This window comes from Salvelinus alpinus, chromosome 17 (assembly GCF_045679555.1).
Source record: "Salvelinus alpinus chromosome 17, SLU_Salpinus.1, whole genome shotgun sequence".
NCBI lineage: Eukaryota > Metazoa > Chordata > Actinopteri > Salmoniformes > Salmonidae > Salvelinus > Salvelinus alpinus.
In genome coordinates this window covers 47,270,140-47,326,761 of record NC_092102.1, presented here as the reverse complement: position 1 = coordinate 47,326,761, position 56,622 = coordinate 47,270,140, and the positions used below count along the sequence as shown (strand labels likewise).

The 56,622-nt window shown below is 42.4% G+C and overlaps 1 protein-coding gene and 1 pseudogene across 2 annotated transcripts; both read left to right on the top strand.

The window, feature by feature from the left end:
* Positions 1-22,194: 22,194 nt before the first annotated feature.
* Positions 22,195-39,664, top strand: LOC139543066 (homeobox protein aristaless-like 3). 2 transcript variants are annotated; one of them, XM_071349197.1, is made up of 4 exons: positions 22,195-22,637; positions 34,016-34,293; positions 38,211-38,273; positions 38,533-39,664. In XM_071349197.1, exons 1-4 carry the CDS (start codon positions 22,274-22,276, stop codon positions 38,893-38,895), a joined length of 1,068 nt encoding a protein of 355 aa, XP_071205298.1. In that variant the 5' UTR covers positions 22,195-22,273; the 3' UTR covers positions 38,896-39,664. The 2 variants fall into 2 exon arrangements, with proteins under 2 accessions (XP_071205298.1, XP_071205297.1); XM_071349196.1 differs by having other exon boundaries at positions 38,211-38,318.
* Positions 39,665-48,847: 9,183 nt separating this feature from the next.
* LOC139543069 (RNA-binding protein 15 pseudogene) lies at positions 48,848-54,914 on the top strand (annotated as a pseudogene).
* Positions 54,915-56,622: the final 1,708 nt, after the last annotated feature.

The following is a 56,622-nucleotide window of genomic DNA, read 5'->3' as shown; positions in this document are numbered from 1 at the left end:
CATGTTGGTGATGTAACAATATGTCATGTTGGTGATGTAACAATATGTCATGTTGGTGATGTAACAATATGTCATGTTGGTGATGTAACAATACGTCATGTTGGTGATGTAACAATATGTCATGTTGGTGATGTAACAATATGTCATGTTGGTGATGTAACAATACGTCATGTTGGTGATGTAACAATACGTCATGTTGGTGATGTAACAATACGTCATGTTGGTGATGTAACAATATGTCATGTTGGTGATGTAACAATACGTCATGTTGGTGATGTAACAATACGCCATGTTGGTGATGTAACACTACGTCATGTTGGTGATGTAACAATACGTTATGTTCGTGATGTAACAATATGTCATGTTGGTGATGTAACACTACGTCATGTTGGTGATGTAACAATACGTTATGTTGGTGATGTAACAATATGTCATGTTGGTGATGTAACACTATGTCATGTTGGTGATGTAACAATACGTCATGTTGGTGATGTAACAATACGTTATGTTGGTGATGTAACAATATGTCATGTTGGTGATGTAACACTACGTCATGTTGGTGATGTAACAATACGTCATGTTGGTGATGTAACAATACGTTATGTTGGTGATGTAACAATACGTTATGTTGGTGATGTAACAATATGTAATGTATTGATGTTCCTGATGAAATGACCCACTGTAAACAAGCAGAACAGAGCAGCGAATTTAACAGATGTTTTTATTGATTAGCATCTGGGATAATGTATCCAAGTCTTTACTGTGTTGTAGTGTTAACAAATTGCATATCTGGTTTCATTGAACATCTACATAGGTTTGGAAAACGAATTATCACTTATCAATGGCTATGGATGAGAAAGTGTTGTTCTCAGAACGTTCAACTGCATTGGCCTAACACCTAATATTGAATTGCACCCGACCTTTTGCCCTGAGAACAACTTAGAATATTCTATGCATGGACTCTACAAGTTGTAGAAAGTTCCACAGGGAAGCTGGCCCATGTTGACTCTAATGCTTCCCACAGTTGTGTCAAGTTGGCTGGATGTCCTTTGGGTGGTGGGCCATTCTTGATACACACGGGAAACTGTTGTGCGTGAAAAACCCAGCAGCGCTGCAGTTCTTGACACAAACCAGTCACGTACTACCATAACCCCTTCAAAGGCACTTAAATCGTTTGTTTTGCCCATTCACCCTCTGAATGGCATACATACACAATGCATGTCTCAATTGACTCGAGGCTTAAAAACCCTTCTTTAACCTGTCTCCTCCCCTTCATCTACACTGATTGAAGTGGATTTAACAGGTGACATCAATAAAGGATCATAGCTTTCACCTGGATTCACCTGATCAGTCTATGTCATGGAAAGAGAAGGTTTTCTTAATGTTTTGTATACTCAGTGTAAATGGCTCTGTGCTGGAGGCTGTAGCAGCATCCGAAGAGATGACCTCAGCTATCCCACCCTGCAGTGCTGGGCTTACACAGCTGCCTCTGATTGGCTAGGAACAAAGGCCTGCGATGGCTGCACCCGCTTTTGGCAAGTACGTAGCTACAGTCAACCCAAACCCAGGCCCAGACCAGAGGCTATTGAGCTGCACTTTATCCAGATACTAACCATGCTATTCCCTCTCTCCTTCTCCCCTGCCTCTGCCCCAAAAACAAATATCACTGCGTGGTTTTTAAACAATATGGAATCGTTCTGTCAAAGAGAGAACCTGCTTTCGTTATATTCTTGGCTCTGTAGGCTGAGCACCTCCCAACCATGTCAGGTAGACAGAATGTGAAGATACAGAATAAGGCGTCGTTATATTCTTGGCTCTGTAGGCTGAGCACCTCCCAACCATGTCAGGTAGACAGAATGTGAAGATACAGAATAAGGCGTCGTTATATTCTTGGCTCTGTAGGCTGAGCACCTCCCAACCAGGTCAGGTAGACAGAATGTGAAGATACGGAATAAGGCGTCGTTATAACAGTGTCAGGTTTCAAAAATGAGGAATTGTTATAAAACTGTTATAATAATGTATCATCAAGCCTCCTACATGATCCGAGCATCTGACGGCATCTCGATCAGTCTGTGAAAGGAGAAAGAAGAAGAAGTGATCTCTTTCTTTTAGGCCTTGGTTAGACTCATATACTGAACTGTACTCTCTTCCTGTATTAAGTTTCAGCTCTGCAGACAGAGGAGGAAGCACAAGAGCCCACCCCCATAGTGGTTAGAGCGTTGGACTAGTAACTGAAAGGTTGCAAGATTGAATCCCCCGAGCTGACAAGGTAAAAATCTGTCGTTCTGCACCTGTGCAAGGCAGGTAACTCACTGTTCCCCCGGGGCACAGAAGACGTGGATGTCTATTAAGGCAGCCCCCCCCCCTCCCCCCCTCCCGCACCTCTCTGATTCAGAGGGGTTGGGTTAAATGTGGAAGACACATTTCAGTTGAATACATTCAGTTGGACAACTGACTAGGTATTCTCCTTGCCCTTTCCATAGGGCACTACTTTTGACCAGGGGCTTATGGGTCCTAGTCAAAAATAGTGTACTACATAGGGAAGTAGTGCATTACATAGGGAATAGGGTGTCATTTGAGACTGACTTCTATAGGGCACAACTTCTATAGGGCACAACTTCTATAGGGCACAACTTTAAATAAGCCATTTTCTTTTATCACATTTTCCTTTTATACTTAATATTGCAGTAAGGAAAGCAGGGTGTTAAAAGCAACCCACAGGTCGTGTTCAGGGTAGGCCTATCATTCCCCAGATTCAAATCGAATGGTAATTGTCACATTGATTAGGCCTGCCACTGCTCTGTATCCCACCCCGACTTTGTTGACTGTCCTCCACCAGCCTGACTTTTGATTGCTATTTGTGGCTAAATAATTGCAAGGAGATTCCTGTGTAAAATTGATAATTTTCCTCAAAATTTTCTTTAAATTGTATCATAGCTTTAGGGTCCAAAACGAGTCTGGGACATTACAAATTATCCAGAGAAAAAGGTTCTTAAAAACGTCACTTGTTGTGCAACACGAGTCCTGGACGCTCAACCTGGAGTTGAGAAGAAAAAAACCCGTTAAATTACTCAGTGTTAACTCTGTAGACTTCTTAATGATTTATCCCGAATTTTGCTGACAGTGTTAAGCCCTGTTTCAAAGCTTTATTCTCAAATATATAAGCAACATAACATGGTACCCAGGAACTCGTTCGCGTCAGGAGTGTTCTCAAGTGATGTGCAGGACCGGAGTCCGTCCCGAGACCGCCGGTGAAGCTTTTTAAGCACGTTTGGCTGTTTACCATCGCTGCGTTTCGATGGCCTGTTATGAAAATATCACCCCTAAATATTGAAGACACATTCCACAACACTAGTAAAGGAAATAACATTTTAATGTTTAGATGAGACATTTGCCCAGTTTCAGATGATTTAACCAATTTTACAAACTTGTTTTTCTTATAAAATAATAACAAAATGATTAGACTATAGTAGGCCTAATGTGTATTGCAGTATTGTCACACTGCTGGATAATTACACCGTTATAAGACCTGTTAAAACATATTTTAACTCTTGACTTGCAGCCTATTCAACAAGTTATTGTCATAGTCTATTTTATGCTATTTTAGTTTCTATGACTATTTTATGTTCTCTCTAACAGCAACGTCCATTTTTATAATGAAATTATGCTGTTTCGATATTTAGATCAAATTTGAAAATAATTTGAAAACATGTATGCGCTTCTAATATAATTATCTATAGTCTATACTGAATAATCTTCTAATATAATTCTCTATAGTCTATACTGAATAATCTTCTAATATAATTCTCTATAGTCTATACTGAATAATCTTCTAATTCATTATTTCTGAAATTACTGTAAGCACATTTGAGTGTATTCAAATCCATGTAGGCTTACATTTACAATATACTGGAAGAAAAAAAAGCAACTCAACAAAAATGAAATCTCTCTCAATTAGTGTCCTCAGTTGAACTTCGTTTGCTCGCTATATTTTTCAAAGGTTTAATCGTTTTCATCATAAATTATTTTCAGTCACTCTGTGATAAATCATTGATGTGGTAATGATGTTAGAAAACTGGCATGAAATGTGGTGTAGCGCTCTGAAGACACTAAGCCTACAGCTCATCCGTTCTGCCGCGTCAATATAAAGAGACTCTCTTTTCCTCTCATTCATGACTGGATGAATCAGCCAAATATGGCGTCCGAAAATAATGTTCGATTGTGTTGTGAAATGTCTAGTCTGAAAAGCTTGTGACATTGGAGCCAGAAACGGATGTGCCAGCTCATTATTTCGATTACATTTTTTTTCTTCAGAGTTTATGTGATCACAGTGATGTTTTTGATAGCCAACACATATTTTCAATCAATATGGCTATATATTTATTATAATATTAGTTAATCATTTTTGTTAATTTTTGTTGGTTATAATTTTTGTTCTAAGTTTATTTATTTTAGAAGACAAGTATTTTAAGCCTGTATTTGTTGGTGACGATTTACAAATGATTTTTTTTGTTAAAGGCTATTTTTATTATATGATATTTTCTAATATTAATTCACAGATGGAAGACAGCTGCAATAAATTCACTTAATATTTGTAAAGCACCTAACATTGTAAGGCAACTTACCATACCAAGAAAAACTCATGCAGAGTCAGGGAAGACATCCATCTTGAATTTCAAACTCAATAATTCACATCAAATCAAATTGTATTGGTCACATACACATGGTTAGCAGATGTTATTGTGAGTGTAAAGAAATGCTTATGTAGCATGAGTAAAGTTGTGATTTTTTGGTAGGTCTTGTAATCAGTTCCTATTTAGATAGTAATGTATTAGAAACACAATTTTTGTTGGTTAGAATTTTTGTTCAGAATGTCTTCTAATTTAATTTATTTTATAAGACACTTCCCTCTGTATTTTAGGCCTGTATTTGGTTGTAACAATTATTAATGCACTTCTACGTGTGGATGATGCTTCCTCCTTCTGTTTTAGGCTATTCTCTTAACAAGTCCTGAAAGGTGATTTAATCCTCTCCTTCCACAGGTGCTGCTCTCAGTGCTCTTTCCCCATGTGTAACGGCTTAAGATGTCCTACCAGTGCCTTGTATCCAGGGGAAGAGGTGAAGCGTGACAACAGGCTGGAGGTTAGAATAGGAGGACCCGAGAGGAGGTTCCTGTCCTCCGACCTAGGACGCCTAATCAAAGTACCATGGCCTTGCATCCTCACTCTCTTGCTCTCTCTCTCACACACACACACAAACACACACACACAAACACACACACACACACACACACACACACACACACACACACACACACACACACACACACACACACACACACACACACACACACACACACACACACACACACACACACACACACACACACTGCTCTGGTTCTACTGCTGCTTCACGGTCATTGTTGGTTCGTTCCTCCGACCACCTCTAATTCAATCATGTCCCTCGGGCCATGGGGACGCATCGCCAGAGGTCCCATCCACTATAAACACATTTAGGGATTATTTATTTTTAGCTTTAGCTCAGTACTCTCCACTCAGTACTCTCCTGTGTTCGGACCCTAGCTAACTGCAGCTACCCCAGATGGTTCTGCTAAGGTGACTGTTTATGGATTCCTGCAGATTGTGGGTTGTAAGTGAAGAAAGGGTTTCTCTCTTGTGGCCTGTCCTTCATTAGGAGAGAGGTATTTATCACAATCAGACTGACTAACGGAGCTTAACCCCTCTGGTCCTCCACACACAGCACTATGCTACTGTTCTATGATGCTGACCAAGAAAAAAGGTTTTACGTCGTTTACATGGAACAAGCAAGTGTAGTCAGAGTATCAGTTACCTTACGCAGCTTCCTCCATAGCTCAGAGTGGACTTTGGTGGGTTTTACCAGGGGCAAATCTGAAATGTCATCCTATTTCCTAAGTAGCATTATGTTTGGCCGGAGACGGTGCCATTTTGGACACAACTCAGCATTGATGTGTTACTGGCAGAATCTGCTTAGACAAAAACACACTGTAGCCCTTCTCTCAGATGTAGTCATCTGTGAATGAATGACATTCACTGATTCACTGGACCGCAGTGTATTTGTCCTCATTTGAATAAGAGGTCAGAGAGAGGACAAAACCCCCCCATGTCCCCCCCCTCTCCCTTCATTAACCTATTCTCCACACAAACGCAACTACAACTCCTATTTCCCAGCCTGCACCGCTCTTCCTGTCTGAGTGCTGACCCAGGGGTCGGTAGCTGTCAGTCACATCCCTCAGCTGGCCTCCGAGCCTCTCCTCTCACGAGCCGTTGGCCACAGACTGGGCTCTGTGAGGGGACCACTGAAGGAAAGGCCCAGGCCGGTCATATGGGATCATCTCTGTGCATTCATGGTGTGTAATTGAATTACCCCTTTCCCTCCTCTTTCTCATGTTTCCTGCTCCTATCCTAATGCAAACCCCAGGTTGGACCGACCGTCACCCTGGTCTATAGTGAGAGGAAGGGCTTCAGGGGCTGACAGCCAGACAAAGACAGACACATGTCGACAATGTGTATACTCAGGCCAGAGTTTGGGTTAACAGAGTTTGGGTTAATAGTGGGAGTCTCGTGTGAGGATCGACTGACGAGCAGCTTGTCAACTCTCCATCTACATGCTGTTGGAGGATCAGGAGGATCACCCACCGTGTCCATGGAAGGAAGAGGTCAGCTCTTTGGCTTTTCTTTCTTTGCCATTCAACATGATACAATAGGCCTGTTAAAGTCCCGCCTGCTATACTGCTCATCCATAACCTGCTGTACTACTCATTCATAACCAGAGGATATGTGAACCTTTGACCTCCTCTCTTTGTGCTTTGACTGTGTCACATTATTTGAGCAATTGTCTGAAAAAAACTAAAGTGCCTTGAGATGTGTGAGTGTGCGTGTAGAGAGAGTAAGACAGACAGAGAGAAAGAGAGGGGGGAGAGAGAGAGGGGGGAGAGAGGAGGGGAGAGAGAGAGAAAAATAGAGAGGGAGAGAGAAAAATTGAGAGAGAGAGAGAGAGAATGAGAGAGTGAGAGAGAGAGAGAACCACAACAATAACAAGAAAGTGAATGCAAAAGAGAGAGACAGGAAGCAGCCTATGGCCTGGGGCTATTAGGGTGAGAGGGGAAGGGCTCAGAAGGTTGGGGTCACCCTGCTTGGCTCTCTGTTTGTCTGTCTGTGCCTTAAGCCAGGACTAAAACCACAACCATGGAGGGCAGCAAGGAAGTGGAGAGGGTCGGGACAAGGCAGGGGGAGGAGAGTGCAGGGGAGCCCTTATCCAGTATCGGGCAGAGAAGGGGGAAGGGGCAGGAGAAGGGAGCCCTGGGACTCCCAACAGGCTGAACTGATTTCCTGTGTGGTGTCATGCCAAGGGTAGGTTCAGATCAGAGAACCGACCAGGGCTTTAGGCTTTAGAACCCAGTGACGTGTGGTGAGGTCTGAGGCCGTTTTGGCACTTTCTATTGAGCTTCATAAAGGCTCATAAAGCAGATTTCTGCTACGGTTTTTATTGCTATGACATGACGACAAAGATAACCATCAAACAACCACAACCAACCACCAAACAGCAGCAGGTAGGCGGTGTAACCACTACACAAACATTCACATAGATTGTGCCCTTCGCAACTGCCCTGCACAAACAGGCGACTTTCAGCACCACAGACAGCAACCCAAATGCTAGTGAGTTGGCCTACTTGTAGACAGCGACCCAAATGCTAGTGAGTTGGCCTACTTGTAGACAGCGACCCAAATGCTAGTGAGTTGGCCTAGTTGTAGACAGCGCCTAGTAGTCACCCCTACTTATTGAGCTATGCACTTAGTGGCCAGTTTATTAGGTACACCCATCTAGTACCGGGTCAGACCCTCCTTTGCCTCCAGAATAGCCTGAATTCTTCAGGGCATGGAAACTTTGCTCCATTGGAATCAAGGGACCTAAGGTGAAAACATTCCCTACACCATTTCACCACTGCCACCAGCCTGAATTGGATCTATTTACACTAAGATCAGGCAATTATGGGCAGCTGAATAGCATGTCTCTTTGGGGAATCTAGTCTCAGTGAGACCTGATGCAGAGAAAAAAAAACATGAATGATCATCAGCATAGCTAGTCCAAACCTAGCTCTTACCAACCTAGCTCTTACCGACCTAGCTCCTACCGACCTAGCTCTTACCAACCTAGCTCCTACCGACCTAGCTCTTACCGACCTAGCTCCTACCGACCTAGCTCCTACCGACCTAGCTCTTACCGACCTAGCTCCTACCGACCTAGCTCTTACCGACCTAGCTCTTACCGACCTAGCTCCTACCGACCTAGCTCCTACCGACCTAGCTCTTACCGACCTAGCTCCTACCGACCTAGCTCTTACCGACCTAGCTCTTACCGACCTAGCTCCTACCGACCTAGCTCTTACCGACCTAGCTCTTACCGACCTAGCTCCTACAGACCTAGCTCCTACCGACCTAGCTCTTTCCAACCTAGCTCCTACCGACCTAGCTCTTACCGACCTAGCTCCTACCGACCTAGCTCTTACCGACCTAGCTCTTACCGACCTAGCTCTTACCGACCTAGCTCTTACCGACCTAGCTCCTACCGACCTAGCTCTTACCGACCTAGCTCTTACCGACCTAGCTCTTACCAACCTAGCTCTTACCGAGTTGGTCAGTGGAAATTAATTAAAAAATTGAAAATCAGAGTATCAAAGACACACAAAAAAAACTATTAACACACAAAACTGTCAATGGATTTAAGGAAGGGGTATTTCTGCTCTCTCCTTCCCCTGGGATGTGTCAGAATAGGTCACCGGTAACTGAGTGGGTGGCCAAGCACTGCTGTAGAGGACATGCATCAGGCCATTGACATGCTTCAGGAACTATAAAGACAGAGACAAAACATTAATAACCATTAAGTTCATTAACCTAGCTACTACAGAAAACCTTTAATAAGTCAGACGTAGCCTAGCAAGTACATTGATTATTTCCCCCCTCAGCAATCTGGCAGCCGGGCAGACAGATGGAGAGAGATAGACAGCAATCTGGCAGCCGGGCAGACAGATGGAGAGAGATAGACAGCAATCTGGCAGCCGGGCAGACAGATGGAGAGAGATAGACAGCAATCTGGCAGCCGGGGAGACAGATGGAGAGAGATAGACAGCAATCTGGCAGCCGGGCAGACCGATGGAGAGAGATAGACAGCAATCTGGCAGCCGGGCAGACAGATGGAGAGAGATAGACAGCAAACCACAGAAGAAGATGAAAATATGTGGTTTTCGGGGGTGTCACGTGTGCTCCCTCTCCGGCCTCTAGGTCACCAGGCTGCTCGTTATGGCGCACACCTGTCACCATCGTTACGTGCACCTGCGCGTCATCAGACTCACCTGGACTCCCATCACTTCCCTGATTACCTTCCCTATATATGTCACTCCCGTTGGTTCCTTCCCCAGGCGTTATTGTTTCTGTTCCTGTGTCATGTCTGTGCGTTGTTCGTGGTTTCTTGTTTTGTATTATGTTACGTTTATTTATTAAAACACTCACTCCCTGAACTTGCTTTCCCGACTCTCAGCGCACTCGTTACAGGTGAAGGCTTTATGGGATAGCTAGCAACTTGTAAACAATTACCCATTTATACAAGTGAGTACTATTTTTAATAGTCATTTTAAATAATGCACATTGGCTGTTAAAAACCTCTTAAGGATTGGCACCTTATTTATTTATTTTTGCCTAAAATGACATACCCAAATTTAACTGCCTGTAGCTCAGGACCTGAAGCAAGGATATGCATATTCATTATACCATTTGAAAGGAAACACTTTCAAGCTTGTGGAAATGTTAAAGGAATGTAGGAGAATATAACACATTGATCTGGTAAAAGATAATACAAATAAAAAATACAAAATAAATGTATTTTTTTGTAGCATCTTCTTTGAAATGCAAGAGAAAGGCCATAACGCATTATGCCAGCCCAGGTGCAATTTATATTTTGGCCACTAGATGACAGCAGTGTATGTGCAAAGCTTTAGACTGATCCAAGGAACCATTGCATTTCTGTTCAAAATGTATCAAGACTGCCCAAATGTGCCTAATTTGTTTATTATTAATAACTTTTCATGTTCAAAACTGTGCACTCTCCCCAAACAATAGCATGGTATTCCTTCACTGTAATAGCTACTGTAAATTGGACAGTGCAGTTGGATTAACAAGAATTTAATCTTTCTGCCAATATCAGATATGTCCATGTCCTGGGAAATGTTCTTGTTACTTCCAATGTCATGCTAATCGCATTAGCCTACATTAGCTCAACCGTCCCGCAGGGGACGCACCAATCCTGAAGCAGTTTTAAGCCAATTATATTATATGACTGTTGCCTCCCGTTTAACTTTATTGTGATGGTAATGTCATTTGTTATAAGGTTAGGGAAACAAGTTTAGAAAAAACTAACTGAAGAAAACATGTTTTATTATGACCTGAAACAATAGATTTATCCTGTCTTGAATCAAATCAAATGTATTTATAAAGCCTTTTCTTACATCAGCTGATGTCACAAAGTGCTGTATAGAAACCCAGCCAAAAAAAAACAAACAGGATGCAATGCCCATGTAGAAGCATGGTGACTAGGAAAAACTCCCTAGAAAAGAAAAATGAGGTCATATCTTGCAATCTACCAAAATATACTGAACAAAAATATAAACACAACATGCAACAATTTCAAATATTTTACAGAGTTACAGTTCATATGAGGAAATCAGTCAACTGAAATAAATTCATTAGGCCCTAATCTATGGATTTCACATGACTGGGAACACAGATATGCATCTGTTGATCACAGATATCTTAAAAAAAAAAAAATACGGTAGGGGCGTAGATCAGAAAACCATTGAGTATCGAGCATTACCACCATTTGCCTCATGCAGTGCGACACATCTCCTTTGCAAAGAGTTGATCAGGCTGTTGATTGTGGCCTGTGGAATGTTGTCCCACTCCTCTTCAATAGCTGTGTGAAGTTGCTGCATATTGGTGGAAACTGGAACACGCTGTCGTACACGTCGAACCAGAGCATCCCAAACATGCTCAATGGGTGACATGTCTGGTGAGTATGCAGGCCATGGAAGAACTGGGACATTTTCAGCTTCCAGGACATGGGGCCGTGCATTATCATGCTGAAACATGAGTTGATGGTGACGGATGCCATCGATGAAATGCAATTGTGTTCGTTGTCCATAGCTTATTCCTGCCCATAACATAACTCAACCACCACCATGGGGCACTCTATTCACAACATTGACATCAGCAAATCGCTCGCCCACACAATGCCATACACGTGGTTTGCAGTTGTGAGGCCGGTTGGAGGTACTGCCGAATTAAAAAAAAAAAACATTGGATGCAGCTTATGGTAGAGAATTTAATATTCAATTATTTTGCTCTAGTGGACATTCCTGCAGTCAGCATGCTAATTGCACGCTCCCTCAAAACTTAAGTCACCTGTGGCATTGTGTTGTGTCACAAAACTGCACATTTTAGAGTGCACTTTCATTGTCCCCAGAACAAGGTGCACCTGTGTAATATTGTTATTATTGCTGTTCAATCAACTTCTTGATATGCCACAACTGTCAGGTGGATGGATTATCTTGGCAAAGGAGAAATGCTCACTAACAGGGATGTAAACAAATGTGTGCACAACATTTTAGGGAAATAATGTTTTTGTGCATATGGAACATTTCTGGGATCTTTTATTTCAGCTCATGAAACATGGGACCAACACTTTACATGCTGTGTTTATATTTTTATTCAGAGTAGGTGCGATCTCTGACGAGAGCTCCGTCTTGCGTTGCAAACACTACACTTGTCCATTCAGTAGCGGGGCAACTCTGTGAAGATGGCATTCGGTGCGTGAAGATGACGTACAGTGTAATGAAATATGTTGCGATGTGTACAGGGCATTAGCCAGAGCACTAATGTTAGCTAGATAAAATTAGCCAGCTAACTAGCTAGCAAAACTTTTCTTGACATTCTTCTCCCCAACAAACCGTCGCTTTACTTACAAAAATAAAACCAGAATGCAGAACAGGGACTACCACTTAGCAGTCAATTTTTTTTGTTTTTTGTTTATAAACTCAGGACCCTGTCTTTCAAAGATAATTAGTAAAAATCCAAATAACTTCACAGATCTTCATTGTAAAGGGTTTCAACACTGTTTCCCATGCTTGTTCAATGAACCATAAACAATTAATGAACATGCACCTGTGGAGCAGTCGTTAAGACACTAACAGCATACAGACGGTCGGCAATTAAGGTCACAGTTATGAAAACGTAGGACACTAAAGAGGCCTTTCTACTGGCTCTGAAAAACACCAAAAGAAAGATGCCCAGGGTCCCTGCTCATCTGCGTGAACGTGCCTTAGGCATGCTGCAAGGAGGCATGAGGACTGCAGATGTGGCCAGGGCAATAAATAGCAATGTCCGTACTGTGAGACGCCTAAGACAGCGCTACAGGGAGACAGGATGGACAGCTGATCGTCCTTGCAGTGGCAGACCACGTGTAACAACACCTGCACAGGATCGGTACATTCGAACATCAAACCTGCGGGACAGGTACAGGATGGCAAAAACAACTGCCCGAGTTACACCAGGAACGCACAATCCCTCCATCAGTGCTCAGACTGTCCGCAATAGGCTGAAAGAGGCTGGACTGAGGGCTTGTAGGCCTGTTGTATGGCAGGTCCTCGCCAGACATCACCGGCAACAACGTCGCCTTATGGCACAAACCCACCATCGCTGAACCAGCCAGGACTGGCTTTTTGTCTTACCAGGGGGGATGGTCGGATTTGCGTTTATCGTCGAAGGAATGAGCGTTACACCGAGGCCTGTACTCTGGAGCGGGATCGATTTGGAGGTGCAGGGTCTGTCATGGTCTGGGGCAGTGTGTCACAGCATCATCGGACTGCGCTTGTTGTCATTGCAGGCAATCTCAACGCTGTGCGTTACAGGGAAGACATCCTCCTCCCTCATGTGGTACCCTTCCTGCAGGCTCATCCTGACATGACCCTTCAGCATGACAATGCCACCACCTATACTGCTCGTTCTGTGCGTGATTTCCAGCAAGACAGGAATGTCAGTGTTCTGCCATGGCCAGCGAAGAGCCTGGATCTCAGTCCCATTGAGCACGTCTGGGACCTGTTGGATCGGAGGGTGAGGGCTAGGGTCATTCCCCCAAGAAATGTCAGGGAACTTGCAGGTGCCTTTTTGGAAGAGTGAGGTAAGATCTCACCGCAAGAACTGGCAAATCTGGTGCAGTCCATGAGGAGGAGATGCACTGCAGTACTTAATGCAGCTGGTGGCCACATCAGATGCTGACTGTTACTTTTGATTTTGACCCCCCCTTTGTTCAGGGACACATTACTCCATTTCTGTTAGTCACATGTCTGTGGAATTTGTTCAGTTTATGTCTCAGTTGTTGAATCTTGTTATGTTCATACAAATATTTACACATATTAAGTTTTCTGAAAATAAACGCTGTTTCTTTTTTTGCCGAGTTTATTTCAAGAATCTGTGGTTGTTTTCCAGCTGTGTTGTTGTATAGCCTACCGGGCGTTTTGTCCCAATGTTGACGAATGCGCTCGAGCAAGCAGGCTGCCTGCGCACAGAGATCTATTGCTAAGTTAGGCATAGATTCCAAACCAAGTTTAAGCTGGAAATGATATGCCTACCTCCTTATTTAGTTACTTATATTAAAATAAAAAATTGCAGCACACATTATGTTAATAAATTATGTTAATTGCTTAAAAGCTTTAAGGGAAAATATAATTGTCATATTTTCAGCGATAAATTCAGGTGCAATCATTTTTGACTAATTATTGATGGAAACAAATGGGATAACAATAGGGTTTTGTTCATCCTGGTGGATTGTGGGATATTGAAATAAAAGACATAGGCCTATGTGTTCTGTGTTAAATTCTGAAAACATATGTAAAGTCAAAATAGAACATCAAAAATGCAGTGGAACAGAAGAAAATGTGCAGCACAATAAACAGAGAAATTAACGTCAACAAAGTATTATAATTAGAAGCCAACACACACAGCAGGCTACCCATCATTCAAGGCTCACCTGTTTTTTGTCGTTGCCTGTTTTGCATGTTATTTTGGCATTAATACAGTTGAAGTCGGAAGTTTACATACACCTTAGCCAAATATATTTAAACTCAGTTTTTCACAATTCCTGACATTTAATCAGAGGAAAAATTCCCTGTCTTAGGTCAGTTAGGATCACCACTTTGTTTTAAGAATGTGAAATGTCAGAATAATAGTAGATTTCAGCTTTTATTTCTTTCATCACATTCCCAGTGGGGCAGAAGTTTACATACACTCAATTAGTATTTGGTAGCATTGCCTTTACATATTTGAACTTGGGTCAAACGTTTCAGGTAGCCTTCCATAAGCTTCCCACAATAAGTTGCGTGAATTTTGGCCCATTCCTCCTGACAGATCTGGTGTAACTGAGTCAGGTTTGTAGGCCTCCTTGCTCGCACACGCCTTTTCAGTTCTGCCCACAAATTTTCTATGGGATTGAGGTCAGGGCTTTGTGATGGCCACTTCAATACCTTGACTTTGTTGTCCTTAAGCCATTTTGCCACAACTTTGGAAGTATGCTTTGGGTCATTGTACATTTGCAACCAAGCTTTAGCTTCCTGACTGATGTCCTGAGATGTTGCTTCAGTATAGCCACAAAATGTTCCTGCCTCATGATGCCATCTATTTTGTGAAGTGCACCAGTCCCTCCTACAGCAAAGCACCCCCACAACATGATGCTGCCACCCCCGTGCTTCACGATTGGGATGGTGTTCTTAGGCTAGCAAGCCTCCCCCTTTTTCCTCCAAACATAATGATGGTCATTATGGCCAAACAGTTCTAGTTTTGTTTCATCAGACCAGAGGACATTTCTCCAAAAAGTATGATGTTTGTCCCCATGTGCATTTTCAAACCGTAGTCTGGTTTTTTTATGGCGGTTTTGGAGCAGTGGCTTCTTCCTTGCCGAGCGGCCTTTCAGATTATGTCGTTATAGGACTTGTTTAACTGTGGATATAGATACTTTTGTACCTGTTTCCTCCAGTATCTTCACAAGGTCCTTTGCTATTGTTCTGGGATTAATTTGCACTTTTTGCACCAAAGTACATTCATCTCCATGAGACAGAACGCGTCTCCTTCCTGAGCGGTATGACGGCTCTGTGGTCCCATGGTGTTTATACTTGCGTACTATTGTTTACACAGATGAACGTGGTACCTTCAGGGTTTTGGAAATTGCTCCCAAGGATGAACCAGACTTGTGGAGGTCTGCAAAAAAAAATCTGAGGTCTTGGCTTATTTATTTTGATGTTCCCATGATGTCAAGCAAAGAGGCACTGAGTTTGAAGGTAGGCCTTGAAATACATCCACAGGTACACCTCCAATTGACTCAAATTATGTCAATTAGCCTATCAGAAGCTTCTAAAGCTGTGACATCATTTTCTGGAATTTTCCAAGCTGTTTAAAGAGGCACAGTCAATTTAGTGTATGTAAACTTCTGACCCACTGGAATTGTGATACAGTGAATTATAAGTGAAATAATCTGTCTGTAAACAATTGTTGTAAAAATGTCTTGCGTCATGCACAAAGTAGATGTCCTAACCGACTTGCCAAAACTATAGTTTGTTAACAAGAAATTTGTGGAGTGGTTGAAAAGCGAGTGTCACGCCCTGACCATAGAGAGCTTTTTATTCTCTATGTTGGTTAGGTCGGGGTGTGATGAAAGGTGGGTTATCTAGGTGAATTATATTTCTATGTTGGCCTGGTATGGTTCCCAATCAGAGGCAGCTGTTTATTGTTGTCTCTGATTGGGGATCATATTTAGGTAGCCATTTCCCATTGTGCTTTGTGGGATCTTGTCTAGGTATAGTTGCCTGTGAGCACTACTCTGAGCTTCACGTTTCGTCTGTTCGCGTTATTGTTTTTGTTTGTTGAGTTTTCTCTTCCTAATAAAAGGGATGGAAACATACCACGCTGCATCTTGGTCTAATCATTATGACGATCGTGACAACGAGTTTTAATGACTCCAACCTAAATGTATGTAAACTTCCGACTTCAACTGTCACATATCAGTTTGCAAACAAGTAAAAAAATATATGAAATAATTGTGTTAATACGTTTTTTTTCATGAGTTTGCCTCATCAACATTTACATGCTAAAATAGCTAAATGAAGCTACCAGATATCATTAATTAAACAAACATGTTTTAATTGTACTGCAGTTTTACTGTATTTTAACAGCAGGGAATTTTTGTAAGGGTATCCTGTATTATTGTGCATGTTTATCTTAGGCTATGTCTTGGTAGCCTAGAACAAATGTCATGGAAGTGAATGTGCACCTTTCAATTGGGTGGACTGCAACTACAAAAACATTGCCATAGCCTGTAGTAAATAAAAAGTGTTTACGGCATCAGGATTCTCTAAATTAGGGACCATCTCTGATGGCTATAGGACTGCAGAGACCATCACAAATATTTGCTTTCTAATGACCTAGCAAATTCGATGACTTGGATGTGAAATATGTCATATTTATTTGTTTTTTTCAACTGGCATTCCATCACCTGCTGAATAAAAAGCTCAAATGGCCCTACTCCTGAAAAAGTTAATCGGGGGGATAAGATGAAGTGGACTCAGCCCGAGCATAGCGCCAGGGAAGTAGGGGTGCTGAGGGTGTTGCAGCCCCTGATAAATCAAAATAATAATACAAATAATAATAAAACGTTTACAAATATTTTAATCATAGAATTTGTGAACTAGGCCTTTATTACTCCTGTGAGGGGACAAAAGTACTCATCAGCAGGATGCATGTTTTGGAATATTTTTATTACGTACAGGTTTTCTTATTTTCACTCTGTCATTTCGGTTAGTATTGTGGAGTAACTACAATGTTGTTGATCCATCCTCATTGTTCTCATATCACAACTACTAAACTCTGTAACTGTTTTAAAATCACCATGAGCCTCATTGTGAAATCCCTGAGCAGTTTCCTTCCTCTCCGGCAACTGAGTTAGGAAAGACGCCTGTACCTTTGTAGTGACTGGGTGTATTAATACACCATCCAAAGTGTAATTAATTACTTCACCATGCGTATTTTTTTATATATTTTTTTACACATTTACCAATCGGTGCCCTTCTTTACGAGGCATTGAAAAACCTCCCTGATCTTTGTAGTTGAATCTTTGATTGAAATTCACTACTTGATTGAGGGACCTTACAGAGAATTGAATGTGTGGGGTACAGAGATGGGGTACTAATTCAAAAATCATGTTAACCACTATTATTGAACACAGAATGAGTCAATTTAACTCATTATGTGATTTGTTAAGCAAATTTGGGCCTGAGTACCATAAGCCGGAGTCCAGAGTAATATAATTATGTCGGACTCAGGAAGAGCTCACATGAAACCCCAAAACACTATGCACATGTTTAAATAGATTGGTGTTTAATAATTGAGAAGCATTTAGATACAGTAACTGGTCCATAGATTTTAACCCAAAAAAACAGATATCAACCAAAGTAAGACATATTTTTCATGACATCAAAAAGACATCATGAAAAAAAAAAACGTCTTCATCTGGTTGTGATCTGGTTATAAGACGTCCCGAGCAGATTACAACCAGAAAAATACGTCTTTATCACGTTGTATGCCCACTGGGTTAATTTTCACAGTGTAGGCACTGCCTACCCTGACCGCACGTCACAGTTAGAAACCCAACACAGTCTTGTGAGCTAAACGTTGAATGGGATAGAGCAGTTAGGTGGGTCAAGGTGAATCAAGGTCAAGGTGAATCAAGGTGAGTCAAGGGGGGGGGTCAATGTGGGTAAAGGAGGGTCAATGTGGGTCAAGGTGGGTCATGGTGGGTAAAGGTGCATTTGAATGTATAGTACACTCTTAGAAAAAAAAGGTGTATTCGGCTGTCCCCATAGGAGAACCGTTTGAAGAACCCTTTTTGGTTGCAGGTAAAACCCTTTTCTACAGAGGGTTCTACCTGGAACCAAAAAGGGTTCTCCTATGAGGACAGCCAAAGAACCCTTTTGAAACCCTTTTTTCTAAGAGTGTATATACCTCTGGGTCAGGTAGGATTCCCTGCCACATATGCAAATAGAGACCTGGCTAGGATTCCCTGCAGCATATGCAAATAGAGACCTGGCTAGGATTCCCTGCAGCATATGCAAATAGAGACCTGGCTAGGATTCCCTGCTGCATATACAAATAGAGACCTGGCTAGGATTCCCTGCAGCATATACAAATAGAGACCTGGCTAAAGAAACCCCTGGCCTAGGCCAACAACACAGTGCACAGAGGTACACAAAGACTCGGGTAGAAACCCATCCAACAGCAAATAACATATTTCCCATAATCCTCCACAACGTCCTCTCTCTTCCAACGTTATCATCTCTCCTCCTCTCTCTTCAGGCAAGATTTGTGGAAACCCTGTTGTTACCTGAGGAAATACTCCAGAGATCATAGCAGCACAGAGATTTCCCTCTTACTCTGCATATCTGGAATGCATTTACTCAGCTGGGTTTTTGAGTTCCAGAGCTCTCTGTCGCCTCAGGCTGAGTGGATATGGTTGTCATGAGATTTAAGCAACAACATTTTAACCCTGTCCTCCTGTGTCTATCTTAAAACGTTTTTTTTCTTCTCTATAACAATCTTAAAGGCCCAGTGCTGTCAAAAACGTGATTTGCCTGTGTTTTCTAGATGTTTTCTAGATGTTTTCACACTGATGTTGGAATAATACTGTGAAATTGTGACAATGATGATAATGCCATTTTAGTGTAATAGATGCTTGAAAAGACCACCTGAAATTTCAACCTGTTTTGGTGAGATGGAGTTTTGGCCTTCCTGGTGACATGACTAGTGGTCAATTAATTAATAGACCAATAAGGAGTTCCAAACCTCTCTGCCAATAACAGCTAGTTTCCAATTTTCCATTCCCCACTCAGACCACTCCAAGACAGTCCTAGCAAAATTCTTGGTTGAGAAATTTCTCTTTGCTAAGAAGCTATTTTTTATTTTTTATTTTACAGTATGGTACTTAATTGTTGCCCAGAAATGATTTCATATTGAGATAAAAACGGCTGCATTGGACCTTTAAAGCAGCCAGTCTTGTCCACTTGTTAAATAGTCATGTCTTTGTAATTTGTGTGAGCAATTTCTAGAACCAACTTGCACTCTGGCTTTGCATCATGGGTAAAAGCTAAACATGCAAATGTTTGTTTGTGAGTGTTGCATTGAAATCTAATTGTGTTATCAAATGACTAACTTGGGAGTGTGGCTGGTTGTGGATCCTCAAATAGGTTGGTTGGTGGAGGCTGTACTCGGCACAGAAAAGTGAATTTAGGTATAGATGCTAGTAATACGGTTTAAACTAGACTAGAAACTAGAAAACGAGTTATTCAATGGTAGACATGTTTTCCTATAACTGCACACGTCATGCAATGTTGGTCTGTTATAGTGAAGTGATACGCTCCGATTCTCTGTCGACAGTTTGACTTTTTGGGGCTCCACCCTAAATTAAACGATACTTATGTCCCCTGTATAGCCAAATGGAGCGGGTGTTTACCCACTTGTCCGTCAGTTCAGGCTCCATGCGGCCTCCATAGGTATTCAGAAAGATTATGAGACGTCTTCAAAACCAAAGTTGCCATTTCTGAGCTCCGTTAAGTGCACGGTGTTTAGAGATGGAGGCGCAGATTAGAGATCCCATGTCAACATCAATAGTCAGATTCCTTTAATCTTACAGGCTACAAGTCTCTACAAAGTAGTCAAACTGTGTGTGTTTTATATTTTAGAGTGAACATTTTAATCAGAAAATGAGTGCATGTATGTCTTGGTTTTGCTCATGCGTCAACTTTATTTTGCCAATCCTGTAGCTATTATTTACTTTAGCAACAATCAATAATAGTTTACCCTGGACCGCCATTAAAACGTTTTAATTTTAAGAGCGTGTTTATAGGTCTATTTGTATCGTGACATTATGTTTGTCACAGTAAAGAGGTACCGTTTTCAGTATTTCCAGTAACATTTATGGTTGTTGTCAAAACCTCAAGTTCCAAGCACAATTTCACTAGAAGCTGACGTTATTCAAGGTTCCTTCCATTCACATTGAAATATATTTATGAGTAGTGAAAAGTGAATTGATTGAATTGATTGAATTTGAAAGCTAACTGGGGAGCATTTAAGTTTTACAGTGTCCTAAATCGGTTAATCTCTTCTCGTTCAGTTGTATAGGCCTAAAAATTGTTCCCTTACAATCTAATATATGTTCAATGGAATCAAAACTTCGGTGATTTTACACTGCAATTATTAACTAAAGTATCAGGTAATGGCGATGCCCACCTGCACTATTTAGCCTCGAAAATAGGCAACAAAGAATAATTGATGTATTTATTATAAAGTATCCTATATAGCCTAGGCCCTAGTGATCTGACAACTATTTAACGAACCTTTTTTAAATAAAGTCTTTATTTTCAATTTAGCCTATTATGGCTAGTGATCTACGATGTTTTGGTGTTAATACTGTTTCAGTAGGCCTAATGAATCAGAGTATTTGTATTCTATATGTCTGATCGTGTTCCACGGACATTTCTAACATGTGTAGGGTCTTTCTAATGTATCTGGTTTATTTCATTCGATATTTTGAACAGATATTCTGAATATCTTCCGTTTCTATTTACCTCGGACCTTTGAAATAATCAACTGCTTGTTTGTTTTGACCTTTCTGATTTGCAATTCTCCGATTGCAACTGAGCTATTGCATAACATGTGTAAAATGTCCTTTTATTTGGTGCCCGATTTGATTCCATGCTATTTCCTTTATAAAAAATATATATATAAATGAATACAAGCAAACGCCACAAGAATGCAAGAAATAGCTATATTGATTTTTTTTTTATCCCCACAAATATTATTACCATTACCCAACTAAAACATGTATAATAAGATCAACAATTTCACACTGACAAAATTAAATGTTGGTCTCATCATATCGATATGTTTGACAATATAGACTAGGGAAAGAATATTCACCCTGGTCTTAAAATATTTTGTTAATTAGATAGCTATTATTGTTATTATCATTATGAAAACAAGTTTATTGTAGACCTTAGAAAACAGAGGTTGCACGTGACCGACGCTGTCAACACGCTCAGATGGTCCAGAGACTTTGATGGCACATGGAAGTGGTCAAAATAATTCATTGAGTATCCGTTTTATTTGTACTATATGCATTATTCAACTTCCCCAGAAGTAGATGGTCAAATCCTGTTGCTATTGCTTGTGCGGTTGGTTCTATGATGGCCTGCGTTTATTCAATGATGGGTAAAAAAAAAAATAATAATAAAAGCTGTCGCATTACTGTTATCTCGTCTATTTAGTAGATTTTCGGTGATATTTATCTTCAACCAAAATGCTTTAGTTCAGTTTCGTTGAAAATGTAGCCATGTCGTTTCAGTGTTTGTTTTCTTGCCTTACAAATGATACACCGTTTTTTTTTCTCAAATCGCTCAATCTGTTTGGGCAGAGTTATCCTGAAATTATGTATATTCTAATACCATTTAGATTAGAAATGCATACAAAAAACAACATCGAAATGTGAGGTTGCTTGTAAATCAAGCGTTGTACATGCATTAGCCAACAGATTATGATCCAAACTAATACAAGAGATATTCATAGATATCCCCCACATTCCCTGACGTCAATCACAATCATTTACTGTTACATTGACATTAATACAGCCAGGTAATGTAACAAGAATGTTACCTGTAAAACACAGTGGAAAAAATTAGGGCAGCATTGGCAACATTATTTTCCTTGTGCGTATTTGGCCATTTGGCACTGAACATAACAAAAGGCCTGGATCTGTGCGTAATTTGCCTTGCGTAAAATTGCGTAAAATGCTCTCTCTGTCCCTGCCCCGATTTGTAATATGTTTATTTTTTGCAACAAAATGAAAGAGGAGTTCGATGGTTAATTGTAGCGACAGGAACCACACGTGATTGAATTCTTGGCGGATCATAGGCCTATCAGCCCGCTGTCCGGCCTGGTCCTCCCTGTTTCACGGGTCTTTGTTCCTGATCTCCTAAATCCCACCCATTTGAAATGAAGAGAAGAAGAAAAAACCCACTCTCTCGGGCTCGCACAGGCGCCTTGCTTTCACTGTAACCGGTAGTCGTTAAAGTGCGTTCCGGACCAACCTCATGATGGAGACGGATAGTTGTTTGTCTTTCTCTTCGCAGCCAAACCGGACACCAACAGAGAACTCACCGGGTTTGGAGCAGCATAGTTCCTCTGGTTCGTTTCTTCCCTGCGACGAATTTCAGAAAAACGCACACCTTCCTCTCGCGCACCGTCTGAGTCTCCGGGGTCAGGGTGACTTCTACAGCTCGAGCTCCATGGGACGGTTTAATGACGGCGCACCCGCGAACTTTACGCACGGGGCAGCTCCCACGAACCCTCGCGCCTCGCCCAACAAACATAGCAAATATATGGAAAATATTAATCAGGATCAAAATGGTTTATCAATAAGCGGGAAGGGCTCGTTCTATGAAAACAACTCCGAGGGTAAGTGGAGATTTTATTTTAAAAAATCAAAATCACGGCCATCAGTGTGAGGCTAACTGTGAAAAAGTTATAGCCTCTCTACGAAAATAGGAGGAAATGCAATAATAATACACACAATAATTATAATAATGATGTATTTACCTAAATGGTATAGGCCTAACTGAGTAATGTCTTATTGCGTGTGGAAACTATTTGACTTGTCAAACATTATGCAATGTTATGCAAAGATAATTGAGACCAAAATGTGTTTCAAATTGTTTCAAAATTACATTTTCACCTATTTTGTTGACCTGTGGATAAATATATTTTCAGCGTTTCTTTGGCGCTACACATAGCCTATGCATATTTTTCAAGGCCTTGGATAAAAACGTGTTAACACTGTAAACAATATTGTGCTAGTTCTATCTTCTTCTTTTTTTTAAATGACGTAACTATTTACATCAGCTTTTTGAGTATTTCCAACATGAGGTATTCTGATGTATAATACACTTCACTTTTGCTGTTTCACAAACACTAATCAATTAAAGTCCAGCGCCCCAAAAAAAATGGCGTACTTCCATCAGAAGTGTATCAATTCCCAAACTGTTATTATTCGTTAGATCTACTTCGTCTTTTTGATCAGTTACTTTCAGTGATCATGTCTTAATGTTGATTTTTTTTGTTGTTGTTGCCATTTTAACACACTTTATCACGCATTGCTGAACACAGAAGTGGAGGTGGAACGGCAAGCGTAGTAAGATGGTTATGCGCATGACCTTGTTTATAGTGGGAATGGGTCATCTCATTTTTTAACGTAAATTTGTCCGAAGATTTTGATATCCGTTTATTATGAATCATTACACCTCATAGCACAACAAACTGCTTAATACAGCTATATAAATATGATTTTCTTTCCTCAAACCTGCATATAATGTGGTTTAAGAGTATAATAAAAGTAACAACAACAAAAAATTGTATTACACACAAAATCGAGCTACACGGCAAATTCTTAAATTGAGAGTAAATGTCATGAAAAAAAAATTGTAAATTAAACACTACATTAAATTGAATTTACATTTTAGAATGTCATGTTTTTTGAACACATTCAAATATTGAAGTAAAACCAGGAACCTACGTTTTTATGTGAAAATCCTACATGTTGGGGGGGGGGGGTTAATATTTACTAAGCCCCTGAAACATTATGTACCATCTAATGATCGTGATTCCTTTTAACCAAATGTCTGTTTTTAATTGTTCACCTAATTATTTAGCTTGTTTTCTATCAATTTAGGATAACGTTCCAAAGGACCATCAAAGGACTGATGTTTATTAGTCCACACAGCAGGCCCCGGCTGAAGAAATCCCTCAAAAATAACGGAATGACTTTGTAGATCTGGGCCTCGTTTCCCAGTTGCGATGTAACTTAAGCATTACGATGATCGTACCAGTTGCATCATTATTTACGAGACAACCTTTTATTAAGTGTGTCCCAAACAAACAAGTAGAGAGTACCTTCGCTAAGTGCATCGTTAAGACCATGTGTCGTGTGGTTAGTAGGCCTATTGATAGGATCGAAAGAATAGCCACGCTGTTGTCGGATCAGCTTTCTCCATTCAAATCTTACCTTAACATTGGAATTATTCCACAATACTGACGACCGATTAGCTCTTAGAGAGATTTTACCACCTATGGCTGCAACTATTGAGGTGGCGTATTATGTTTACCCGCTAATAATGCACTAAATCACAGATTGGACACATGTTGTCACACATCATGAAACATATTGAGGAAAAAAATAACAGACAGTAAGTAGCCTAGTGGCAAAATAAAGCTCAATATGATTTCAATATGATTGAAATATATCGGCCCATTTAGGCCTAGCCTATTTACCTTTTAATGCAGTCATCACGGTTTTCGCTTGAAGCTTTGTTTTATCTTTCACTTGTTGGTAACAATTGCAAATGCTTTGGCAACTTTGTATTTGTAGTCCACTTCGCTCTGAAGTTATCAGCCGTCAAAGTCAGACAGATACCCAGCCTAAACACAGCCAGGACAGGTCACCCGTGATACAAATCCATATTCAACGGTCATCCATGTCTGAGGACATCGGGAGGCAACAATGAGCGCTGTTACCTTCAAGCATCTGCCTTTGATTCCAAATGTTACACTTTCGAATCAGGCGATAGAAAGTGGTTTTTGGGATGTTTTTTTAAGCCTATCCCAAACCTTAGCCCTTACCTGCATTTACCTGAACTCAGAGTTAATGCCTAACCTTAAGATTTCGGAATATTGTCTAAACTTAACCCTAACACACTGACCACTCCGCTCGCGTTACTAGCCGGGATGTCTGTGAATAAAGTGATGCGGAAGGGCCAAAAACATCTAACGGTGCACTTTGGCTGTTCTATGAGTGGTCTGAATCACTCGTAGATGTGTGAAGATTTTTAACAGCAACGTTACTAACTAAGGTTCTGGGAAACAGCTCGGCTACTAAAGATACATCGTAAAATGGTTCGAACTATGATGTATCTTAACGCTACGAAGGCTCTGGGAGACGACGCTCTGAATGCTGCTATGCCTTCGTAGGTTGAACATCTTGAATTAGGCCTGTTATTTTGTTCCTTGCGAGCTCCTCTTCAGAACTTAGTAGTTTCGGTGAACCTAATATCCCCAATGTTGCCCTTTCGAAATACTAGAAAATAAAATGTGAATAAGATGTTAAAACACGAATTTAAAGCCCTGGAATATTATAGGCCTAGACGACTACAAAATAATAGCCAGCCCACCGAAATTGGCTAGACCGACTCAAATTAATGTGCAACGACATCAAAAAACGTCATTATTTTAGCCTGAGCCGTCTAGGTGCGTGATTACGGCGTCGGTGGCGGGAGCTTCCACCGTGCATTTACATTTACATTTAAGTCATTTAGCAGACGCTCTTATCCAGAGCGACTTACAAGTTGGTGCATTCACCTTATGATATCCAGTGGAACAACCACTTTACAATAGTGCATCTAACTCTTTACCGTGCCATACACATTTTATAAACACACCAATCATATGCATCCTCCACAAAATACAGTAATAAACGAAACAAACAAAAACAAAATACAACTTGAGTTCATTTTAAATTAAGAAGGTTTCTTATTAAAAAATTCTGTTTTGTTTCTGAAGAGCAAAAAAAGTTACACATTTCCTAATTAGATGCTCAATATGTGTTTTATGCAACAGGCCCTATTTGCAAATATTGCCTCTGGAAGACCCTGTCCTTTTTTCTTTTTTTTACATCGTAATTTTTTTCGGGTGCAATAATATCTATCATATTTAACCACATTCAGAACATTCTCTAAATAATAATAAACTTAAAGAACTAGATTAATTTAAAGATAAAGATAATATTCTTCGGCTTGAGGCATGCACCAACACAGCGTTCTACGTTTGAAACACTTTACTAAACTTAATATCCCGTGAACTCGAGTCTTAGGAAATGACGTGGTTCTTCAGTATTATTTATTGACGTTTGTAATCTATCCTCTAAAGTTGCCTTTATTAAGGGATGTGAGTTCTGATAAGGACAGTGATATCTGTGTGTGCAGAATAACATACAGCAGTCTGATTCATGTTATTGCCAAAGACAACCGTGTGATAGAGATACTCCATCTCTGCAGTTATCTTCCTCTAGATAATACCATGGTCTGATTTAAAATTGATAATTTTCTAGTTCCATAGGTTTTGTCTGTGGTCTTGAATTAATACTTTTTATACACACACACACTTACACGTACACGCTTAACACACACACACACACACTTACACGTACATGCTTACACACACACACACACACACACACACACACACACACACACACACACACACACACACACACACACACACACACACACACACACACACACACACACAGACACAGACACAGACACAGACAGACAGACAGACAGACACACACAGACACAGACACACACAGACAGACATGGCAGACAGACAGACAGACAGACAGACAGACAGACAGACAGGTAGCCTAGTGATTAGAGCATTGTGCCAATAACCGAAAGTTTGCTGAATCGAATCCCCGAGATGACATGGTAAAAAATCTGTGGTTCTGCCCCTGAGCAAGGCAGTTAACCCACTGTTACCCAGCCAGCGTGGCTGTCAATTACCCCTTGTGTAGTCTTAACATTCTGTATACTCCCCTTGTCCTAAAGGTAAAAAATGACCCGCCTTCACTAAAATAAAGCAGCTTAATTGAATTTTTAACCCCACATCTATTTTGCATGAAGAAACTTTGTGAATATCTGATTTTTTTTCCCTCTTCACAATGCAGAAAGACTGCATTTAATCACTGGACACCACTCCTTTTTATTACAACACATTATTATTATTATTATTATTGTTATTGCTAAAGTTACTGCATAGATGTAAACATCCTTTTTTTGTTGTTGCAAGAGAGTACTTGTATAGCCTAAGAAAGTAGCAGAAATGTGCAGAAAGTAGTTTTGAATGCATTTTATTGAAGGGAAACAATAATAGTCTGTAACTTTTTTGGCAACATAGCGATATATTGTTATATACTGTACAATGAGGAATTACAAGTGCCTTTCCCAGCTGCTACAGGAACACCCTCCTCTTGTTCCGCTTATCAGGCATCCAGGTAGGGTTGATCTTCTTCCATATCACGAAGGCATTGTATGAGGACACATCAATGATGTTATGGAAGATGACCAGGGGCCAGCGGGCAGTCATCCTCCTGCAGCTGTAAGTTCCAATCACCTTGTACAGGTTGTCCACGCCTCCATTGTTGTGGTTGTAATCCAGGATGATGGCTGGCTTCCTGTCCTCACGATCACTGATCTCAGCCGTTTTGTGCAGTGTGCTCAGGAGGACCACATTCTTGTTCCTCTTTGGGAGGTAAGAAACTAGAGTGGTGGTGGTGGTGAAGGCAAACTTTGATGAGAAGGCCTCTCTCCTCCTTGTTGCGAACCATGGTGAATCTTCTTCTTCAGACACCTCCTCCTCTTCTAAATCATTGTTCTCTTGTTCCTCCTAGACATCTGAAAAACATCAGATCTACGACCTGTTGGGCACTGAAACGTGCACTCATGGCTTCAGCCTTTAGAGAGAACTGGGGGGACTGAAACGTGCACTCGTGGCTTCAGCCTTTAGAGAGAACTGGGGGGAGACTGTCATCTGCAGCACCTTTATAGCCTCTGACTGCATTCCCAATTAGTTAACAATGCTTTCCAGACATTTTATTTTGTCTGAAATTGTTCTTATTTTGTCTGAAATTGTTTTTATTTTGTCTGTGAACTTGAGTCATGTGTGGGGTCGTGGAGGGGTCGTGGAGGGGTCGTGGAGGGGAGATGCTGCACGTGCACAAGAACGTTTTAGTTTTGTCTCAGTTCAATCAGTAGCACACAATCTCAATTTCTAATTGTGTGTGTGTGTGTGTGTGTCTTTGTGGTTTTTGTGGTGTGTCAATGATTTTTATAACTGCCTGGTCAAAAATGACCCTAAGGCAATCTTTGTACCCTGGTGGTGTACAGCTTTCATGGAAATATGAACAAAGGCGATGATTCACTTTTTCTAATGTTGGGGTCACTCTAGGAAAAGTAATCAAATTTCAAGTTGAAAAAATATAATTTAGGGGGTTTTCTCTGCTGTTAAACATAGTGGCGGGTCACTTTTTACCCTGAAGACAACACAAGGGTTAAGGCAGCCCCCCGGCACCTCTGATTCAGAGGGGTTGGGTTAAATGCAGAAGACACATTTCAGTTGTACGACTGACTAGATATCCCCCTTTCCCTTTCCGTTGTACAACTGACTAGGTATCCCCCTTTCTGTTGTACAACTGACTAGGTATCCCCCTTTCTGTTGTACGACTGACTAGGTATTCCCCTTTCCCTTTCTGTCGTACAACTGACTAGGTATGCCCTTTTCCCTTTCTCTTGTACAACTGACTAGGTATCCCCCTTTCCCTTTCTGTTGTACGACTGACTAGGTATCCCCCTTTCTGTTGTACGACTGACTAGGTATCCCCCTTTCCCTTTCTGTTGTACAACTGACTAGGTATCCCCCTTTCCCTTTCTGTCGTACAACTGACTAGGTATCCCCCTTTCCCTTTCTGTCGTACAACTGACTAGGTATCCCCCTTTCCCTTTCCGTTGTACAACTGACTAGATATCCCCCTTTCTGTTGTACGACTGACTAGATATCCCCCTTTCTGTTGTATAACTGACTAGATATCCCCCTTTCCCTTTCTGTTGTACGACTGACTAGATATCCCCCTTTCTGTTGTATAACTGACTAGATATCCCCCTTTCTGTTGTACGACTGACTAGATATCCCCCTTTCTGTTGTATAACTGACTAGATATCCCCCTTTCCCTTTCTGTTGTACGACTGACTAGGTATCCCCCTTTCCCTTTCTGTTGTATAACTGACTAGATATCCCCCTTTCCCTTTCTGTCGTACAACTGACCCTTTCTGTTGTATAACTGACTAGGTATCCCCCTTTCCCTTTCGGCCATTTCCATCCAAATGGATCAATCAGCACCAACATGTGAAGTTCATAGGAGCATATCAAATTGGATGTCAAATGAAAACTAAGATTTAATATTTTGTGGAAATTATTGCATAGATACCATTTTCCATCTAGAACATTTGTCATAAGTAAAGGCTTTGATTTCTGGTCAAACAGATGGACAAGGGGTCTTAGAAAATATCTACCAGAATAAAGTTTTAAAGGTATTAGAAATACCTCCAAACACACCTGCCAACTAATATCAACACATATTGCCTTGTGCCTTGTAATTCTGTTACCAAACACCCACTTATATTTCAGATATATTCTAATTTCTCTCTCTCATGAGGAGGGAGGATAATGAAAGTTCACAGGAGTAACAAGTAAAGATAGACCTACCAATTAGTTATAGTGATTTTACTGATATCAAGTTTGTTTATGAATTATTAAGTGATTCAAACTTGTAATTCTGTTACCAAATTGGTAACGGAATTACAAAAAAGTAGAGTACTGTACAGTAGAGAAGAGTACAGTACTGTACAGCAGAGTTCGGTAGAGTACAGTACTGTACAGTAAAGTAGAGTTCAGTAGAGTAGAGTAGAATACTTTACTGTACAGTAGAGTAGAGCTCAGTATAGTAGAGCACACTAGAGTAGAGTACTGTACAGTAGAGTACAGTAGAGTAGAGTACAGTACAGTACTGTACAGTAAAGTAGAGTTCAGTAGAGTTCAGTACAGTAGAGTAGAATACTTTACTGTACAGTAGAGTAGAGCTCAGTACAGTAGAGCACACTAGAGTAGAGTACAGTAGAGTAGAGTTCAGTAGAGCACACTAGAGTAGAGTAGAGTTCAGTAGAGTACAGTACCGTACAGTTCAGTACAGTACAGTAGAGTACAGTTCAGTACAGTACAGTATAATACTTTACTGTACAGTAGAGCTCAGTACAGTAGAGCACACTAGAGTAGGTACGGTACAATGTACAGTATTGAACATATCTACTGTACTGTACAGTATTGAACATATCTACTGTTCAGTATTGAACATATATACTGTACTGTGCTGTACTGTGATGTCCAAACTTGTGAAACATAGACATTTATGATCGGTTCAGATTTTTCAGTGTAAATTGTCCGAAGTTGTCCTTGTGCATGGTGTTGTACAGTTTGTTAAAATCAATGTTTTTTTGTATGGCATACATTTTAAAGTGAACAATCTGTGTCAAAGCGCAATTCTGTTACAATGGAATTGCCCTTTTATTAAAACAATTAATGAAAGGGTTTTCAGTCAACTTTTTTTGAAATATGGGGTTGTGGACCATATAAGAATGAGATACAGAAAGCCCCAAATATTGATACGATTACAATACTTTTTTCTTTGGACAATATAATCCATTTGGCGTCAGCCTGTCTGTGAATTTAACCTGAGTTGGTTTTCTGGGTCAGATTTGAGTAGAGATATGTTGTGTCCACATGACAGTTGATTGCTGTCCAACATTCTGGGACACAGTCAGACTCACACACCTTCAAAGGAAGACTAGTCTTCCTGTTTTGTCTATTGGTGCTTGGAAGGGGGGAGGTTTAGGGTTTAGGGATGGTAAAGCAGGGGGGATGGTATAGCACGTTGCCTAAAATGTTATATAAAGAAGTATATAAGTATAGTGAGTTAGAGGGATGTTGAATTGAATAGGTATTCATAACCTCAGATCTCAGTATAGTGAGTTAGAGGGATGTTGAATTGAATAGGTATTCATAACCTCAGATCTCAGTATAGTGAGTTAGAGGGATGATGAATTGAATAGGTATTCATAACCTCAGATCTCAGTATAGTGAGTTAGAGGGATGATGAATTTACTAGATATTCCTAACCACCAGATCTCACTATAGTGAGTTAAGGAGATGTTGAATTGACCAGGTATTCCTAACCCCAGATCTCACTATAGTGAGTTAAGGAGATGTTGACTTGACCAGGTATTCCTAACCCCAGATCTCACTATAGTGAGTTAAGGAGATGTTGAATTGACCAGGTATTCCTAACCCCAGATCTCACTATAGTGAGTTAAGGAGATGTTGAATTGACCAGGTATTCCTAACCCCAGATCTCACTATAGTGAGTTAAGGAGATGTTGAATTGACCAGGTATTCCTAACCCCAGATCTCACTATAGTGAGTTAAGGAGATGTTGAATTGACCAGGTATTCCTAACCCCAGATCTCACTATAGTGAGTTAAGGAGATGTTGAATTGACCAGGTATTCCTAACCCCAGATCTCAGTATAGTGAGTTAAGGAGATGTTGAATTGACCAGGTATTCCTAACCACCAGATCTCATCCATGTTGACATTTCTTTAACTGCACAGTCCAACAATGAACAATACAAAATTTAAAGAATATATATATTTTAAATTCGAAGAAACCGTTAAACCCAATTCAATGCTCCCGAAATTTGACATTTTACCAAAAATATGTCTGACATCTGATAATGCAGCAAAAGCATATTTCTCTCAAATGTGCGCAAATTATTTATATCCCTGTTAGTGAGCATTTCTCCTTTGCCAAGATAATCCATCCACCTGACAGGTGTGGCATATCAAGAAGCTGATTAAACCACATGATCATTACACAGGTGCACCTTGTGCTGGGGACAATAAAAGGCAATTTTCAAAATGTGTAGTTTTGTCACACAATGCCACAGATGAACTATGGTGTGAGGTTGGATCTATTCTAAACCAACATCAGGGGTGCGTCCCAAAATGACCCCTTATTCCATAAATAGTGCACTACTTTTGAGCAGAGACCTATAGGTCCTCGTCAAAAGTAGTGCACTGTGTAGGGAATAGGGTTTTTCATTTTAGAGGACAGGAATGTAGCGTTGCGGTAAAATAAAATACTTCTCTGTTTAGGACAGGAAGTTAATTAGGACTATGCTGAATGACTGCTCTCAACTGTCCTCTGAGTGAGCCTGCCGATAGGACTTGGGGAAAGACTAGATAGGACAAAGGGGACCGAGAGAGAATAATTATCTTCTGGGACTCCATCATTAACATGAAGAACAACATCCAAACACAGCCCGAGTGAAACATCCATAATGTTTTAGTCCAGTGACATCCATAATGGTACTGTCCAGTCATCCAAACACACACAGAGTCCATAATGGTACTGTCCAGTCATTCAAACACACACAGAGTCCATAATGGTACTGTCCAGTCATCCAAACACACCCAGAGTCCATAATGGTACTGTCCAGTCATTCAAACACACCAGAGTCCATAATGGTACTGTCCAGTCATCCAAACACACCCAGAGTCCATAATGGTACTGTCCAGTCATTCAAACACACCCAGAGTCCATAATGGTACTGTCCAGTCATCCAAACACACCCAGAGTCCATAATGGTACTGTCCAGTCATCCAAACACACACAGAGTCCATAATGGTACTGTCCAGTCATTCAAACACACCCAGAGTCCATAATGGTACTGTCTAGTCATCCAAACACACCCAGAGTCCATAATGGTACTGTCCAGTCATTCAAACACACCCAGAGTCCATAATGGTACTGTCCAGTCAACCAAACACTCCCGGAGTCCATAATGGTACTGTCCAGTCATTCAAACACACCCAGAGTCCATAATGGTACTGTCCAGTACAGTTACAAGGAAGTGACTTGTATCACATAAATGAATAGATGGTCTGTGTGTCATATCTATCATAGTCATGAAATGCATATATTTGACCATGCCTTGTTATTTTATACACACAATGATACTTTGTATCAAATTGGGTCAAATGTCTAACTTTCTAAATTGAATTAAAAACTCAAATGATTTGGGACTCACAATGTCACAAATGTGTTCTTACAATACGAGATATCACATAATTAGATTTTCAGTCTTCAAAAATAAACTTTGAACTTGTTAAATTAGTTGGAAGAATCTGTAATATATTCTGTCCATAATATGATCCCAAACACTAGGTCCATGTGAAACCTCCTCAAACCCAAAACACATCCGTTTGAGTTCTGCTCAGGGGGTCTTCTTGACCTTCATTTAATGCGGGTCAAAACAAACAGTGTTGCAGTGGTCTGGAATGTTGTGTGTCTGGTCAGATCAGATTAAACCATAATAAGGAGACTTCAAACTAAAATACTAAATTAAGAGATAAAAAGCAAGAGTTTTAAAAGCGACGCGTGTTTATTTCCAACTCTTATCTCATACAAATTTGTGCATAACAGTACAACAATTCTGTCAGCAGCTCACTTAGTGTTTTGCACATATACACGCTTGTCTTGTCGTCGTGGCTCATCTGGCCTGTTTTTCTCACCTCGTATCAGGGGTCTGTAAGAGAGCAGTGGGACCCCCTGAGACAACATAGGAACGTTCACTCCTTTCCAAACCAACGTCCTCCTTCAGATCTTAGCCATATCTCCTGAGAAAAGACAAGTCTGCGTGGCTGAATCCTGTTTATTATTAATGGAGAATATTACGTTGATGCCTCTTACAGTGGACGTTAATGAATCCTGTTTATTATTAATGGAGAATATTACGTTGATGCCTCTAAAAGTGGACGTTAATGAATCCTGTTTATTATTAATGGAGAATATTACGTTGATGCCTCTTACAGTGGACGTTAATGAATCCTGTTTATTATTAATGGAGAATATTACGTTGCTGCCTCAGTGGACATTAATGTTAGGTTGGCTGTTTAATTTGAATATCTCTGTGTGACAATGTTTCCACTGGTAGACATCAGAGCCTCGCTTAAACACAGCAATTTACTTTTTTCACGCACGCGCACACACACACACACACACACACTGTCTCATAGTAAGCCCTATCTTCCTCCTTTCTCTCTCTGTACCCTCCCTCAGCCAGAGAGAAGGTGGGTCCCAAGCCCATGGGCTACCCAGTGACTGGCTCAGACTGCTGCATCAAGCTGAAGGAGCCAACCAATGGTCTCCAAACAGGGGACTCAATCGCAGACTCCATCGACCTATCAGGCAAGAACAAGAAGCGTCGTAACCGCACCACGTTCAGTACCTTCCAGTTGGAGGAGCTGGAGAAAGTGTTTCAGAAGACTCACTACCCTGACGTTTACGCCCGGGAACAGCTGGCCCTTAGGACCGAACTGACAGAGGCACGTGTACAGGTAATCCCCCTCTTCATCACATTCTACACCTCCTATCCTGGCTGTTACAGTAACTGTTACAGTAACTATCTCAGTCCCCTATCCTGGCTGTTACAGTAACTATCTCAGTCCCCTATCCTGGCTGTTACAGTAACTATCTCAGTCCCCTATCCTGGCTGCTACAGTAACTATCTCAGTCCCCTATCCTGGCTGCAACAGTAACTATCTCAGTCCCCTATCCTGGCTGCTACAGTAACTATCTCAGTCCCCTATCCTGGCTGTTACAGTAACTATCTCAGTCCCCTATCCTGGCTGCTACAGTAACTATCTCAGTCCCCTATCCTGGCTGCAACAGTAACTATCTCAGTCCCCTATCCTGGCTGCTACAGTAACTATCTCAGTTCCCTATCCTGGCTGCTACAGTAACTATCTCAGTTCCCTATCCTGGCTGCTACAGTAACTATCTCAGTCCCCTATCCTGGCTGCAACAGTAACTATCTCAGTCCCCTATCCTGGCTGCTACAGTAACTATCTCAGTCCCCTATCCTGGCTGCTACAGTAAATATCTCAGTCCCCTATCCTGGCTGCTACAGTAACTATCTCAGTCCCCTATCCTGGCTGCTACAGTAACTATCTCAGTCCCCTATCCTGGTTGCTACAGTAACTATCTCAGTCCCCTATCCTGGCTGCTACAGTAACTATCTCAGTCCCCTATCCTGGCTGCTACAGTAACTATCTCAGTCCCGTATCCTGGCTGCTACAGTAACTATCTCAGTCCCCTATCCTGGCTGCTACAGTAACTATCTCAGTCCCCTATCCTGGCTGCTACAGTAACTATCTCAGTCCCCTATCCTGGCTGCTACAGTAACTATCTCAGTCCCCTATCCTGGCTGCTACAGTAACTCAGTCCCCTATCCTGGCTGTTACAGTAACTATCTCAGTCCCCTATCCTGGCTGCTACAGTAACTATCTCAGTCCCCTATCCTGGCTGTTACAGTAACTATCTCAGTCCCCTATCCTGGCTGTTACAGTAACTATCTCAGTCCCCTATCCTGGCTGCTACAGTAACTATCTCAGTCCCCTATCCTGGCTGCTACAGTAACTATCTCAGTCCACTATCCTGGCTGCAACAGTAACTATCTCAGTCCCCCTATCCTGGCTGCTACAGTAACTATCTCAGTCCCCTATCCTGGCTGCTACAGTAACTATCTCAGTCCCCTATCCTGGCTGCTACAGTAACTATCTCAGTCCCCTATCCTGGCTGCTACAGTAACTATCTCAGTCCCCTATCCTGGCTGCTACAGTAACTATCTCAGTCCCCTATCCTGGCTGCTACAGTAACTATCTCAGTCCCCTATCCTGGCTGCTACAGTAACTATCTCAGTCCCCTATCCTGGCTGCTACAGTAACTATCTCAGTCCCCTATCCTGGCTGCTACAGTAACTATCTCAGTCCACTATCCTGGCTGCTACAGTAACTATCTCAGTCCCCTATCCTGGCTGCTACAGTAACTATCTCAGTCCCCTATCCTGGCTGCTACAGTAACTATCTCAGTCCCCTATCCTGGCTGCTACAGTAACTATCTCAGTCCCCTATCCTGGCTGTTACAGTAACTATCTCAGTCCCCTATCCTGGCTGCTACAGTAACTATCTCAGTCCCATATCCTGGCTGCTACAGTAACTATCTCAGTCCCCTATCCTGGCTGCTACAGTAACTATCTCAGTCCCCTATCCTGGCTGCTACAGTAACTATCTCAGTCCCCTATCCTGGCTGCTACAGTAACTATCTCAGTCCCCTATCCTGGCTGCTACAGTAACTATCTAATTCCCCTATCCTGGCTGCTACAGTAACTATCTCAGTCCCCTATCCTGGCTGCTACAGTAACTATCTCAGTCCCCTATCCTGGCTGTTACAGTAACTATCTCAGTCCCCTATCCTGGCTGTTACAGTAACTATCTCAGTCCCCTATCCTGGCTGTTACAGTAACTATCTCAGTTCCCTATCCTGGCTGTTACAGTAACTTTCTCAGTCCCCTATCCTGGCTGTTACAGTAACTATCTCAGTTTCCTATCCTGGCTGCTACAGTAACTATCTCAGTCCACTATCCTGGCTGCTACAGTAACTATCTCAGTTCCCTATCCTGGCTGCTACAGTAACTATCTCAGTCCCCTATCCTGGCTGTTACAGTAACTATCTCAGTCCCCTATCCTGGCTGCTACAGTAACTATCTCAGTCCCCTATCCTGGCTGTTACAGTAACTATCTCAGTCCCCTATCCTGGCTGCTACAGTAACTATCTCAGTCCCCTATCCTGGCTGCTACAGTAACTATCTCAGTCCCCTATCCTGGCTGTTACAGTAACTATCTCAGTCCCCTATCCTGGCTGCTACAGTAACTATCTCAGTCCCCTATCCTGGCTGCTACAGTAACTATCTCAGTCCCCTATCCTGGCTGTTACAGTAACTATCTCAGTCCCCTATCCTGGCTGTTACAGTAACTATCTCAGTCCCCTATCCTGGCTGCTACAGTAACTATCTCAGTCCCCTATCCTGGCTGCTACAGTAACTATCTAATTCCCCTATCCTGGCTGCTACAGTAACTATCTCAGTCCCCTATCCTGGCTGCTACAGTAACTATCTCAGTCCCCTATCCTGGCTGTTACAGTAACTATCTCAGTCCCCTATCCTGGCTGTTACAGTAACTATCTCAGTCCCCTATCCTGGCTGTTACAGTAACTATCTCAGTTCCCTATCCTGGCTGTTACAGTAACTTTCTCAGTCCCCTATCCTGGCTGTTACAGTAACTATCTCAGTTTCCTATCCTGGCTGCTACAGTAACTATCTCAGTTTCCTATCCTGGCTGCTACAGTAACTATCTCAGTTCCCTATCCTGGCTGCTACAGTAACTATCTCAGTCCCCTATCCTGGCTGTTACAGTAACTATCTCAGTCCCCTATCCTGGCTGCTACAGTAACTATCTCAGTCCCCTATCCTGGCTGTTACAGTAACTATCTCAGTCCCCTATCCTGGCTGCTACAGTAACTATCTCAGTCCCCTATCCTGGCTACTACAGTAACTATCTCAGTCCCCTATCCTGGCTGTTACAGTAACTATCTCAGTCCCCTATCCTGGCTGCTACAGTAACTATCTCAGTCCCCTATCCTGGCTGCTACAGTAACTATCTCAGTCCCCTATCCTGGCTGTTACAGTAACTATCTCAGTCCCCTATCCTGGCTGTTACAGTAACTATCTCAGTCCCCTATCCTGGCTGTTACAGTAACTATCTCAGTCCCCTATCCAGGCTGCTACAGTAACTATCTCAGTCCCCTATCCTGGCTGCTACAGTAACTATCTCAGTCCCCTATCCTGGCTGCTACAGTAACTATCTCAGTCCCCTATCCTGGCTGTTACAGTAACTATCTCAGTCCCCTATCCTGGCTGTTACAGTAACTATCTCAGTCCCCTATCCTGGCTGCTACAGTAACTATCTCAGTCCCCTATCCTGGCTGCTACAGTAACTATCTCAGTCCACTATCCTGGCTGCTACAGTAACTATCTCAGTCCCCTATCCTGGCTGTTACAGTAACTATCTCAGTCCCCTATCCTGGCTGCTACAGTAACTATCTCAGTCCCCTATCCTGGCTGCTACAGTATCTATCTCAGTCCCCTATCCTGGCTGCTACAGTAACTATCTAATTCCCCTATCCTGGCTAAAGTAACTATCTCAGTTTGCAACTGTAATAGTTTGCAGTACCATCCTGCAAACATTTAATGCATCCAGATTATAGGCTACAATATGTATGTGCAGAAATGCAAAGTAGAACTGCTGCTCAGTCTTTTAAATTAAGATTTTTGTTTGTTGCCTTACAACAAACTTTGGCATTTGAAAGTAAATTATGTGGCAGATGTCCTCTGATCCCTTTCTCTCTCTCCATTCAGGTGTGGTTCCAGAACCGCCGGGCCAAGTGGAGGAAGAGGGAACGTTACGGGAAGATCCAGGAGGTGCGAAACCACTTTGCTGCTACATACAATATCTCCACCTACCAGGTACCCACTGACACGCACCGACACACACCGACACCCACTGACACGCACCGACACACACCGACACGCACTGACACGCACTGACACATCCACACATAGTTCACTTTGCTACTACATATGATATCTCCACCTGCCAGGTACTGTCTTCTGACAGGTGGCGTCACTCCTACGCACGCTCATCCCTCAATCTAATCTGACGTACTCTCTTCCTCTCTAGATGCAGAGCAACCTGTGGCCAGGAGCTGGTGCAGGAGGGGGCGGGGGGTCCGGCGGGGGCTGTGTCCTGAGCCCTGACACCATGTCTTCCTCCTGTATGAGCCCCTACCCCCATCCCCACAGCAACCTCTCCTCCATGGGCTTCATGGGCATGCCCCCGTCCTCCAGCCACCCCCACCACCCTCACCATCACCCCCCACACCACCCTGGTGTCAATAGCCTCTACTCCCTCCACAGCTTCCCTGGGGCCCTCGGGGGCCACTCCTTTGAGCCGGGGCCCGAGACAGAGTATAAGCCATCCAGCCTGTTGGCCCTGCGGATGAAGGCTAAGGACCCTGGGAGTCTTCTATCCTGGCCTACATGATCACCACAGTGTCAGGGTCAGATCCTTACTATGTACTGACTGAGCCAATGTACACACACACATTCAAACTCAATCTTGCATACGAGCTTCCCCATGGATAGTTATGGCCACATGTGTTTGTGTTGCTGCAGCAGAAGTCAAAACTCTCTCCTGTGGTTCACTACAATATGTACACACACACACACACACTCTGCTATTTTTCTCCCAATAACGTAAACCCACAGACTTAAAAAACATGACATGATCAACCTTTGAGTTTGTTAGGTATTTTGTCCCTGGGCATTTCCATGTAGAAGAACCACCATATAGAGTTAATACGTACAGGTAAGACTGGGTGTCAAATGAAAACTAAGAGTCTACATTTTTTGGGGGGGGAAATGAATGCATAGATACCATTTTTCAACCATTTTCCATCTTGAACATTTGTCATAAGTAAAGGCTTTGATTTCTGGATAAACAGATGGACAAGGGGGTCTTAGAAAACATTTACATCTAGCAGTAAAATTATTAAAAGTGATCAGAAATACATCAAAACACAATAATGTTGATGTAAAGACCCCTGCCAACTAATATCAACACTTACATTTAGTTTTGGATAAATGTACTATCTGTAAGTATGATAAATATTTCCTTATGCTTTGTAATTCCGTTACCAAACACCCACATATCTCCTTTATGAGACCTACCAATTAGTTATAGTGATTTTACTGATATCAAATGTTGTTTTTGACTTATTAAGTGATTAAAACTTGTAATTCGAAATATCAAACAATCTGTAACGTAATGACTGCAACTGAATTGGCTACGATAGGACATCGTAGTAGTCACAAATCACAGTTGAATCACCTGCTACTGTCCTCCCTTCCACTGACATTCTGTTATGTTCAGCTCATAGTGTCACCTGCTACTGTCCTCCCTTCCACTGACATTCTGTTATGTTCAGCTCATAGTGTCACCTGCTACTGTCCTCCCTTCCACTGACATTCTGTTATGTTCAGCTCATAGCGTCTCCTGCTATTGTCCTCCCTTCCACTAACATACTGTTATGTTCAGCTCATAGTGTCTCCTGTTACTGTCCTCCCTTCCACTGACATTCTGTTATGTTCAGCTCATAGTGTCTCCTGTTACTGTCCTCCCTTCCACTGACATTCTGTTATGTTCAGCTCATAGTGTCTCCTGTTACTGTCCTCTCTTCCACTGACATTCTGTTATGTTCAGCTCATAGTGTCTCCTGCTACTGTCCTCTCTTCCACGGACATACTGTTATGTTCAGCTCATAGTGTCTCCTGCTACTGTCCTCTCTTCCACTGACATTCTGTTATGTTCAGCTCATAGTGTCTCCTGCTACTGTCCTCTCTTCCACTGACATTCTGTTATGTTCAGATCATAACTGTTTTCTTTTTCTTTCTGTCATGTGGTGGTCAAAGCAAGAGTGTTAAAACAGTCTGTCTTGACAACCCCTCTCTTTCTCTCTCGCTCTCTTTGTCTCTCTCTCTCTCCCTCTGTCTCTCTCTCTCTCTGTCTCTCTGTTTCACTCTCACTCTCTCTGTCTCACTCTCACTCTCCAGTTAATGTTACTTCTCCCACCTCTTACTGACACCTACCCATGAGCACCCTCTCTTTCCATTTACTGTAACAAGCATTCTAATCCACTGAGCACCGACCAACACAGGACGTCCATGGACGTTGAAAGGTAGTTGAAATTTGGTCAGTCCACCATGGCCTTTATGTTAACGTACAGTACAGTGCAGTACAGTGCAGTGCAGTGGAGTACAGTGCAGTACAGTGCAGTGCAGTACAGTGAGTGGAGCACAATACAGTACAATACAGTACAGTTAAGACAAGTAGAGTATAGTACATTGTACTGAACTAAACTCTATTTTACTGTAGTGAACTCTACTGTACTGTTAAATAGAATCGTTTTGGTCATTTACACATTATGTTATTGCAGGTGCAGTAACGCCTAACAATACAAACAATACACACAAATTCCAAAAATAAAAATTAAGAAATTAAGAAACATCTGAACGAGCAATGTCAGACTCCAGAAAATAAATATACCATATATATACACTACCGTTCAAAAGTTTGGAGTCACTTAGAAATGTCCTTGGTTTTGAAAGAAAAGCACATTTTTGTCCATTAAAATAACATCAAATTGATCAGAAATACAGGGTTGACATTGTTAATGTTGTAAATGACTGTTGTAGCTGGAAACGGCAGATTTTTTTATGGAATATCTAGATAGGCGTACAGAGGCCCATTATCAGTAACCCTCACTCCTGTGTTCCAATGGCACGTTGTGTAAGCTAATCCAAGTTTATTGTTTAAAAGGCTAATTGATCATTAGAAAACCCTTTTGCAATTATGTTGGCACAGCTGAAAACTGTTGTGCTGATTAAAGAAGCAATAAAACTGGCCTTCTTTAGACTAGTTGAGTATCTGGAGCATCAGCATTGTGGTTTCGATTACAGGCTCAAAATGACCAGAAACAAAGAACTTTCTTCTGAAACTCGTCAATCTATTCTTGTATTGAGAAATGAAGTCTTTTCCATGAAAGAAATTGTCAAGAAACTGAAGATCTCGTACAACGCTATGTACTACTCCCTTCACAGAACAGCGCAAACTGGTTCTAACCAGAATAGAAAGAGGAGTGGGAGGCCCCGGTGCACAACTGAGCAAGAGGACAATTACATTAGAGTGTCTAGTTTGAGAAACAGACGCCTCACAAGTCCTCAACTGGCAGCTTCATTAAATAGTACCCGCAAAACATCAGTCTCAACGTCAACAGTGAAGAGGCGACTCCGGGATGCTGGCCTTCTAGGCAGAGTTCCTCTGTCCAGTGTCTGTGTTCTTTTTCCCATCTTAATCTTTTATTTTTATTGGCCAGTCTATGTTTTTTTCTTTCTTTGCAACTCTCCACTGTCGCCTCTCCACTGTTGACGTTAAGACTGGTGTTTTGCGGGTACTACTTAATGAAGCTACCAGTTGAGGACTTGTGTCTAGTCTGTTTCTCAAACTAGACACTCTAATGTACTTGTCCTCTTGCTTAGTTGTGCACCGGGGCCTTATTCTTAAATGGATTAAAAACATTGTTTTTCTCATCAATCTATACACAGTACCCCATAATGACCAAGCGAAAACAGGTTGTTAGACATTTTAGCAAATGTATTAAACATTTGTATTTGTATACATAAGTATTCTGACCCTTTGCTATGAGACTTGAAATTAAGCTCACGTGCATCCTGTTTCCATTGATCCTCCTTGAGATGTTTCTACAACTTGATTGGAGTCCACCTGTGGTAAATTCAATTAATTGGACATGATTTGGAAAGGCGCACAACTGTCTATATAAGCTCCCACAGTCGACAGTGCATGTCAGAGCAAAATCCAAGCCATGAGGTCGAAGGAATTGTCCGTAGAGCTCAAAGAAAGGATTGTGTCGAGGCACAGATCTGGGAAAACATCTTCACTATTGTACTTTTGGTAATGTACGGTATGTTTGTGGAACATTTTACAAATTTATTTTAAAAAATGAAAGCTGAAATTTCTTGGGTCAATAGGTATTCAACACTTTTTTTATGGCAAGTCTGAATAAGTTCAGGAGGAAATATTTGGTTAACAAGTCACATAAGTTTACTCTGTGTGCAATAATAGTGTTTAACATGATTTTTTAATGACTACCTCATCTCTGTACCCCACACATACAAATATCTGTAACGTCCCTCAGTCGAGCAGTGAACTTCAAACACAGATTCAACCACAAAGACCAGGGAGGTTTTCCATTGCCTCGCAAAGTAGGTCACCTATTGGTAGATGGGTTAAAATTTAAAAAAGCAGACATTGAATATTCCTTTGAGCATGGTGAAGTTGTTAATTACACTTTGGATGGTGTATCAATACACCAAGCCAGTCACTAGGAATATATAGAAGTCCTTCCTAACTCAGTTGCCGGAGAGGAAGGAAACCGCTCAGGGATTTCACTATGAGGCCAATGGTGACTTTAAAACAGTTACAGAGTTTAATGGCTTTAATAGGAGAAAACTGTAGATTAATCAACAACATTGTAGTTACTCCACAATAATAACCTAATTGACAGAGTGAAAAGAAGGAAGCCTGTACAGAATAAAAAATATTCCTACACAACATCCAGGACTATAAGAGCGGTCTGTCCGTTGAGGTGTGCTGAGGGAGGAGCTCTATGTGTGTGTGTGTGTGTGTGTGTGTGTATGTAGCAGTATAGCTGGCCTCACATCAAGAGGCCTTCGGATGGCACCCCATGCATCAGTTTAAAGTGGTAGGCCTATTAATGAAAAACTAACTGAGCGACTGCACTATGCCATTGATGATGAAGTGTAGGGCGGCTATCAGGCATCCCTCCAAAGTCCCCGCTCCGTATTGAGAATGCAGGGTCTACCTAGTTCACATCTGGCAGCAGAGAGTGTAAACGCCAAACTCAAATGAATGATGAGCTATGTCTCACTGAAGAAATTGGGGTTATAATTCCCTGGTCGTTTCTTCATATATTTTTTTTATCACAAGGAGTATTTTATGGAGAGGGGATGAATTACTGTATACTGATAGGCCCTTGACTTGACACAGTGGTGGTGTGGCATGATTTTCCACATTACATATGGGTTTCAATGACCCAGGGAAAGCCTTCATGGGTTATTGTGACTCATGTAGACAATGGCCGAACGTGCACAAAGATGTTGGATTTCAGATATGACATCATTGTTTTCAACATATCCAAATAGTTTTTAAACTATGGCATGGTTCAATGCGCCAATAAATCCTCACAATCCACTTTACTTTTTATTTTTTATTAGCGGTGTCTTGGGAGCTAATATTGGGATCATGTATACTGTGATAATGACCCATACAAAAAAAAATGTAATGGAGAGCAATGTATAAGAAGGGATTGGTGGTAAATGCATGGCTTTGTCATTTTTATACACCACCGTTATTGGAGTCTCCTTAGACCAGAGGGAAGAGTGCCCCCTACTGGCCCTCCAACAACACGTCCAGCAGCATCTGGTCTCCCATCCAAGGATCGAACATGAACCAACCCTGCAGGGCAGTTTAGCTTCAGAGGCAAACAAGCCAGCAGTAGGATGCAGCAGGATGGTGTGGCTGCTGGCTACTATTGATTGGAGGAAGATGGAAGATAACTACATGCTCTTTCTGTGTGTAATGTCTTCTCATCATTGGCTGGTGCTGCTTTGAAATGTAGAGTTGCGTGGTACCACCCCATCTGGTAAACATGACAAGATGGTAAACATGACAAGATGGTAAACATGACAAGATGATGAACATGACAAGATGGTAAACATGACAAGATGATGAACATGACAAGATGGTAAACATGACAAGATGATGAACATGACAAGATGCCCAATACGTGTCAGCTAGCCATACCGGACAATCTGGGTGATTTCTTTTGGTAATGCATCTTTTCTGGGTTTAAATGATTTACAGTGAAAGACAGATCCTTCAAAGCTACTTTGCTTCCCCAGGTGGTTAGATTGCTATGGGCAAATATTTGGTGCTCTCTCTCTTCCTCCCATCCTCCCTTCCCTCTCGTTACTTCAGTACTATGACAGCAATGCTGGAACAAATTAGATGCCAGCCAGTCCCCTCCCGGCCTCCCCTGATCTGTGCCTTGTTTTGTGTAAGCAGACATGTGGTTTCAATAGAGGAGCTGAGCAGAGTAGAGGGAGTGAAAAGCAAACCTGTCAGAGACACTTTCCACACCCACATACAGCCTTCAAATTCCAGCCAGACCCTAGGAGACAGCCGCAGCGCCATATTCATTAGGTACCAAACGGAAGAAAGCAGACGGCAACAGGGAGGGACGACTACCTGGACTTGTGCAATAAGAAATGCACATTTTTCATTTTCTGTTTCAGACTGTTTTAAAACATTTTCCCTTGTGCGTCCCAATGAATACACCCCCGGCACTCACTCTCCAGCTGCAGGAGCCCCCAGCACTGATTAAACCTCAGATTAAGTGGAAGAGATAAGAGGAGCCTTCAGAACAGAGCAGAAACTAAGGAGACGGATGAATGGCCTGTGGAAAACAAGCAGAGGAAATAGTGTAACGGTTTATAGGCCTCCGACTCACAATGAATGAGTCACGTGGTCTCTCAAAGTAACCTTTACTGTAATGTTTAAAGGTGAGGTATCAGACTCTCAAAATAGAGGTGTTAAACTATAAAACAGACAGAGTTAACATTACATAGGATGATGCAGTGAAATTGACATGTAAAATGTGTCATTACATTGCTTTACTTCAGGCGATTGTAAAAACGCCAGTCAGTATAGTGAGTACTATAAATGTTTCGTATTAAAATGACAGTAGTTCATCATCTGTCCCTATTCATTGCAAAATATTCTGGAGACAAGATGACTCAACATTTCTCTAAAGCCTGGTCAGTCAGAGTGAAAATGAACTATTTTAACCGGAAAATAGTGTGTAGAGCTCATTGAATTAGCTACTTAAGTTGCATTCCAAGTAAGCTCAGGAGTACAGGAGCTAGTGTCTCTTAACTCAGTAAACCAGGCTAAAATATGCAGGCCTACCCTGCGTTGCTGTTTATCATTAGTGCAACAGAGTCATCCATCAAAAACACCATAGAGCGGAAAATGGCTTAGGTCCTAGGTGTGCGACAAACGTTCTTCATCCATGTCCGACACACACACGCACACACACACACACACACACACACACACACACACACACACACACACACACACACACACACACACACACACACACACACACACACACACACACACACACACACACACACACACACACACACACACACACACACACACACACACACACACACACACACACACAGGCTCTTTATTCGGGGTCATTGGGTGAGGGCTGTCACTGGCGCCTGTACATACATATATTAACCTCATTACCCAAAGAAATACCTCTGAAAGTGTCATTAAATCTGCAAAGCTGTCGTCCGACCGTAGTTTCAAGAAGTACACCAAGCTTTTGATCTATGCCACAGACGTACCTTGACTGCCCTGAATCATAAACTAGTGATGCCGTGTCTGTGCTGCTATTCTGAACTCTCACATCAGGCTCATGATCAGGCATCTAAGCCACAGGAGGCTGCTGAGGGGAGGAAAGCTCATGGAATGAATGGAATGGCATCAAACATACAGAAACCATGTGTTCAATACCATTCCATTCAATACCGTTCCAGCCATTCCATTCAAGCCCGTCCTCCCCCAATTAACTGCTGTGATCTAGGCCAGTAATCATTAAGCATCTCAGATTAGGAGTGCAGATCTAGGATCAGTTTAGCATTATTATCTTTTGAGATAAAAAAAATTATGAATAAAATCATAAAATATAAGACCAGGTGGAACTGATCCTATATCAGCAATCCTACTCTGAGACGCTTGATGTGATTAATCGGCATTAACAGTTTTGTACCTATAAGCTCATAATTGGCAGCATGCTGTGTAGGCCTAAAGGGCCCTACTGTAACTGTCAACATGAGAGGTAATAGAATTAAGGTGAGAGAGAGAGCTCAGCTATAAGTGTCAGGTTGCTTTGGGTTTTATTTCAAAGGAGAGAGAAGAAAGGGTAGAATAGATTTAGCAGCTGATCTGAAGGGGGGGGGGGGTGAAGTTAATACCTAGTTAAGACTTACTAGGTATCAAAAAACACTGCTATCAAAACATTGAACATCTCATTACAAAATCATTGGCATTAATATGGTGTTGCTTTAACAGCCTCCACTCTTCTGGGAAGGCTTTCCACTAGATGTTGGAACATTGCTGCGTGGACTTGCTTCCATTCAGCCATAAGAGCATTAGTGAGGTCGGGCACTAATGTAGTAAGGCGATTAGGCCTGGTTCGCAGTCGGCGTACCAATTCATCCCAAAGGTGTGTGATGGGGTTGAGGTCAGGGTTCTGTGCAGGTCAGTCAAGTTCTTCCACACCGATCTCGACAAACCATTTCTGTGCACGGGGGCATTGTCATGCATAAACAGGAAAGGGCTTTCCCCAAACTGTTGCCACAAAGTTGGAAGCACAGAATCGTCTAGAATGTCATTGTATGATGTAGCGTTAAGATTTCCCTTCACTGGAACTAAGGCGCCCAAACCATTAAAAACAGCCCTAGACCATTATTCCTCCTCCACCGAATTTTACAGTTGGCACTATGCATTCAGGCAGGTAGTGTTCTCCTGCCATCCGTTAAACCCAAATCCATCCGTTGAACTGCCAGATGGTGAAGCGTGATTCATCACTCCAGAGAACATGTTTCCAGAGTCCAATGGCTGCGAGCTTTACACCACTCCAGCCGACGCTTGGCATTGCACATGGTGATTTTAGGCTTGTGTGTGGCTGCTCGGCCATGGAAACCCATTTCCTGCAGCTCCCAATGAACAATTATTGTGCTGACATTGCTTCAAGCGGCAGTTTGGAACTTGGTAGTGAGTGTTGCACCGAGGAAAGACGATTTTTACGCTCTATGCGCTTCAGCACTCAGCGGCCCCGTTCTGTGAGCTTGTGTGGCCTACCACTGAGCCGTTGTTGCTCCTAGACATTTCCACTTCACAATAACAGCACTTACAGTTGACTGGGACAGCTCTAGCAGGGCAGGAATTTGACAAACTGACTCATTGGAAAGGTGGCATCCTATGATGGTGCCACATTGAAAGTCACTGAGCTCTTATTTTTATTGAACCTTTATTTAACTAGGCAAGTCAGTTAAGAACAAATTCTTATTTACAATGACGTCCTACCCTGACCAAACCCTCCCCTAACCCAGACAACACTGGGCCAATTGTGTACTGCCTTATGGGACTCCTGATCACGGCCGGTTGTGATACAGCCCGGGATCGAACCAGTTTCTGTAGTGACACCTCTACCACTGAGATGCAGTGCCTTAGACCGCTGCGCCACTTGGGAGCGAATTACGGGCAATTCTACTGCCAATATTTGTCTGTGGAGATTGCATGGCCATCCGCTCGATTTTATACACCTGTCAGCAACGGGTGTGGCTGAAAAAGCTGAATCCACTAATTTGAAGGGGTGTCCACATACTTTTGGTCCTGTAGTGTATGACAATCTTGAAAAAACAAACATTGATAACCAGTTAACACATAGGCCTGCCTACTTAGTACAATCGACCCCATCCCAAGGGGAAACACTGACCAAAACTAAGGTTCCTACCCTGTCACATACAGGCCGATATAGGCCTACTGAGACTCATATTGGCTGTCTTATAAACATTTTGACCAAAATCACTTTAAGTATATTCTGAAAAACATAACACATACAGTAGTTAATGTGCTTCTACACCTGCATTGCTTGCTGTTTGGGGTTTTAGGCTGGGTTTCTGTACAGCACTTCGAGATATTAGCTGATGTACGAAGGGCTATATAAAATAAACTTGATTTGATTTGATTTATTTGCTTATCAAGCCGCTACTGCATGGTTACAAGACACCACTGCATGGTTACAAATAAGTTTTAGTATGCTACTCAGATGGCACCATCATGTGGAGAGATTGCAGAAGTACAGCTTTAGACAGAGAAAATTGGAAATAAAAAAAAATGTGTACATTTTCTAACCCCACTGAAATAGTTTTATACAATTCATTAAAAAAAACTCTCACAATGCATGCCTTTTAAAAACCTAGCGCAACATAGAATGGTGTTGTATTCTTACTTTGCTCAGTGTTTTACAAATAATGTGTAGTACACTTTATTATGATCAATAATACTAGTTATTTAAAAACATAGATAACTAAATATAAAACGCATGGTTGTATGCTAAACAACTTTTAACCAAAATAAATATTGTTCGAGTTTCTGTTATTTCTGATTTGACTGACATCCACTGTAAACACGGTGGTTGTTTTCCACACAGTTTTCAGTCCAATCAGCTCGAAGGGGCGGGCTCTGACAGAATTCTAGACAAAATGGCGGATGTTGTTGATTTGCGGCAGGGTCAGTGATAATCGGAGTTCGCCTTTTCACTGATTTACTGCAAGACATTATACAGAAATAACATAAGAAAAGCCATAATCGTTGTATGGTGAGCTGCAATGAAAGGCAAAGAAAGGTCACCGATTAAAAAGCGTTCTCGGGTTTTGGATGATATCCGAGACAGGGGAGGAGGCCACCCGCCCAGCAAGAAAACGAGGGCTATCTCGGTTTCCAGTGGGAGTAATAATGGAAATAGCTCGACTAAAAGTGACGGGGGATCTACGAGAAGGAGTTTGTTGGGTGACAAGAGAGGCCGGGATTTTGATGGACATGTATCGAGTCGAACCGGTGGGAGTAACCATAGCTATCCCGTTGCTGCTACTACCTCTATCGGTAAGAACCACAACCTGGGTTTGACACTCGATTTAGCCGCGGCAAGGACTAATGCTCGCGGCGAGCGTGTTCCGCCTCCACCTAACAACGAGAGTGAGTACAAGACTCTCAAAATCAGTGAACTGGGCACCCAGTTGAGCGATGAAGACATAGAAGACGGACTTTTCCACGAATTCAAAAAATTCGGGGACGTGAGTGTCAAAATAAGCCGCAGCAACGACGAGAGAATTGCGTTTGTCAACTTCAGAAAGCCCGAGGATGCCAGAGCAGCTAAACATGCACGGGGCAGGTTAGTACTTTATGACCGACCTCTGAAAATCGATGCAGTGTACATTAACAGGAGGAGAAGCCGTTCTCCAGTTGAGCGAGTTGACAGAGACCCATATGTTGGAGCCCCAGGCCACAGACACTTGCACACCCAGAGACCCCTCTCTCCATCTGTGCTTGGATACAGAGACTACAGACTACAGCAGCTGGCCCTTGGGCGCCTCCCTCCTCCCCCACCTCCTCCTTTGCCCAGAGACCTAGAGCGGGAGAGGGAGTTTGCCCTGTTTGAAGCCAGGGTGCGCCCAGTTCCAGCTTTCATTGCAGAGAGAGCTTCTGCTTTCCGTGAGGAGGATTTTATCTCCCCAGAGGATGACCAAAGAGCAAACAGGACGTTGTTTCTGGGCAACTTGGACATCACTGTCACAGAGACAGACCTGAGGCGGGCCTTCGACAGGTTTGGGTTGATAACAGAGGTGGATATAAAGCCCACACGGGGACAGACCAGCACGTACGGGTTCCTCAAGTTTGAGAATCTCGATATGGCCCACCGCGCCAAACTCACCATGTCTGGGAAGATAGTGGGCCGTAACCCCATAAAGATTGGCTATGGTAAGGCCACTCCCACCACACGCTTATGGGTGGGTGGGCTCGGACCCTGGGTCCCCCTAGCAGCATTGGCCAGAGAGTTTGACCGCTTTGGTACAATAAGGACCATTGACTACAGAAAGGGGGACACCTGGGCTTATATACAGTATGAGAGCCTTGACGCTGCTCAGGCTGCGTGCACTCACATGCGTGGCTTCCCTCTGGGGGGGCCCGAGAGGAGACTCAGGGTGGACTTTGCAGACACAGAGCACCACTACCAACAGCAGTTCCTTCAGCCTCTTCCTCTACCCCCCTTCGACATGGTGGCAGACGCTTTCATCCACCGCGCCATAGCTGAGCCCCTGAGGGACAGGGAAAGGACTCCACCGCTGCTCCACTTCAGAGAGAGAGAGCTGGGCTTCCCCGGGGCCGAGTGGCCCCCCATCCCGGCTATGCGTGAGCGGGTACGTCCCGGGACCTTCGAGCCGCTGGAGCGGGACCGGCGGCCGGGAGGGAGGGAGCCCTGGTCTCTGGAGCGAGAGCTGGCGGGGCGCGGCTGCGACCCAAGACGGAAACGACACCTTATGGATGACAGTCGCCATCTTGAAGTCTCTCCTGACAGCACTGACCGCACGGCACGCCGACACCGAGGGGGCCCATCCCCAGATGGTAGCCCCAACGGGGGCCGCTTCAGTGACTCAGAGCGTACCCCTCGTGGCGATGACAGACCCTCCCCTGGACGAGACCGTCGCCTCAGTCTGGAGCATCCTGGCGGGGGGGACAGGAGACTAAAGAGCCAGGGGAGTCTTGTCGAAAGAGGGGCCTCCAGCAGTGGCCTCTCGTCCTCAGCAGGGGAGCGGAAACGTAAAGCCGGCGACAGCAGCAGCAAAGGACCTGGAGCTAAGAGGGATCGCTCCTCAGACCAGGGTGGCTCTAAAGGTAGTCAGTCATCCAAGCTGAGCCTGGCCTGGCACGGCATGCTCCTCCTGAAGAACAGCAACTTCCCCGCCAACATGCACCTCCTGGAGGGTCACCAGGGCGTGGCCAAGGACCTCCTTGTTGACGGCCCCACGGGGAGACAGGTGGGGGAGCTCAAGATCACCCAGCGTCTCCGCCTCGACCAGCCCAAGCTGGACGAGGTCTCCAGACGCATCAAAGCGGCCGGCCCCGGCGGCTATGCCGTCCTCCTGGCGGTTCCCGGTTCCGGCGGCGAGGAGGTGTCGTCGACGGACCCGGCGGCTTCAACACAACGTCCTCTCCGAAATCTGGTGTCCTACCTGAAACAGAAGCAGGCAGCCGGAGTCATCAGCCTGCCGGTTGGAGGCAGCCGGGATAAGGACCACCAGGGTGTTCTCCACGCGTTCCCCCCCTGTGAGTTCTCACAGCAGTTCATTGATGTCTCGGCTAAAGCTCTGGCCAAAACCGACGAGGACTATCTGGTGATGGTCGTGGTGCGAGGTCCATCATAACTACAATCAGATAGAGGAAGCAAAACATCAATGATATTGTAAAAAAGAAAGAAAACTACTATTGCATGCTGTGTGTTGAGTTCTGCCTCATGGGGTTGCTACTAGAGAGTAGGGTTATGGGGGGGGGGATAGGCTATGTCACTATTTTGTCCACCAAAATAAGTATACAATTTCCCCCTGAAAGTCAACAGATGTGTAATTTTGGAACCCTGTTTTATAAAGGGTGTGATCATTTCTAGCCAACATATGCAGAAACAATTCAGCTGGAGTATTATAAAAGGGGGACATGCTATGAATAAAATGAAAAATCTACTGTAAATTTAAAATGAGGTATACTGGCCCCTTTTTCGTTTTCATTTAGGAAAACTTGAACCAACCGCTGTTTGTAAAAGTTGAAACTTCTCTCTAAGATTTGCTCTGCTGTTAGTGTTTGGTTGTATTATGTATACGTTATACTACTTAATGCTTATTACAATCAGTTGGTGTCATTTAAAGTTAATTATATATTTTTAGCAAAAATATTCACCTCAAAACCCTTTGTTCACTAACCATTTCTTTATTCTAAATGTCACATTTTGAGAAAGATACCATCAGGCCCTGTTTGACTGGTATGGTGAGCGTATAAATCATTCCGTTTGTATTTCTCATAAATGATTGGGGACATTAATGTTGGGATATGTCCTTACCGTCTTCCATATTGATCAAATGGACTTACTGGGCAACTTTCTCTAATACATGAACATGTTCTAAACCTAGAAATCTGAATGTACCTATGCACGGTAGGCTATCTGGTGTTCGGTTACATCTGGTGTTTTACCCTGTGTAACTGGTTCGGTTACACCTGGTGTTTTACCCTGTGTAACTGGTTTGGTTACACCTGGTGTTTTACCATGTATAACTAGTTCGGTTACACCTGGTGTCTTACCATGTATAACTAGTTCGGTTACACCTGGTGTTTTACCCTGTGTAACTGGTTTGGTTACACCTGGTGTTTTACCATGTATAACTGGTTTGGTTACATCTGGTGTTTTACCCTGTATAACTGGTTCGGTTACACCTGGTGTTTTACCCTGTGTAACTGGTTTGGTTACACCTGGTGTTTTACCCTGTGTAACTGGTTTGGTTACGCCTGGTGTTTTACCATGTATAACTGGTTTGGTTACACCTGGTGTTTTACCCTGTGTAACTGGTTCGGTTACACCTGGTGTCTTACCATGTGTAACTGGTTCGGTTACACCTGGTGTTTTACCCTGTGTAACTGGTTCGGTTACACCTGGTGTCTTACCATGTCTAACTAGTTCGGTTACACCTGGTGTTTTACCCTGTATAACTAGTTCGGTTACACCTGGTGTTTTACCATGTATAACTAGTTCGGTTACACCTGGTGTTTTACCCTGTATAACTAGTTCGGTTACACCTGGTGTTTTACCATGTATAACTAGTTCGGTTACACCTGGTGTCTTACCATGTCTAACTAGTTCGGTTACACCTGGTGTTTTACCATGTATAACTAGTTCGGTTACACCTGGTGTTTTACCATGTATAACTAGTTCGGTTACACCTGGTGTTTTACCCTGTATAACTAGTTCGGTTACACCTGGTGTTTTACCATGTATAACTAGTTCGGTTACACCTGGTGTTTTACCCTGTATAACTAGTTCGGTTACACCTGGTGTCTTACCATGTATAACTAGTTCGGTTACACCTGGTGTCTTACCATGTATAACTAGTTCGGTTACACCTGGTGTTTTACCATGTGTAACTAGTTCGGTTACACCTGGTGTTTTACCATGTATAACTAGTTCGGTTACACCTGGTGTCTTACCATGTCTAACTAGTTCGGTTACACCTGGTGTCTTACCATGTCTAACTAGTTCGGTTACACCTGGTGTTTTACCATGTCTAACTAGTTCGGTTACACCTGGTGTTTTACCCTGTATAACTAGTTCGGTTACACCTGGTGTTTTACCATGTCTAACTAGTTCGGTTACACCTGGTGTTTTACCATGTGTAATTGGTTCGGTTACACCTGGTGTTTTACCCTGTGTAACTGGTTCGGTTACACCTGGTGTTTTACCCTGTGTAATTGGTTCGGCTACACCTGGTGTTTTATCCTGTGTAATTGGTTCGGTTACACCTGAAAATCCTGTGTGTTCAAGGAATGGTTAATGGAACACTACAAAGTGGGTTGTGACAAAATATGTAAAGGAGGTTGAAACACCCATACATGGGTTTTAGTTGCTGAGTGTAAATTCCTAACTTGGCTGTGGTGTAGCTTAAATACAGTGTGTTCAATCGGTTTCCAAATGTGTTTTTAATGTTTAAGCGACTCCAGTAATATTTGGGCATATTGAGAGGCTGAATGAGGAATTCAGAAGTGATTTTTGCCCAGCTAATATAGATGGGTCCATCAATGCAATGACGCGACAAACAAATAGCCTACTAAGAGCGATGCTAAGGGTAGATTTTATTGTGTACATTGTCTTTAGCACCACTTGACCCTTGGTAGTACGTTGTGACCTATAACCTTTGACCTATAATGCGTGATAAGATTACACTAGAGATAAAAACAGACTTTTATTTGTTGGTCCGGTTTCATTCAATCAATATGCCAATGTTTTTCGCCAAGTTTTTCTGAATATGACAATATTTTAATGGTAATTGCTAACAAATGATATACAGTAATCCTAATAATCAATAAGTAAAACGGTATTCAATATATAAACTGATCATTTATTTTTTGGGGGTGGGGGGGGGGGGATTGTACATTTTTTTAAGTTGTAGTGCTATTATTTTGTAGTATTTTTTTTTTAACCACAGTTTTCCCCTTTGTCAGCCAACAGTTAGATTTTTAAGACCTATATTTATAGCCTACTGTTGGTACCATTATATGACTGTTTCTTTAACAAAAACAAAAAAAACGAAACTGAGTTGTAGTTTTAAGATGAGGTTGGTTTAGTTTTATCTGTTGACAAAATTGTCTGAGAAAAAAAAATATGTATTTGTCTCCCAAGTTCACTGCCTCAATTGTGGACTTTTTATGGCTTAAAACCTTTACAGGAAACTCTGAAGAGAAGGAAACTACTTAGTATTTGTTACGTTTTCACTGAGAAGGCAGCTTTTAAGTTGTGTGTCATTTTGTGTTGTGTTTTAAGTTGAATAATAGGACCCTCTCGCCTTGTGCTTGTGTACCTGATTTCATTGGGAAGACAAGAAATGGAAAATCCTCTTCCCACACTCGTCTTACTGCCAAGTTGTTTAACACTCAAGAGAGAAAGTGCATTTACGCACTTATTTGTCCTCCAAATATCAATAAATTGTTTCATTTGAGGGAAACCTGTTTCTGCCCTGGAAATGAATTGAACAGAGGGAACTGCTCTGACCACCCCGACTGTTGTGTTTCCAAACAGGAATTGTTTATCACTTTGAATTGTTGCACAAGAGAAGGGAACCAAACACCTCTTTGCTGATTGTTAGAGACTAGGAGAGAGACCTCTGTTTGTTCGCTGATGATCACCTGTGTGTGTTCTCTTATACACACCTTTCAGGAGCTGTTGGTAATCTGTTTAGCTAACAGGAGCTGTTCAGGAGTTGTTGCTAATTAATAGCATACCTTTTGACCCCAGTGCCTTTTTTACCCCTCCAGGGCCGGGCTCCGCATGTTAGCCCTACTGCCCTAGCAGGTGAACCCAGTACACAGTGGGACAGGAATAACAGGATCCATGGAGGAGCCTCCCACTGTGCCCACTGTGCCCGTGTCCTGCTGGTTTTCAGCCGCCAGCCCATGTCCTGCTGCTCAGCTGTGTGGAACAGTGGCAGGCTGACACGCTAGTGCAGTATGTGGGAGAATGGAGCTGGAATACAGTAGCAGCTCCTTTTCATTGTCCTCTACAAGGTTTGAGTCTTCACAGGCTGGATTTGCAGCATGCCCCCATGTCTTTTACTGGCGTCCTCTACAATGCTGGTCTGTTTGAGTTGACCACAGCCTGGGGTGTGTCTGTGGCTGTGCCTTTGGTCCACGGTTCTCTACACAAGCAGAGAGGTCCTGTCACCGGCTGCCACGCATAATGCACCTCTTTGGGTGCAGTTTCTTAACTCGCACAGCAGCTCTACGGTACCACTTGCAAGCTGTTGCACTGCTGAGGGAGTCACCTTGACCTGTGACCTTTCAAAGTGACCTTTCGACATCTCCCAGAAGAACGATTATTTGTTGCCATCATAATTTAGATTTCTTCAGTTTATGATTTGACTCCATGTATGCAGTGAATGGATGGAAGATCGCCCCCTTGTCATGAATAGGAATATTGTTTATTGTCGCTGCGGTTTTATTAATTTAATCTTTTCCTGAAAGAGGATCAGGAGTATGTTTGTTCCCCTACGGTTTCCCACGACAACCGCTGAACAACATCCGACATCATCTACTTCACATTTCACGTGAACAAGGGAATTTAAGCAGAAAAGGTCAAGTGAGTAGTTTGACTCGACATTTCCACGTCGTGAAAGGATCCATATATTTTTTTTAATTTTAATTTTGTGACAGTTCAACCAAAAGGCCTCTTATCCAATGAAGAAATACTTCATATTTATCCCCTATTACTCCTACCCAGTACGAGTGCATCACGGCCTCCCCTCAGTACAAGTGCAATAATAGCAAAGATTAAATCCCACCTGCCGTTGTTGCTGAGAAAAAAGACATTGCCACTGGAGAAAGGCCCTCTAGAGGATCATGAAGGAACTGCAGGACCAGGGGAAGCTGCTATCATTACTGTAAGGCCATAGGTAGCCACTACACTACACTGATGGCATGGAGAGAGACAGATTATTGCTGTCGCTCCCTGTTGGGGAATAAGGAGAGGGGAGGCTGCTGCCTGGCTGTTATTATAAGTCTTGGAAGAAGCAGAGGTATGTATATTTTATTTATTTCACCTATATTTAAACAGGAAGACACACAGATTAAAGATCTCTTTTACAAGAGAGCCCTGTATACATTACAATAAAAACAGAATGATAACACAACATACACATATGTATATAAAACAATATA

Excerpts from the sequence above, each read along its gene's own strand:
- LOC139543066 (XM_071349196.1), top strand. The coding sequence starts at position 22,274 with ATGATGGAGACGGATAGTTGTTTGTCTTTCTCTTCGCAGCCAAACCGG. Across the intron at positions 22,638-34,015 it reads CTATGAAAACAACTCCGAGG|CCAGAGAGAAGGTGGGTCCC; the intron begins GTAAGTGGAGAT and ends ACCCTCCCTCAG. Across the intron at positions 34,294-38,210 it reads TGACAGAGGCACGTGTACAG|GTGTGGTTCCAGAACCGCCG; the intron begins GTAATCCCCCTC and ends CTCTCCATTCAG.